The sequence below is a fragment of the Muscardinus avellanarius genome, assembly GCF_963383645.1.
Source record: "Muscardinus avellanarius genome assembly, chromosome: 9".
Lineage (NCBI taxonomy): Eukaryota > Metazoa > Chordata > Mammalia > Rodentia > Gliridae > Muscardinus > Muscardinus avellanarius.
Genome location: NC_137795.1, coordinates 73848626 through 73920714, shown reverse-complemented (window position 1 = coordinate 73920714; position 72089 = coordinate 73848626). Strand labels below are relative to the sequence as shown.

Here is a 72089-nt window from a genome sequence, read left to right as displayed (position 1 = left end):
GTTAAGGCATAACACTATTTTTATGGTCAGGAAGTTTCTCTCTAGAGATGAAATGTTTGGGTTGAGGCACTAATGATGAGAAGAAGCCAGGTATACAAACTGCTAATGGTACAGATTTTCTCCCAGAAGAAATAACAGGTTCAAAATATTTGAAGTGGAAAAACACTTGGCACTTTTAAGGACCTGAGAAAACCCAACGTCTGGAGCATAGGTGGAAAGTAGAAACACTGAACATAGAATTATAGACAGAATTATAAAATATATACATTATGGTCAGCAATGGTAGTGTGAAGTTTATTGTAAATGCAGTATTAATGCATTTAATTATTAGGCATGAAAATGACATTATGCACTTTGTATACTTAAATAATTATTCCTTTTTTCCAAATGTAGAAAAGATTAGTGGGTAGAGGACAAAAGCACAGGCCCGGAGCCTGGTTCAAAGGCCTTAGCTGAGGTTCAGATGGGCATTGATGGGAGTACATTCGAGCACTTATGGTGGAGACAGGGAGAGTGAGTGGTCTGGGTTGATCTGGAGAGAATAGATAGGTCTTGGAAGGGAGTGGATGTGGGTGACCGAAAGACAGAAAGCAATAGAATGGCCCCCAGGTTTCCTGTTTCCAAGAATGGAAAGATTGAGGAGATAGTCATCTAGATGGGGGAAAATAGATAAGCTCCAACATTTAAGGTTTAGACAGAAAAGGAATAAAAAAAATAGAGAGAGAAGAGAAAACACTACAGCCTAGGGAATCTCAGGAAATAAAAAGTGCCCTGAAAAGGAAGAGTATTTCAAGAAAGAAGTGATCAAATATGTTCAAGAGTGCTAAGGAGCTAAAAGAAAGGTAAAGAAGTATTCACTGGATACAGCAAAATGAAGGTTTGTTGGTGATATTGACTAAGCAATTTCAGTAGTTTTGGGAATAAAATTTCTTCTCCTCTTCCTTTTCCTCTTTTTCCCCCTCCTTTTTCGCCTCTTTCATCTGTCCTTTTGCAATGGAATCACATAGCAAGGAAGCTCTTGCCAGACGTGAGTTTCTCATACTTGAACGTCTTATGCACCAGAACTATGGCAAATAGATTTATTTTTCATTACCAACTACTCGGTTTATGGTATGGGATTTTTTTAATAGATACATAAAATGGACTAAAACATCTGGGCACAGTGGTATATGCTTATACTCCCAGTACTTGGGATGCTGAGACAGAAGGATCTCAGGTTGGAAAATAGCCTCAGCAACTGAGTGAGACCCTCAGAACTGAAGTGAGACCTTGTTTCAAAGTAAAAAGTAAAAAAGGGCTTGGATATAGCTCAGAGGTAGAATTCTCCTATGTTCAATTCCTAGTACCCAAAAAGCATAGAGAGTCTAAAACAGAGTTTGAGGAAATACGGTGGAGAGAAGAGGCCAAAAAAAAAAAAAAAAAAAAAGAAAAGAGAAAATAAAACTTAAAGATTAAAAACCTGCTTCTGGATATTGCAAGGCCTGCCAAAAGATTTGGAACTCGATTTGTTGACTATCATAATTAGTAAGAATATTTGAGCTGCAAATAACCGAAATATACTTGGGTGAACTTAATAACAACAAAAAATAAATACTGAGATGAGTGGCTGTTTACTAAAAGGTTTCAGGCATCATATATAATCCAAGAGTATGAATGCTGTGGTAGACTGTAAATGTCTCGAGAGGGTATTACCAGTACATTTTTAGTATGTCTCCTTTTCTTTTCCAGACTATTTATTTCTCTATTCTACACAATAAGACATGGTAACCTCATATTTCATAAGTATATATATATATTTTGGTGGTACTGGGGATGGAACCCAGGGGCCTTCTACATCCAGGCTACACTCCCAGACCTATTTTATATTTTATTTGGAAACAGGGTCTCTTAAGACAGCGAGGCTGGCTTTAAACCTGCACGATCCTCCTGTCTCAGACTCCCAAGCACGGGGATTACAAGCGTGCGCCACCACGCCCGGCAAGTGCATTTTTTTTTTTAGAAAGGAGAATGACTGTCTCAGTTGAGGTGTCTACTCTTATTTCAGTGAACTATTTCTGAATAGTCAGGAATTATTTGGGATAAATCTGGCTTCTGGAGGTCATTCTTATGGATAAGCAGCTGGACTCTTAGACATATTATTAGAAGCTAGGTAGGTGGTCCTTAAATCATGAAGACTAAGGATGATTTTTTCAAAAAGCAAGGAAGTAACACGATCAATTCCACCATTTTAAAAAGATAACTTCTAAGCCAGGCATGGCAGCACATGCTTGTAATCCCGTCATTTGGGAGGCTGAGACAGGAGGACCGCAGTTTACAGACAGCCTCAGCTACTTACTGAGGCCTTTTGCAACTCAGTGAGGTCCTGTTTCAAAATAAAGAATAAAAAATATGGCTGGGTGTATAGCTCAGATCTGGGTTCCATCTCCAGTACCACAAAAAGTTAAAAAATAAAAAGATAACTTCTGTAGCAGTATAAAAAGAGACAGGAACAAAGGTTAACCAGATTCAGAGTGATAAGTCTAATTAAAAAGGCAGTAAGAAAAATTCCAAGCAAAAACTACTAAAAGACTGGATTAGAACAGTAATAGCATCAGTGGGGCGCCATGGACAGAAAACAGAACCATTTCAGAGACTGAATGAACTGTCCTTGGATTTAAGTAATGAGTAAAACTGTAGTAGAAGAAATTATTCCAAGATTTATTTTTCTTGCTTGGGCAATAAGATAATAGGAGTGCTAACAATTGAGACATAGAAAATGACAAAATAAAACATAAAATTTGAGGAGCCAATCTCAATCATAAGGAATAACAGTACAACTCATGTCAGATCCAAAGTTCAAGATTATAAGAATTCATTCAGGAAGATCATACACAGTGAGAAAGGATAGTATTCTCTTTTCTTTCTTTCTTTCTTTCTTTCTTTCTTTCTTTCTTTCTTTCTTTCTTTCTCTTTCTTTCTTTCTTTCTTTCTTTCTTTTTTCCTTTCCTTTCCTTTTCTTTCTTTCTTTCATGTCTTTTCTTTTTTGTACTAGAATTAAATCCAGTGGCATTCTACCTCTGAGCTATACTGCTAGCCCATTTACATTTCTTATTATTTTAAAACAGGGTCTCATTAAGTTGCTGAGGGCCACATAAGTTGCTGAGGCTATCATCAAACTTTCTACCCTCTTGTCTCAGCCTCCCAAGTACTAGGATTACAGACATGTACCACTGCACCTTGCTGCTAAGAGATCCTTTGAAAAATTCCAGCAGGAACTGAAGACTCTAATTATTGGAAACACAGATTATGACTGGGAAACATTTTAAAAGAATGCAAGTTACAAACAAGGGTACAACAGCTCACATCCCACAATAGTGATGTTTTGGGAGGCTTTACACAAACTGACTCTGGAGGAAAAGAAAAAGTTCCTTGTTTTACTTACAGGAACTGAGAGATTACAAATAAAAGATTTAAAGAATATGAAAATAATATTCTGTTGTCCTGAAAATTTGAATGAAAAAGATACAATTAAAGCACAGACATGTACCAGTGTTCTCTTTCTTTCTTTCTTACTTTCTTTCTTTCTTTCATTCATTTTTTTTTGCAGTATTGGAGATGGAACCCAGGGGGCATTCTACCTCTGAGCTACAACCCCAGCCCTATTTTTTATTCCTTATTTTTGAAACAGGGTCTCACTAAAATTGCAAAGGGCCTTACTAAGTAGCTGAGGCTGTCTGCGAACCACGATCCTCCTGTCTCAGTCTCCCAAATGCTGAGATTACAAGCGTGTGCCACCATGCCAGCTAAGTGAGCTATTTCTAGATGAAGACATAGAATAGTCTCATGTAATTTTTCTTCAGTTAACTCAGGATGGAAACAGTGGCATCTTTTTCGAAGGGTAAATAATATGAGATTAATATTTTGAGTTAGAATTTGTAAAAGTATGTATAGAAGGGTCATATGAGATTCATATATATATATATATATAATCTTAAATTTGTAATGCTAAGGTGATAGATCAAGACTGAAAACCCATCAAGTACATATATGCAAAGGTAGGGTATTCAATTTTATTTAAGCTATTCTTTTTTTTTTTTTTTTTTTTGGTGGTACTGGGGGGTTCCTGGAAGCCCTTCTACCTCCAGGCTACACTCCCAGACCTATTTTTACATTTTTATTTGGAAACAGGGTCTTCTAAGCCAGTGAGCGCGGCTGGCTTCGAACCTGCGCGATCCTCCTGTCTCTGCCTCCCAAGTGCGGGGATTACAAGCGTGCGTCACCACGCCCGGCTTTTAAGCTATTCTTGAGAACCATATTAGATGTCAAGAGTAAGTATCTTGTTAAACAATGGAAAGAGTGGAAGAAGCGCTTCAGGTAGCTGTCAACAACAACAGAGGATTTGGCTGATCCTGCCTCTTATTCTTACCTCTTTGGGGAAGCATTTCTATGCATAAAATTAATAACTCAGAAATTAAAAACAAAAAAAATTCCAGCAGAAGAGATGGAACTAGAAGAAAGATAAAGAGAAGACAGAGCGATGTGGAAAGAGTAAGAGAGAGCATCATCTTAGAAGGCAAGAAGGAGTTTTACAGGGAGGAACTGGGGAACCAGTGTCAAAGCTGCTGGGAAAATCAATCGGATGTGAAGGAAAAGAGGACTAAAGTGTTTGACAAGCCACATCGTTGCTAACCTTTCCCAAAGCAGTTCAAGTAAAGTGCTGGGGATGGAAGTGGGCTGAGCAGTGAGTGGGAAGAAAACACCAAAGCAGTGGCCAGGACCTGCTCTTCCTAAAGGTTGAGTATGAACTAGAATACAGAACAGCATATAATGATTTATTCTATTGAAATTTATGTTATCACTGTATTGGGTAGACTAAAATTATACTAAAAGTGACAAAGTTTCAATTGACACATGGACTCCCAACTTCCAAGTTTCTAGATATCGCCTTACCTTTGGGCAAATAAATTCTATGATCTTTTATAGAAGTAGATCCAATGGTATTGTATCTCAACTTCATTTTTAGTGGTTTTCATACCATTGTCTTTAATGATTTCACCCACCATCATTCCTTTTTACTCTATTTCAACTCTCAGACACATGACCTTTTTGCCAATCTCATTAAAGCTTGTACTCATTTTCTCAAGTTTCCTATCAATCGGGGTAATTGCTTCCCACGCAAAACTCAGTCTGCCATTAACTGGCTCATTACCTTGAGTTAAAAGTTCAGAAACTTCTTCAAACTAAAATCACTGCAGTGTCCTGAAAAGAAACTACTTTTGAAGGTGCTGACACATCTGTAAGCAAAGGTATTTTTTTTTAATTGGAGTCACTGATTGCTAGATCCAACCTATTTCTTAAAAATTCCTATTTGTCAGTTTTCCTTCCTCGCTGATATGATACATTTATAACTCTGCATGTCATAATAGTGGCAAACACACAGCATAGAAGAAGACAAAATCAGTGACTATGTTGGTCACAGCTCTGTGTTGGTAGAGTTAATGTGCTCAGAAAAGGAATACTATTAAAGTTGAAGACAATTAGGTTAATAAACATTTCTACTCATTATTTCCATGCTTCCTAGTTTTATCTTTGCATTTTCTAGGTTTTCCTCACTGATCCTAAGCATCTTAAAAAAGTGTTGGCTTGTTTGGATCATTGAGAAGGACCAAGAGATAAAAAGTTAAAAAATGTTTTTTTACATGTAATAAATGATCTGATGTAATAAAAATAAATGATCTGAACTCATTACGCCTAATGAGAAATTTAAATTCTTTTTACCTAGGTAGTTCAGGTAAACATCTTCTCTAACAGATATTTAAAAGTATCTAAGCTCAAAATGTACACCACTTTAAATGGAATAATATCCAAGAAGATCTGAATTGCCCCAGTGTACAACCAACTTCCCTCACTATCACACATTTAGCACAAAATATGTGGTGAACACTGTGGCCTAGACATGGACCTTGGTTTGGGTCCTCAAGGATCATACAGAGAAGGAGATCAGATAAACTATCCATAGAAAAGGAAATGAATCACATGGGTAGTAACAGCTTCCCAGTTTCAAAAGGAAAGGCTTATCACACCAACATGGAATAATTTGAAAACTTTTTATTTAAAAAAGTGCTTCTTGGACTGGATCTTGGAAGAAGGATAGGACATAGATTAGCAAAAACGGCATGAGTAAGACAATAAGGTAAGGGAGAGAAGCAATGATTTAGATGAGACAGAGTATTGCTCAAGATAGCCTAGAAATGTACTCTTTTGTGCTCCAGGGAAGGTTAGCTTCTGTGTGATAGCCATACTATACCACACCAGAAGAATCTCAACTTATCCATGTGAAATGCTGAGGCCATTGGCTCTGAGCTTCCAGCTGGAACAGACAATATCAGCAAGTCAGCAGGGTGAGGGAGGCCATCTTGGAAGTGGGCCCTCTAACAGAAGTTGAGCCAATCAGCCGATACTATTATTGAGGTCTGCCTGAATTTCAGGATTTTGACAAATAAATGTCAAATTATTCATATTACCTTAAATCAATACATTTTGGGTGAACCACAGACATTTTCTTAATGATTCATATTACCTTAAATCAATACATTTTGGGTGAACCACAGACATTTTCTTAATGTGGATTAAAATTGTGAGATAGCTGGGTATGGTGGCACATACCTGTAATCCAGTACTTGGGAGGATTAGACAGGAGGATCTCAGGTTCAAGATTAGCCTCAGCAACTTAGTGAGATTCTTTTTGACCCAGCAAGGCCCTGGTTCAAAAAATAAATAAATAAAAAATAAAGGGCCAGGGGTGTAGCTCAGAAGTAGAATGCCCCTGGGTTCAATCATCAGTACCACAGGGGGAAAAAATTTTGAGACAAGCAAATTTTACCTATGAGGACCACTTGCTGAATTCACTTTCCCAGCTTTTAATCTTCTCTTCTTCTTACTATGTTTATGCTGACTGGCTACTTTATTTTTAAATGTACAGCGTCTTTTCTAATGTTAACTATTTTTTAAAGGAAGGTAATAATATCTTTATGATCTAAGCATTAAAAAGGTGAGAGGTGGGTATGAACCTGCAATACAAAATTTCTTTTAAAAAACATATTTTTTTTCTGAAACTAAATAGCATGTATTTTAATTCAACATAAAACTTTTGAAGCCAGGTGTGGTGGCACATACTTGTAATTCCAGTACTTGGGAGGCTGAGACAGGAGGATTCCAGTTTGCAGACAGCTTCAGCTACTTAGTGAGGCCTTCTGCAACTTAGTGAGACCTTGTTTCAAAATAAAGAATGAAAAAATAGGGCTGGGGGTGTATGTTGGAAGTAGAATGCCCCTGGGTTCCATCCCCAGTACCAAAAAAAAGAAGAAAAAATAGGGTTGAGGGTGTAGCTCAGAAATAGAATGCCCCTAGATTTCATCCCCAGTACCACAAAAAAAAAACTTAAACATATTTTTAGTCTCTACCAATATCAACTATTAAAAAGATTACATAAAGAATTTAATTTGCCTATCATTTTCTTTTGTATGTGTGTGTGTGGTACTGGTAGTAGAACCCTGCAGCTTTTCTACTCCCAGACCTATTTTATACTTTATTTGGAAACAGGGTCTCACTAAGTTTCTTAGAGCCTCACTAAGTAGCTTAGGCTGGCCTTGAATCTGTGTGATCCTCCTGTCTCAGCCTCCCAAGCATGGGGATTACAAGCATGTGCCACTATACTGGGATTAATTTTCCTGTCATTTTCTATATTAAAGTTATGGCCACTGGAAAGTGACTAATACCCAGTAATAAATAAACAATAATCTCACTGGTCTGCATCCATTTATTTGAAACTACAAATTTTATGAAAATATGTTTTGTTTTTGCCACCAAAGCTACAATGCCTATCAGAATGTTTGGCATATAATAATTATTTGTAATATCTTTATTGAGTAGGTAAATTGCATACATTTAAAATCAACGGTTTGTTGGGCATGTAGGTATAGGCCTGTAAATCCCAATATTTGTGAGACAGACACTGGAGGATGGCAGGGTAGAAGCCATCCTCAGAACATGGTGAGACCCTTTTTCAAACTAAAATAAAATAGTGCAGCTCAAAGGTAAAATGACCCTGGATTCAATCCTCAATACGAATGAATGAATGAATGAATGAATGAATGAATGAATGAATGAATGAATTTTTTTAAATTCAGCCGGGTAGGGTGTCAGCACAAGCCTGCAACCCAAGTACTTGGGAGTCTGAGATGGGAGAATGCCAGGTTCAAGGACGGCCTCAGCAATGTAGTGAGACTCTTAGCAATTTTATGAGACCCTGTTTCAAAACAAAAATAAATGAATAAATAATAACTGAGGATGTCACTTGGAGGAAGAATGCCCCTGGGTCAATCCCCAGTACCACAAAAAAAATCAAACAAACAAATAAACAACAAAAAAGCTACAGTTTGAAAAAACTTTATATATGTGTAGAGGCTTGAAAAATCATCACCCAAATCAAGAAAATAAGCATATCCACCATCCTTAAAATTATTCTTATTCCCCTTTGTCATCCCTTCCACCCCTCTCAACTTATTCCCATAAAACCACTAATCTATTTTCTATCACTACAGATTCACTTGGATATTCTAGAATTTTATATGAGTTAAATCACACAGTGTGTATTGTTTTCTGTCAGCCTCTGTCATTCAGCTTAACTGTTTGGAACTTCTTCATGATGTGTGAAACCATTTTCTCTTTATTACTGACCAGTATTTTACCATGTGGCTATGCAAGTTTGCTTATTCCATTCATATATTGATGAACATTTAGGTCATTCCCAGTTTGGGGTGTTACAGATAGGCTGCTGTGAATAATCATGTATAAGTCTTTGTATAGACATGTTTGATTTTGCTTGGATTAATGTTTAGAAGTGGGATGCTGGATCATATGTTAGGTATATATTTGCCTTATTTTTTGTGTATGTGGTACTGGGGGTGGAACCCAGGGGCTTTCTACCTCCAGGCTCTACTCCCAGATTTATTTTATAGTTTATTTGGAAATAGGGTCTCACTATGTTGCTGAGAGCCTCACTAAGTAGCTGAGGCTGACTTCGAACCTGTGCGATTTTCCTGTCTCCGCCTCCCAAGCGCGGAGATTACAAGCATGTGCCACTACGCTCAGCTTATATTTGCCTTTTTAAGAGACTGCCAACCAGTTTTCTATATCAGTTACACCATTTTACATTTTCACATGTGTTTTATGAGGGCTTCCCTTCCTCTCCATTTCAGACAACATTGGTAGGTCACTTATTTAAATTTTAGCTATTCTGGGGTTAATTAACCAATTCAGCAAAGTTGCAGGATACAAAAGCAACCTAAAGAAATCAGTTCCTTCTCTCTATGCCCACAATGAATCCACAATGAAAGAAATAAAGAAAATAATTCCATTCACTATAACCTCAAAACCAATAAAACACCTAGGAATAAACCTAACCAAAGATGTAGAAGACATCTACCGAGAAAACTACAAAACATTAAAGAAAGAAATTGAAGAAGACCTTGGAAGATGGAAATATCTCCCTTGCTCATGGATAGGCAGAATAAATATCATCAAAAGTGTCATTTTGCCAAAAGTGATCTACAGATTCAATGCAATCCCCATTAAAATACCAACAACATTATTCATAGGCCTAGAAAAATCAGTCATGAATTTTATATGGAGAAAGAAAAGACCCAGAATAGCCAAAGCCATTCTCAGAAACAAGAACCATGCAGGAGGCAGCACAATTCTGGACTTCAAATTATACTATTCAGCAATAGTAGTAAAAACAACATGGTATTGGAACAATAGGCAGACTGACCAGTGGAACAGAAGATACAGAAACAAATCTAAACACCTGTAGTCAATTAATCTTTGACAAAGAGACCAAACTCATACTCTAGAGCAAAGATAGCTTTTTCAACAAATGGTGCTGGGAGAACTGGCTATCCATTTGTAGAAAGATGGAACTAAATCTTTACCTCTCACTGTGCACAAGAATCAATTCAAGATGGGTCAAAGACTGAGAAATTACACTAGTGACTGTGAAGATATTAGAGAAGAGGAGGGCATAGGCTCAACACTACAACACATAGGCACAGGCAGTACCTTTCTCAACAACACCTCCAAAGCACAGGAAATTAAAGCAAGAATTAACAAGTGGGATGGCATCAAACTAAAAAGTTTCTTCTCATCAAAGGAAATCATTAAGAACCTAAAGAGAAAGCCTACAGAATGGGAGAAGATCTTTATCCACCACCACTCGGATAGAGGGCTAATATCCAGAATATACAAAGAGCTCAAAAGAATCTACACTAGCAAAACAAACAACTCAATCAAGAAATGGGCAACTGAATTGGATAGACACTTCACAAAAGAAGAGATACAAATGGCCAATAGATACATGAAAAGATGTTCAGTATCACTAGCCATCAGGAAGATGCAAATCAAAACTATGCTGAGATTTCATCTAACCCCAATCAGAGTGGCAAGCATAAAGAAATCAAATAACAACCAATGCTGGTGAGGATGTGGGGAAAGAGAAACTCTTTTACAATGTTGGTGGGAGTTCAAACTAGTTCAGCCATTATGGAGATCAGTGTGGAGATTCCTTAGAAAACTAGGAATAAATCCACCATTTGATCCAGCTATATCACTGCTGGGTATTTGGCCAAATGGGTTGAAATCAGAGAACTACAGTAACATATGCATAACCATGTTCACAGCAGCACAATTCGTAATAACCCAAATATAAAATCAACCTAGGTCTCCATCAACAGATGAATGGATTGCAAAATTATGGGAAATACACACAATGGAATTTTATTTGGCTATAAAGAAGAACAAAATCATGGCATTTGCAAGATGGGAAGATCTGGAGAACATTATGCTAAGTGAAATAAGCCAAGCACAGAAAGAGAAAGGACATATATTATCTCTAATATGCCCAAACTAGGGAGTACTGGGGATACCAGAGGGACTCCTAATGATGGAGGAGAAGTCTCAGCAAAGCTAGAATGGAAGGGTAGGAGAGGAAGAAGGCTGAGGCTGACTAATGGAGGAGCTACATTCGAATATGTGTAAAAATATGAATATAGCATGATTAACCTGGACACTCATTGCTGTGAGGAGGGAGGAGGAACTGGGGAGGGGGGAGGAAGAGGGCACCAAGCACAATCTAAATGTATACCATTTTCAATATGTTCTACATATAAATAAAGTAAAATATTTAATAAAATTCTTAAAAAAAAAGTCTACTAGAATTCTAATTGGGACCTTCTTAAACTATTAGGTAAATTTTGGAAGAATTGACACCTTCATAATATTGAGGCTTCTGGTCTGTAGTTCAATACATTTTTTTTTGAATAAAAGAAAAAATGTTGAGAATTTGGTTGATAATAAAGAAATTTTTAGAACTTCTTAGTTAATTGGAAGTATGTTTATTATCATATTTCAATAGTGAATTTTAATTTGACTTTTCAAAAAATATCTATCCTAATCTTCTAACAAGAACATTTGGGGAGAGGCATTAGTCAACTCTAGGAACCGTGTGGTGATTATACTTTGACATAAAAAATCTTAAAATTTTAAAGCTAATAAGAGATTTTTGGAACCTGTTCTACTGTTAGAGATAATGAGTCAGTGACAAACTATTAAACTCACAAAGGACACTAATATACACTTAATAAGAAAAAGTATAAATTAATTTTCTGCATACAGGAAAATGTCACTGTTTCAAGAGCTACAGAAATAAATAATTTCTTTTTATTTTGAGGTACTAGGGATTGAACTCAGGGGAATTATCCCTCTCAGATACACCTCCAGCTCTATTTTGTATTCTTTATTTTGAAACAGGGTCTCACTAAGTTGTGAAGAGCCTCATGAAGTAGCTGAGTCTGGTCCTGAACCTGCAATCCTCCTGTCTCATCCTCCCAAGTACTGGGATTACAAGCATGTGCCACCACACCTGGCAGATTTCTACCCCTTTTACTCACTTTTACAATTATTTTTGCTTTTCAAAGCAATTTCAGTCCATGTTGTCTCCTTATTCATACAACTTTGTAACTTGGGAATGGTAAGTCATCATGTGGCAGCTGAGGAAACCTAGCAGATAAAATCACCTCCAGTTGATTTTAGGGAAGACTGCTTCCAAGTAACCTGATTTTCTTCTATGATGTTACTCACTAGAAAATTTGTGCAAAATACAGAGCCCATTCTGCTAGTTTACATGAAAAGACATTTATTATATAAAGTTAGGTGGCCCCAAATTTCTAGAAGGACCAGAGAGGCAGACTTGGGGACTACCCAGCTCTGATTAACCTCTAAGTCAGACTCAGCAACTGTTTTAGGGAAGACCACACTGCCTCCATATTTGGCTTATAGGGCAAGTGCCAGACAATGGAAGCTAGAACATCATCACTGCAATCCTAAAAGACCTATACCTCCATTATCTCCCTCAACGGATCAAAATAAATTGCCTAAAGCATCGCTTCATTACTTTGTTTTCCTTCAAATAGACACTTAACTCAAGAAAATGATTATCAGAGTCTAGCTCACTCGTCTGAGGATCCATTCACAATGTGGAAAATTCCTCAAGCATAAAACTTATATCCAAAATCAAATATGTATCCTCAACACAGCAAGGAACAGTCCACAAAGCTTTCTGAAAAACCAGTGTGAATCACAGAATTATTGTGGTTTGAGGGCTAAAGAAGATCTTTCAGACTGTCAGTGTTTTCTAAATCTTAGGCTCTGATTCATCAGAGGGTCATGAAAATAATGCAGTGTGCTCAAGAGTTTTAAAAAGAAAAACAAAATTCCAAATACCGTAATGCATTTCCTTTAAAAAGTAACCATTGCTTGGTAAAACCTTTCCTATATTGGCCTTGTTATGATTGCTGAATATATTGTTAATTAGTATATAAAAATATTGTACATTTTATAAGCTGGATGTGGTGGCGCAGGCTTGTAATACCAGCATTTGGGAGGCTGCGATAGGAGGATCATGGTTCGCAGACAGCCTCAGTTACTACTTAGTGAGGCCCTTTGCAACTCAGTGAGACCCTGTTTCCAAATAAGTAATTAAAATAGGGCTTAGGGTGTAGCTTGGAGGTAGAATGCCCCTGGGTTCCATCCCCACTACCACAAAAAATTAATATTGTACATTTTTATATTTGCATTTGGGTTTGGGCATTAATTAATAGTCATCACTTATATTTAATACTAGCCTTACCACCCTTCTGTATTTTAACTCTGCTAAGATAGCTAATCTATGTGCATTTATGAAGATATTACAAACTGAGAGGAAAATTAAGAACTGCAAAAGAGATATTGAAGTCATTTATAAATACAAATTTTTAAAGAAAATAATCCTATCTTAATAAATAGAAGGGTTTTTAAAGTTGTAATTTGCCTCACTGGAATAAATTTTTTCTAGTTCTCTAACCTGTTTCTATCAAAATATCAAGTTAAAAATAAGTAAATATATTTTTCACAAAGTTTCTATAATATGAAATAAAATATGACAAAAAGTTTTCCAAGTTCCTCCATAATGTGTCCACTTAACAATACTTCTGCATTTAAATTTTTTGAGCTAATAGAACAAAGTATTTGAACCTCATGGGCATTTTATTTTCATGGGCAAGAATTATACAAATAGTATTTGAACCTCATGGGCATTTTATTTTCATGGGCAAGAATTATACAAATGGTAGATAAATATTTTTAAAATAATATAGATTTTATTTTTTCAATTCTCATTTTAACTTAATTTTTAAAAATTTTATTTCTAGTCATGAGCCAAAGATTTTTTCCAACTTGGAATACAGCTCTATTTTCAATAGTAAGAAAGCTGACCAAAATATCTGCATAATTGAGGACTACCCATGTATGGTTTATAAATGAATTTCTATCTATACTGTTGTTATATGACATTAGAGCCTTTTTTAGGATTTTGATGATAAAGAGAGCCAAAGTTAAGTAGATAATACCAAAAATTGCAATTAAAAATAAATAACTAATACTTCATATAATTCAAAGAATCTAAGTTTCCATTATGTCCTCTCTTCTCTTCTACAGGCATACTCAATCAAGGCTGAATGAAATGGATTACACTTTTTCAGGATGCACCCAGATACTACTACTGAACAATGCCACATCCCAAATTATGATATGGATTTTAAAAATTTGCTTCTCTTGTTGATTAATATTTTTTAACTTCTACTTGAAAGAGAATATATTTCGTTATTCTAATATGTTCTTCCATTATATCTAGAAAGTATTTTTTCTCATAAGGACTATAATTAAAAAGAACAAGGTATTCAAGGTATTTTTTCCATCAGTATACTGAAGAGTCTTTTGATATAGGAAGCTTGCTCTGACAGACCACATGTGCATAGGGAAAGGTGCAGAATCTGGTCAGATAAGGCAAAGAATGAGGATGAAAAATTTAGTGACCTGGTGTTTAGTACAGTCATTAGAAATGCCTCTTCCTCCCAGACTGGTTTGTCCTCCTCAGTGAATAGTGTTTTATTCCAGCATCCCTTTTCCCGAACAGCCTTTTAAAATAATGAGAGAATTTTTTTTTTTTTTTTTTTTTTTTTTTTGTACTGGGGGTGGAACCAAGGGGTTTTTCTACTCCGGGCTATACTCCCAGACCTATTTTTTTATATATATATTTTATTTGGAAACAGGGTCTCACTAAGTTGCTGAGAGCCTCACTAAGTAGCTGAGATTGTCTTCAAACCTGTGCGATCTTCCTGTCTCCGCCTCCCAAGCACTGGAATTACAAGCGTACGCCACCACACACATCTGATTTTTTTTTTTTTTTTCGGGTCTGGGGATGGAACCCAGAGGCATTTGACCACCGAGCTACATCCCCTGCTCAATATTTTTGTTCTTTCTTTTGAAACAGGGTGTCACTGAGTTGCGGAGGGCCTCACTAAGTAGCTGAGGCTGTCGGCAAACCGCGATCCGCGATCCTCCAGTCTAAGCCTCCCAAATGCTGGGATTACAAGTGTGTGCCACCACGCCTGGCTGAAAGAATTTTTTTAATGAGATCTATAACAAATAAAAACCTACCACCACATGGAGAGAAAAGTTCTGATATTTTCCTGGGCATAGGATATGCTTATTGAATATGATGGCAAACTTCCTTTTTCAAATAAATTCCTTTTACTAAGGAATTTAAATGTCATGTAAATTTAAAATAAGATCTGACTGTCCAATGTCTATTTCTTGAATTGCTTCCAAAGAAAATAAAAAGAAGGAAAAAGTATTGTGGTTAGATATAGGCTGTCCCCTGAAGATGTCATATTTTAATGTTGAGTTGATATATATGAGTCATGAGAGCTCTAATATCAGTGGGTAAAACCATTGTAATGGATTTAGTGAGTGGCAACTTAGAAGGTGGGTGCCTGGGGTGTGGCCTTAGGGACTATCCTTTTGTCTTTAAACCCCCTTGCTTGTTTGCTCTCCTTGCTTCCCTCCCTAATATGAAAGCAGAGCTGTTGTGCTCCTTTCTCCTCTCTCTCTCTCTCTCTCTCTCTCTCTCTCTCTCTCTCTCTCTCTCTCTCTCTCTCTCTCTCTCTCTGAAAATATGGGGGAAATGGGAGCATAGCTTGACAGCAGGAACAAATTTTATTCTGGCATAAAACCTGGGGGAGGCAACTGGTGCAAAGAAAGGGTCCATAAGAGTCTGAAGCCCCTTCCTTACAGACTAGGGATTTTGTTTTTGTTTGTATTTTTTTTTTTTTTTTTTTTTTTTATGGGAGTTAGGATGAGTAGCCGAGCAAAGCAGTCCTGTATTTCTCTGTTTGGTGGGTTTGACACTAAGTCAGACCAGGGAAATTTATGGGGCTTGGTGGAGGGGGGAGATGTTTAGAGACATTTCTCTTTACTTTCCTGCAATTCCTGGAGTTCTTTTTTCTTGCCCTCCTTTGGTCAGGTCTCACAGCCAGATCACATAGTCCCCGCATTCCAAAGGTTTAATAATATTTATTTTGGGAAATGGGCAGCCACATTCGTTCTGGTTACCTCCTGCATGACAATGAGACAAAGGTAGACTGAGGAATAGCATCTGTGCTGTGAGCACTGTGTGGGTTTTAGAGGCCCTGTGTGCTTGGGAGGAGAATGTATTGACCTCTGGTCTGGCAGAGAAGCATCTTGTTAACAAAGAGGTTAGTGGATTTTTGAATTTGCGACATAATCAGGTTCAATATGCATGACCCAAAGAGCAGGATGAGGAGGAAAATGAGTTAAGGAGTTAGAAAGGGTAGGAGGAACCATATCCAAAGATTCCTTTTGGTTGATGAATATCTACTCCCCTCCATCATGCTCTGAGCTCCACAGACCCCAGCCTCTCGTGGACTGAAACCAGAAATCTCCAAAGTCTGCGAGGAAATAAATAATCTTCTATTGTGTAGTTGGTTGTTTTGTATACCAGTAACATTTTTGCGGTACTGGGGATAAAACCCAGGAGCTTTCTACCTCTGAGCTACTCCCCCAGCCCTATTTTTTATTCTTTATTTTGAAACATGGTCTCACTGAGTTGCAAAGGGCCTCACTAAATTGCTGAGGCGGTCGGCAAACTGTGATCCTCCTGTCTCAGCCTCTCAATCCTGGGATTGCAAGCGTGCGCCACCACGCCGGGCTAGCAGTGACAATTCCCCCCCCCCTTTTTTTTTTTTTTTTTTTGGTGGTACTGGGGTTCCTGGAAGCCCTTCTACCTCCGGGCTACACTCCCAGACCTATTTTTATACTTTTTTATTTGGAAACGGGGTCTCTTAAGCCAGAGCGGCTGGCTTCGAAGCTGCGCGATCCTCCTGTCTCCGCCTCCCAAGCGCGGGGATTACAAGCGTGCAACAGTGACAATTTTGACTGAGACACTTTTCATTTTCGTAAAAAATGACTACTAGTCTTAAATAAGTTCCTTTTATTTGCTCTTATGTTAATATTTTAAGTTATGACACCCAGAATACCTAGTTAACAAATAGCAGGAAGTTTCCACCTATTTTTATAATAGAGGTCTTCAAAAATCTCATTAATGACTTCTGTGAGTTTTAATACTTATATTTGGTATAAGTATTAATGGTACAGTGAGATAGGCATCCACAGGTATCACCAGACGTGGCATAAACTGCTACTGTCATTTGGAAAAGGCAATTTGACAATATCCGTGTAAAATAACATATTTGTATTAGTTAACTGGTGTCTTTGTTGTTGTGGACAAAATAGCTGACAAGAACAAGTTAGCAGAAGAAATGTTTATTTTGGCTCAGCTTCAGAGGTTCAGTCTATAGTTGGCCAACTGGAATGCAAATTTCATGACAGTGGGCTCTGGTGAAAGAAAACTGCTCAAGGGAGCATGAAGGAGAAAACGATGGAGAGAAGATAATGAGAATGAGAGGGTGGGGTGTCTAGGACAGACATAGTCCTCAAGGGCACACTCTGTGGCCCACCTTCCCTAGCCACATGCACCTCTGAACCTTGTTGCATTGACAGCATGTGAGCTTTCTGGAGGGGCACTCTTCAGTCCTTTTATTAGAGAATTTCATTTTTGTAACAGTGTTAGCTCCATGAAATGTTTAAAGAAATAAACTTGTATGCAAAGGTGCTCATCACAGATTTACTTGTAATATAGAAAAAAAATGGAGATAACTTTATGTAAATATACAATAACAGCACTGGCTAATAAAGTGGCAGGTTACTCATACAATCACATAGCCATCAGGAGATAGCCCATTTGAAATTAAGTAAAGAGAATTTAAGTAGCCCATTTGAAACACAAGGAAAGAGAAAGGCCATTTTCTCTCAGTAATAGTGGGTTTAATCTTCTTTACTCTTTTCTCTATTTTCCAAATATTTATCTTTGATTTTTTTAATCTTAAAAATTTTAAATCTTAAAAATTTTAAATCTTAAAAAAAATCTTTGATTTTTTTAAATCTTAAACATTTATCTGCTAGAGTATGGAAGAAAGTTCTGCTGTTAAGTACCATAATGCTCTATTATCATTGTAGCTTCCAAATATTTCACTTCTATTTTCTTCTCATATATACTAAATATGGAAAGAGTCAAAAGAGGTATGTCATTCAGCATCCCATTCTTCCAAATAACCCCCCATAAGAACACCATAGTCTCAATTTATTAGGTACTTAGGTGTGATTTCTTGTCAGAATTTTAATTAGTTCTTTTGAAGTCTACATGCCCCTGTCACTGTTTGATCTGCTTCTTCACTGTAATAATAACTAAGTGGAACAAATCTTCTCCCTCTTCTCCTTTAACCTCCCACCTCTGGTTCATCCAGTGACCTGGACAGCAAGAACAATGCTTTGCTCTTCAGCTTCTCCCTTATTCAGAAGGTAGCATAGGAAACAATTATACAATGTGAGCTTTATTCATATTTACAAAACTATTGGTCACAATGTTTCCATTGAAACACTTTCCATACAATGTCCTGTAACCAACAACTGCAGTGCAGTGGTAGTCCACAATCATTCTCTGCCTATTGAATCTCTGGCACTTCAGCAACATCAGTACCATTTCAGGACAGGCTTCAAAACAGGCTCTTTTGAGAGCAGCTCCCCATCTTTCTGGGAAGGAAGTTAGCAGTAACATTCCACAAGAGCTACCCAAGTGAAACAAAAGAAGCAGAGAAAGAACAGGTGTGGAACCCGTATATGCATATTCTGCATAAACTAACCCTTCATGTTAAAATGCAAGGGAACACCTGAGCGGACTTTAAAAGCGCTGAGTTCAGAGGCAATTGCATCAGAGCAGGCTTCCTGTAACACTTAGGTCACTACAAAGTTCTCAAGGAGAGTTCTTGTGAGCCTGTCTCTCCAACTCAATCCTCCCACACCTCCTACTGCTTTGTTCTGGCCTTCTCCCCATCCCGGTAGCAGCAGCAGTACATGCATCAATCACGGTTGGCCTCTGAATTAAATCAGCGTTCGGTAGCTTAACTGCTCCCTGTAGCAATGCAAATGCCTAACATAGGGTCCCTTGAAATGTAAAATTCCTATGTTGTCATCTTAAAGGATATTTATCTAGCTTAAGAAAACCTACACAGTGTTACAAGGGGCAACAAGGGCTCTGGTAAATGACTCTGGTTATGTGGCACCAGATTGTATACTGGAGCGAATGGAAAAGCTGGAAGACAAGCAAATGCTGGATGGTAGGATGAAGCGCAAACTAAGCAAACTCCGACGCGCAAGCGCCACACGACGGCGCCTGCGTAGAGAACCCGGGGAGGGGCGGGGAGGAGAGGAGCCCTAGCGCTCCGCAAGCCCCGCCTCCTCCAGCTGCTCGCCTTCCAAACAACCGGGAGCGCCGCCGCTGCTCTCCATCCATTGGCCCTCGACCTTTTCCGTTTCCGCCCAGCCCTCCGCAGTCCACCAATCGGCTGGTGCTCCTGGCTAAGGGACCACCTCCGAGGCTGTCGCTCCGGCTCCTTTGCCTCCTCCGGCTGCTGCCTCCGCTGCTGCTGCCTCCTCCTTCCCCACCTCCTCCGTCAGGGGAGCGTCCGCCGGGGCCTGAGGGGCGGCGGCGGCGGCGGCGGCTGCGAAATGGAGCCGGGGGCCTGCGGCCGACGCGCTGCTATTCATGGGCAGGGGGCCAGGCCCCCCAGCGCCCCGCAGCCCCGGGAGCAGGAGCGGAAGCTAGAGCAGGAGAAGCTCTCCGGGGTGGTGAAGAGCGTCCACCGCCGGCTCCGCAAGAAGTACCGAGAAGGTAAACAGCGGGCGGACGAGGGGGGCGGGGAGGTCTCGTGACCCCCAGTCCCTTGTCACCTCTCCCCTCCCCCCGAAAGGCCACCATTGGGACCTAAGGGAGCTGCACGTCAGCCCCTGCCGGGGCCGCTCGCCCAGGCCGGGTTCGAGCCCTCCGTCGGCGGCAGGCTGCTCCGCCCCCTTTTCTTGGAGGGCCCTTCGGGGGAGTTCCGGGCCCGAGGAGGAGCTGAGTCCTCACCCTCTCCGAGCCTCTGTCCCCAGCCGGGGTGCTGAGGTTGTTGTCACCTAAACCACACACTCTGTCAGAGGAGGTAGGGGTCGCTCGTTGCCAGAGACGCGAAGGTAAAAACAGGAACACAGGTGAAGTCCATTTGTGAAAGACGGATGGACAGAAGCCAAGCTGCGCCTCTTGCTTGACCAGCCCGTTGTTGGTTTCCTTGCGTTCGCTCGCCATTCGACCCCCTTCTTAGGACCCCATTCCCACCGGCAGGCCTAAGCTTCCTCGCAGAGGCTCCCAGGGCTACGAAGTCAGCAGGCCTTTTAGCTGATTGCACTTCACCTTGGTTAAAAAAAAAAAAAAAAAAAAAAGAGGATGGGCTACAGCCGTGTCCCCCATCCCATTCCTCAAACACTTGATCTTAGTATTCTGGCAAGAGATCTGGCACAGGTCCTCAAAATATTATTTAGTTTTGAATAGTATATAACCAGCAAGCCACCTAAAGACTCAGATGAAGACTGGCATCCCTGGGAACCTTCTCTATGGAAGATCATTAGCAAAAGAAGAAGCCTTAGTAGCTTTGCTTACCTGAGGAGTGTTTATAATTGGAGGATACCGTCATCCTTGATATTTTAAAATATCAACTTGTATACAGAGCTGTTTTGTAAGATTCAGACAGTGAAAATTGTCAGTGTTTTTGTGACTCAGGAAAAATTCCTCTAAAGTATCAGAATGGGATAACTTTGAACTGGCCCTCTCTTTAACTTAATTGCAAACTGAAAAGTCAGCAGCCTTTTAGTGTTAGTCGTTAATACGTAGTTAATAATTTAGGTTAGAAGCAAAATTATGGCAGCGAAGGAACAAAGACATGTGAGATCATGTTACTTTTCACTTATACACACTTTTCATTTACTCTGGAAAGTTAAAACTACGCGTCTGTGTTCCTTTGAATGTAGTTGATGCGTTTCATTTTAAAAGCTATTCAGTTTTTTTTCCCTTGGCAGCTCAAGGCTAGCTTTTAATAGAAGCTACTTAATTCATCAATTTAAACATCCCAAAGATGGTTTATAGTTGTTTAAAACATACCAATAGAAAGAAACTTATCAAGCATAGTAAAGACAGTGAAAATTTTGGGGGGTAAGAATGTTGTAAAGTGGGCATCTGAAAACGAGTAGAATCACAGTACTTGTGAAGCCAAGATAGGAGAATTGCAGGTTCGAGGTCAGCCTCAGCAACTTATTGAAACCCTGAGTTAAAAAGTAAAAGAGAAGGCTGGGGTGGGGAAGGGGGAGTTGCTTAGAGATACTGGGTTCAATTTCTAATACCAAAGGTGGGGAAAGTGCTTTAAATCCTAACCATGGTTTATTCAATTAAATGAGTAGTTACCATAGCAACAGTTGCATCATTCTTGATAGTCAAAGAATTCACTTACATAATGGCATTCACTGTAGAGTTTATTGTTGAAGAAATGAAAAAAAAAAAGAAAATGGACACACTTTCCTGCAATTTATCTTGCTATTTTATACAAATTTAGCTAAGTGCATAATTTAAAGAAATACAATTACTTGCACATAATTCAGTTTCCATTTTTCTTTTTATAATAATTTTATTGTTATTCATTATTCATTTATTCATAAATGAATAAGTTCCACTTAACACACTGCTAATGTGTCGTCATCATCTCAAGTGCTGTTTATACTTGCTTAGCCCCCACATGTTTAAACATGTCTTTAAGTCCAAATATTCACTGCAGAAACAGTTGTTTATAAAGAGAATTGATAGTTGGAAGTTACCAGAGCTGGAATAGATACATGTCTAGTATGCTTCTAGGCAGGTGAAGTCATAGCAGTTTAAACATTTGAATGGGACTGTTCTTTAAGCATTTTAATGCCCTGAATTCTATCAATGATCTAGACTTCTCTAGGCTTTGTTCTGGTGATGTACAAAGACCTATCAGTGAACTAGAAAAACAAATGATCCTAATAAACATGCTCTTTCTACCTTTATTTTTAACATAGGCCAAACCTTAGTTGTAAAAAAAAAATGTATTCTGTGAAAAAATCTGCGTGTGTATTCCCAAATAAATAATTTTTAGTATATTACTTTGAGGATTTAGTGTTGTCATACTATTGGCCTTCAATCTATAAACATATTTTAAAAGTTCATTTGTATCCGGGCATGGTGGCGCACACTTGTAATCCCAGTACTTGCATATAATTCAGTTTCCATTTCTCTTTTCCACTTTCAGTTTCCATTTTTTTGGCGCAGGTTTGAATCCAGCCTCAGCTACTTAGTGAGGCTCTCAGCAACTTAATGAGACCGTGTTTCCAAATAAAAATATAAAATAGGTCTGAGATGTCGTCCAGAGGTAGAAGGCCCCTGGGTTCTATCCCCAGTACCACACACACACACACACACACACACACACACACACACACACACACACTCACACACACACACACAAAGTTCACTTGTAATAAGTGGTACTTAGGTGTTAGATTGGTCTCTAATGGCTTATTCACCAATAATAAACCTGAATTCCAATAGGACCAGTAACTATGAAAACTGTTACTTTTTTTTGTGTGTGTGTGTGGTACTGGGGATGGAACCCAGAGGTTTTCTACCTCTGAGCTATACTCCAGACCTATTTTATATTTTATTTGGAAACAGGGTCTCACTAAGTTGCTGAGAGCCTCACTAAGTAGCTGAGACTGGCTTCAAACCTGTGTGATCCTCCTGTCTCAGCCTCTGAAGCGTGGGGAATTACAAGCGTGTGTCACTACACCCAGCTATGAAAAGTGTATTATTTTCATAACTGTCTTTTTAATCAGAAAATGCAGTGAAAATTCCAGCTTTGAATCATGGAGTATAAGACTAGCATGATCCTTAGCATTTATTAATGACTGCTAAATATGGCTGATGAGTAGGCTCATGTGGGTACCTTTTAGGAAATTCCTGTGTTTCAACTCAGAGCATACTTACCTGTGTGCCTTTTAGAAACTTCCTGCATTTCACCTCAGATCTATTTTAGAATCCCTATCACTGGGATCTGGAAATTTGTCAGCCAGATGTGGAGTGGTGACCTAAGTCAACTCCTTCATTTTACAAATGAGTGAACTGAATCCCAAAGAGACAAATAATTTGCTTGAAACTTGGATAGTTTATCATTAACACTATACATATTTTATCGAAATAATAGGCTTCTCTCTTTTTCTAAACCTAATATTGATGTCGGGACATAGTAGGATGCAAAGTGAAATAGAAGGTAGGAAGGAGCCCTAGAGTTTGAGTTAGGGAAAAGGATATAAATTGAAGGGAATGAATAATCTTTGGAGTGGTATGATTAAGCTGAGTTGAGGCCATGTGAGGTATGGGGGTTTGAAGGAGAGATGGTAGGAAAAGAAGTAAGTTGGGATGGAATGGAGGAGGAGGCAACACAGTCATTGAATGGCAAGGAAATGAGTAAGAGCTGGATAATGAGTGTGGGGGTTGGAGAAGAGATTTTCTTTCCTTTTCTCCGGAAATAGAATTGAAAATGAAGAAGAAAGAAAGATGAAAATGAGATTATTTTTTTCTGCTATGATAGAAACGGATTTTTCTTCACACCAATTTGTTTGTCTTTCTGGTAGATACTGATAACATGCAGGATTGGATGGAGGGGCAGTGTAGAAGGTTATAAAGACTAGCAAGTAGGCTTAATGTACTCTTATGCCACGTTTTCTCTGTACTCCATTTTACTGGCTGTCCTGTGTCACCAACTTGGAAATCCTGTACCAGTTTGTGTAAGGGTAAAGTGAAAATTGAAGATAAAGGTCAGTGTTTCAGGTAATGTGTATCTGAATAGTTATTGCTAGGGAAATGCCTAGCAGTAGTGCTGAGAAGGGCCGCCTCTGGTGTCAGCCATTTGTAGATAAGAGACAGTCTTTTACGTTGTGTTTATATAAATGGAAATATTCTTGCATATATAGGTGTTTTCTGTCTTTGCTATACAGATTCTTAAAATTTGAATTCTACAGAAACCAAAATATTTTATATATATTATAAGAATTATAGCTTCATGGAGTTTCACTCAGCCATAAAAAAAAAATACAATCACAGCATTTTCATAGAAATGGATGGAACTGGAGGACATTATGCTAAGTGAGATTAGTCAAGTTGCAAAAAGTAAGAAATTGGATGCTTTCACTAATATGTGAGAGCTAATGTGAATGAGGGGAGGGGAGGTGGGAAAAAAGCTCTCTGAGGCACATGATGTATTTAGACAAACGTATTGATATCAATCACTAAGCCAAACAATGGAGGGAGGGTTAGGGAGGGAAGGGGGTGGGGATTGAATGGGGGCTGACTGGGTGATGTGTGCATGTATGTCTACACCAGTCTTTTTTTATTACTCCACTAGGATGTATGAATATAATGCACCAATAAAAAAAAAAGAACTACTTTTGCTTTTCAAACAGGTACTTCATTGTTTAATCAGGTATGCCCAAGTACATCTTAAAATGAGAACTGAGCTAGAGTCTTGTGTATTCTTTTCAGTTGTCATTATATGATTTTTTCCCATAATTTCATATGAACCCATTCCTATAATAGTTTTTAGTATACCTGGCATTTCTTTTTACATGAACTTAAAAGTATTCATGTAAAACTTCCAAGAAAATGTAAAAGGCTGCAGCTATCAGGAATAAAAGTTACAGTCTGTATTCCACTTAATTTTGATATTTTTAACCTCATGATTCTTCAGAAAATTTCCTCAGTCTCTGAATTTACTTATTTTATATGTTGAAACATTAAATTAGTATATCTCATAAATCCATAATTATAGAATAAATCAACTTTCAAGGTATACAATGACATGGTAATGACTAAGAATTGTAACAGATGTTCCATCTAACATACCCTTGATCCTGAGCTGTGGACAGACACTGTTGACTAAAAGTCACCAGCCCCAACACAGTTCCACTTTAAATGCCTGCTACTTTCTTTTTTGTTTTTTCTTTCTCCAGCACTGCTGGAGCCCACTGAAGATGTTCTCTTAGTGTCTGTGTGCAGACTAGACTAGAACAGGTTGTTGACCAGTGTCACTTAGGATTCTTTTCCCAAGTAAACTGCTTGTACCCAGGTCTTTGTCTGAAGTTGTCCTTTCTATAGAATCTAAACTAATTCTTAAATCTGTGTTAAACATAGCTTTTCTAAAATATTTTTAATCATAGGATTTGTATTTGACTGGCAAATAAAATACGTACATTATGTAGGGCAGGGTAACTTCAAAGTTTAAACAAAAGGCCTTCTAGAGTTGAAGACACTGATTTTCGACAAATGTTAAAGCACCTTGAAAATTATTCTGCGTCTTATTGAACCTTTTATTATTGAATCTGATAGGTTAAAGTCAGGAGTTGCCTTTTATGAACCACCATACTTTATGAAAGTATCATTAATCAACATATTGTTTTGAGCCGGGCATAGTGGTACACGCTTGTAATCCCAGTACTTGGGAGGCTGAGATAGGAGGATCGCACAGGTTCAATGCCAGCCTCAATTTAGGCTCACAGCAATTTAGTGAGACCCTGTTTCCAAATAAAATAGAAAATAGGCCTGGGAGTGTAGCCCGGAGGTAGAGAGCCTCTGGGTTCCATCCCCAGCATGACCAAAAAAAAAAAAAAAGTTTTGAAGATTTCCTGTAGTTATATTTAGAGATTTGATAAGTAGCTACATCTGAAATATGTTACTAAAACTGAGAAATTTATTTGAGAATTTAAAAAAAATGTTTGCTTGTTTGTAGTGCCACTATTTGACAAATTGAGAGTACTGTCACTACACAAATATCAGTGATTAATGAAAATATTACTGTATAAATATATAATACCCCCAAAATTAAGCTTCTCATCAATTTCAGTTTTGAAATCATACTTAGGCTGAGACTAAGACCAACACTACAGTCATTTTAACTGAATAATGTGTGTGTGTGTGTGTGTGTGTGTGTGTGTGTACTCTTTTTTATTGATTAGGTAAAACTGGAGAGCTAACAGTTGATTTTTAACTAAATACTTATTAGAATGTAAGGCTTAAATAGCCAGTAAATAGATTAACTAGAAGTTTTTCAAATTAGAGTAGATGTGTTGGTTGTTACAGTTGAAGTACTATAATTCATTTTTTGTTTTAAAAATTAAAAGAAATCATAAATGCTAAAATGCAGTAATTATGTTTGGACAATGCTTTGGTATAGTGACTGTTCCCTTACTCTAATTTGGCTTACATTTTCAGTTTATTTTCTTACAAAATCATTGCCTACATTTGGACTTGGAGTAAGACATATCTGTCTAAAGACCTTGAATAATGTCACCATGACAACTTTTATTTATTCTTTACCTTTCAAGTTGTGTTAATGTCCTTTATTTGACCAAGCCATACTCTAACCTTTCTTTATTAATCTTCATAGTAATATTCAAATTTCATATCAAATGTGATAAATGATTTAATTTTTTTAGAAAGCTAGTAACTGGATATATAATATAGTTAGCTTATAGTTTTTCCTCAGTCTCTGAATTTACTTATTTTATATGTTGAAACATTAAATTAGTATATCTCATAAATCCATAATTATGAAGGTCGTATTGAATGGTGTTGTAGGTGAGTGTTTTTATGAACTAACATTTTTGGGTTTTGCTGTGTGTGTGTGTGTTTTACTGAAAATTGAACCCAGGGGTGCTCTACCACTGAGCGATATCCCTGAACCTTTTATTTTTTGTTTTGAATCATGGTCTTTCTAAATTGCCCAAGATGTCCTCAAACTTGCAATCCTCCTTGCTCAGCCTCCCAAGTACTGGAATTAGAGGTGTATTCTTAATGTCCCTTATTGTTTTTATTCATCACATTTGTAAGAAATCAAAACTTTGGAGTGGCTTCAAAGACACTTTCTTTCAAGCAACATTTTTGCCCTGGCATTATAATTTTTAAAGTATAGTTTACCTAGAAGAAGTCCAAATATGTAAAAATAAAAATATTTACTGTTTTGCTTATGACAAGATGACTTATGTTGTCATCTCATCCACTAAGCCCTTTAGAATACAGGAAGGTGGCCAAGCTACACTCCCAGCCCTATTTTTTTTATTCTTTATTTTGAAACAGGGTTTCATTAAGTTTTGGGGGTCACAGTAGCTGAGGCTGGCTGCAAACTGTGATCCTTCTGTCTCAGCCTACCAAGTAAAGGGATTGCAAGCGTGCACCACTACGCCCGGCTATGCATTTATTTTTATCTGTTACATTTAACTTTACAAATCTTTTTAAAATGGTAAAATTTGATTATGAAATCACCATACTTGCAATGATGCAAAATGCATTCATTTACCCAGGGAACCTTTAAAATATGCTTAAAAGCTCATCAATTTTTCTTTGTGATTTTTCTTATACTTGTGATTAAACTATTTTATAATTTGATAAAATTATACCATTTTTAACTAAAAGTTAGCTTAATTCATTTTTTTTCTTTTTAGTGGGAGATTTTGATAAGATCTGGCGAGAACACTGTGAAGATGAAGAAACACTTTGTGAATATGCTGTAGCAATGAAAAATTTGGCAGATAATCATTGGGCAAAAACTTGTGAAGGTGAAGGGCGTATTGAATGGTGTTGTAGGTGAGTGTTTTTATGAACTAACATTTTTGGGTTTTAATGCATTTTTTAAGCTCAGAAGTCTAAGTATTGCTGTGTATAATTGTACAAAGATTGAAAACTAGAAATGCTTAAAAATAGATGATTTCTATTAAACAACCTCCTCCTGTAACATGCTTCACTTTCCCTAAGATTTTTTGTTCATCTTTTTTCCAATCAAAATGTTTTTCTTTGATATAACTTAATTTTCTGTTAAATTTTTGAAAATGTGACTTTAAATACATTTAGTACATTTAAACATTCAACATAAAATTTTAATAATATATTTAATAATACATTTAAATACTTTAAAATAGAAAAGATAGTTGACTCATAGATAGCAAGTTGTAGAAGCTTCTCTAGATAAATATATTTGGATTCAAGGAAAAGTGAACTTTTTAATTTAATACTTAAAAAGTCTTAAAAATTGTAAAATCCTGAATTTTTTATGTGTGAGTCAAAGTTTTCTAGCATTCAAATTTCACTTTGGATATTTATTTATTTATTTATTTATTTATTTATTTATTCTGGTGGTATTGGGGTTCCTGGAAACCCTTCTACCTCCGGACTATCCTCCCAGACCTATTTTATATTTTTAATTGGAAACAGGGTCTCTTAAGCCAGCGAGGCTGGTGTCGAACCTGCGTGATATTCCTGTCTCCACCTCCTCAGCACAGGGATTACAACCTTGCACCACCATACCCGGCTGGGTAGTTATTTTTTATAATATATATTCTAATGTTAAAAACATCAGAAAATGAGCAACTGCTGATATTCTCTCAATTTAGCAAAATGATAAGAAATGATTGACTGAATTTTAAAATGTATTTCCATCTGGGCATGGTGGTATATGCTTGAAATCCCAGTATTTGGGAAGCCAGAAAGGAGAATTGTAGATTCAAAGCCAGTTGAGCAATTTAGCAAGACCTTGTATCCGAATAAAAACTAAAATAGGAATGGGAATGTAGCCTGGAGGTAGAATTTCTCTGGGTTCAATCCCCAGAACCACCAAAAAAAAAAAAAAAGAAAGAAAGAGAGAGAGAGAAAACAAAGCATCTTTCTGCATGAATGATTTGTTTATGATAGTCTCTAGTTTATATTTCAATTTTTTTAATTTCAGTTTTTCTTTTGTGTTGGGCGTGATGGCGCATGCTTGTAATCCCAGCATTTGGGAGGCCTAGACCAGAAGATTATGGTTTGCGGACAGCCTCAGCTACTTAGTGAGGCACTCCGTAACATAGTGAGAACCTGTTTCTAAAATAAAGAATAAAAAACAGGGCAGAGGGTATAGCTTTGAGGTTGAATTGCCTCTGGGCTTCATCCCCAGACCTGCAAAAAAAAAAATTTTTTTTATTTTGTTTTGTGTGTGTGTTTAGTACTGGGAGTTGAACCCAGAGGCATTCTACCTCTGAGCTGCAGACCCAGACTAATTTTATTTCTTATTTGAAAACAGGTTTCATTAGGTTGCTGAGAGCCTCAATAAGGCTAAGGCTGTTCTCGAATCTGTGATACTCCTGTCTCAGCCTCCCAAGTACTAGGATTAAAAGCATGTGCCACCATGCTCGGCTTTTACTTAAAGTTTATTTATTTATTTTGTAGTACTGGACATTGAACCCAGGGTTACTCTATCTCTGAACTCTACCTCAAGCCCCATTTTATTTTATTTTTATTTTTTGTTTTGAAAGAGGGTCTTGCTGAGTTTCCTACACAGACTTTGCATCTGCAATTCTCTCTCAACCTTTTACGTACTCATATTAGTGGCATGTGCCATTGTGCTTGATTACTTATAATTTCTTTTAATCTCATTTTAAAATTACATAAAAATATTTCATTAAGTAATTCAAAGACTAGTGTGTGCTAAATCTTATGTTAGTTTTTTATTGGTACGACAAATACTTGAGATTGTCAGGTTATAAAGAGAAAATGTTTATTTTTAGACATATTTTTGGAGGTTCCAGTTCATAATCAATGGGATCCTTTGCTTTTTGGCCTATGGGGAGGTATTACGGTAGGGATCTTGTGGCAGAACAAATATTCAACTCATTTTTGTTCCAAGGAACAAAAATAGAGGAAGAGACTGAAATCCCATAATATTTTTTGAGGGGACGCCCTTAAAGACCTTCTCCTAGGTCCCACCTCTTAAAGGCTTCACAGTCTCCCAACAGCACCAGTCGGGGAAGCAAAGCTTTAACACATGAGCCTTTGAGTGACACTTGAAAGCCAAACTTTAGTAAATATTTAGCAGTTGTCTGCTCTGTACCAGGTCACATTATAGGTGCTGGGAATACAGAGTCAGCCAAATACAAATTCTGTCCTAAAAAAAACAAAACAAAAAAATTACATGAAGGACGTCAGCAAGCAGATCCACCCTAACAAGTCCAAAGGTATTGGGGCATAGCACACTGGCATGTTTCAAGGACAGCAAAGAGGCCAGTGTGGCTAATGGAGAATGGGAGGGAAGAGGGGTAGAAAAATAAGATAAGGAACAGCTATATTTTGTAGGATTTTCTAGACCATTGGAAGAGCACTGACTTTTATTCTGAGACAGGAAATCATTTGCATTTTGACAAAAAGAGTGACAAAATTTTAATAACATTGAATCAAAGTTTTCCAGCACGTGTATTTGACTTTGGATATTTATTTGTTACAATATAAGGTGTTTTTTTGAGGTACTGTGGATGGAACCCGGGGTCATTCTACCTCTGAGCTACACCCCCAGCCCTATTTTTTGTTCTTTATTTTGAAACATAAAGAATAAAATGCTGAGGGCCTCACTAAATGGCTGAGGTTGGCCACAAACCCAGATCCTCCTGTCTCAGCCTCCCAAATGCTGGGATTACAAGCATGTACCACCACACCTGGCTGCAATATAAGTTTTAATGTTAAAAACACTTAAATCAGAAACTACTGCTATTCTCTCAATGTGGTAAAATTGCAAGAAATGATTTCTATATTGACTAAAGAATTAAAAATTAATTGCTGTTTTAAAACTACACTATCATAGACAGCCTCAACTGCTTAGGCCCTTTACAACTCATTGAGACCCTGTTTCAAAATAAAGTATAAAAAATAGGGCTGGATTGTAGCTTGGAGGTAGAATGCCCCTGGGTTCCATCCCCAGTACTGCAAAAAACAGCAATAAAAACCTACACCATAGGGATGGTATAGGTGTCTTTATAAGTCTAGTTAGAAAAGACAGCTCCAATAATCAAGGCAAGAGTGATAAACAGTTTTCTTAGAGAATGACTTGTGAGGTACAAGGTAGACATATATAAATATATATATATATATATATATATATATACACATACATACATACACACACACACATATATATAATATACACACATATATGTCACATATCACATATATTAGTGTTGATTATGATAAGATATAATACAAGAGTTGAAAGTGTAAGGTCTGAGTGAGCCCAGTCAGGAGATTATAAAAAATGCATTGTGGAGTCAGAATTATTTAATTGGGGAACTAAAGGAACCAAAAAATAAGAAATGGGATGCTTAGAATTAAATGGTTTTATTTTCTTGGTTCTAGAGAGAAAAGGATAGAATATCTGACTTCTACACATTACTCTTTTCTTCCACAAGCTATAAAACAAAATGAGGTATATTACTGAACCAAATAAAATATTTCTCTTATACAGAGTTTTGTCTATTTATTTATTTATTTGGCATTGGGGATTTAACCCAGGGGCATTCTACCTTTGAGCTATTTCTCCAACTCTTTATTATTTTGAAACAAGGTCTTGCTAAATTATTGAGGCTGGCCTAAACCCTCTATCCTCTTGTCTCAGCCTCCCAAGTACTGGGATTACAAGCATGCACTATTGAGTCCTGCTAGAAAGTAATGATTAATCTAGTCAAGAAATCTGCGCTATGTCAGTTTAAGACCATCATCCTCTCTTTCTCTTTCCCTCCATCTTCCATGCTGGGAGTGAACCCAGGGGTGATGTCTCTGAGCTACATCCCACCTTTCCTTTTTTTTTCTTTACATTTATTTTCAGGCAGGATCTCATTAGGTTGCCCAGGCTAGGCGTGAACTTTTGGTCCTCTTTCCTCAGCCTCCTGTACAGCTTGTCAACCTTGAATTTCTTAAATGGACTTTGGTATATGATATGGGATCATTTGTTTGTTTTTTTCTTCAGTCCTCTTTCTTTTTCCTTGGATTTGTGTTTTATCAAGAGTTAACTGTATCTGCATGTTCATGAGAGGTCATTTTTAAGTCAAACTGCTGAAAAAGAACAATGGCGAGATATGGTAAAAACAAACATAGATACACGCACATACACTAGGGGAAGAAAGCCCAAGACATGTTGTATAATGTCTTTAGTTTAAACTTAAAGCTACTGTGGGCAAAAAGGTTTTGAAGCAATATTGAATTTTGAAATTTGAGTTATATAATTTTAACTTGGGTTTGTATGTAGTTTATTTTTCTGTTGATAATTCTAAGAGAGTAGTACCACTTTGAGAGCTAAAGTGAGTTTTAAAAAGGGTTGATAAGACGGGCATGGTGGTGCACGCTTGTGATCCCAGCATTTGGGAGGCTGAGACAGGAGGATAACGGTTCCTGGACAGCCTCAGCTACTTAAATGAGGCTCTTTGCAACTCAATGAGTCCCTGTTTCAAATTAAAGAATAAAAAATAGGGCTAGGGGGTGTAGCTCGGAGGTAGAATGTTCCTGGGTTCCATCCCCAGTACTGAAAAATAAAATAAAATAAAATAAAATGGGTTGACAAAAGTGTTTCCAGTTAGTTACACACAAAACTATTGAAATGTAGTATGTAAAATAAGCTTTACTGACATTATCTTGCTAAAATTTTGTTGATTTTTTAGCTGAAAGAATTCAATGTAGGGTTTCTTTATATAAGAATAATAAAATTTTGTATATAATTTGAAGTAACTAAAAATGAGGAGAAAAATCAGGCCTGGTGGCACACACCTGTAACCCCAGCTACTAAGGAGGTTGAAGCAGGAAGCCATCCTGGGCAACTTCATGAGACCCTGTCTTAAAAATATTTTAATAAGACCTGGGGATGTAGTTCAGTGGTAGAGCACTTGCCTAGCACGCTAAAGTCCTTGGGTTTAATCCTTTTTGTTCAGTACTAAAGAAGGAAAGGAGGAAGGAAGGACAGAAGGACGGACAATATAAAGGTATACCTATGACTTCTGTAAAGAACCTTGCTATCTCTCAGTCTCTATAAAAACATAACTGTTCTTTGCTTAACCATTTGAAAGTAAATCTCAGAAAATGTGACATTTCATTCAGGGCTCTAGCTCAGTTATAGAATACACATAGCTTATTGAGGTCCTGAGTTCAATTTCTAATACTGCAAAAAAAAAAGTTGGTAAATATTTTCCTTAATGTTTAAATTAAACACATATATTAGCCCTAAAGCCAGCAACTTATTTAATGGAGACATTTTATATAAATATAAATGTATATAAAAGTGAATGAATATATATAAATATATGTAAAATGAATAAAGCAGAGCTATTCAACAGTTAAGAAAAGTAGATTTAATCAAATGAATTGGAGAGGAAGAAATAAAATTTTTGTGTATTCACAGACAATATGATGGAATGAAGACCTTGAAAGATATCCAAACCTAGACTTTTAGCATTAGATCATACCCCTTTTGTCCAGTCACATTTCAACATGGTTGCACATGCTTCAGTCCTAACTCTGCAAGGATGTCTCTATTTAAAAAAAAAAAAAAAAAAAAAGGACAGGATTCAGAGGGCTTTTAGATAGCTGCAGAGCATGGAGAGGTTCCTGGAGGGTGGTATGTCTATAGACATATATGAGTTATATGACATGGAAGCTCTGTGCTCACTCTTTCCCGCAAACTCACCCTATGAAAAATCAATTGCTTGCTCACTGGTGGGGAGAAATCCCCACACCTTTTGAGGTCACATTAGACCTCTGTTGATTGTTACGGTATGAGAACAGAGGAAAACGTTTGGTTATTCCAGCATAGTATACCATTTTTACCTGACCTAGATTTTTATGCCCTTTCTTAAAGCAAATTAAAAAAATGATCTCTTTAATATGTTGGCAACCTGACTTTGTTATAATAAATGAAAAAGGACCTCAGAAACAACTGTTGGATTGTCTACTGCTAGTAAAGCTGACTCCCAGTGAACTCTGACTGTTATTTCTGAATGTTGTCACTGAATAATGGTTATCTAAGCTTTGTTGGAGGAACTTGTGTTTTTGTTAAAATTAAATAAGATACATACAGACACATCTATACTCCTGCAAAACTTTTTTTTTATTTAGTAAACTTATATGGTCATTCCATGTTGTATAGTAATTTTAACAATTTAAAAGTGCTACAGAATACTCCATCTTGCCTTTGACATTTAAAAATAGAATTATTTGATTTAAAAGTTTCATATTTTGTTAATAAAACTAGCATTTTTCTATCTTATGTCCATGTCTGTAGTTTTAAAATGTAACTTTATTTTGACTTGTAGTGTGTGCAGAGAATATTTCCAAAATGGTGGGAAGAGAAAAGCACTTGAGAAAGATGAAAAAAGAGCTATACTCACTACTCAGACCACTCCAGCCTTAAACACGCATGAGTCTTCTAAACTTGAAGGTCATTTAACCAACCTCAGCTTTACAAACCCTGAACTTATAACTGAGTAAGTACACTTTCTCTCCTTCAGTTAACATTGGCCTAGGTAGCTGTGTTCACGCAAAATACCATGTGGTTTATACTAAGTAGTAGATACTTTAGTTGCTTTTCTGGTAATATGTCAGGCTGAGAAATACAGATTTTTAATATTATTAGGTAGTACACTAGCATAAAAATTTAAGTAATTTCTGGATAATTAATGGTCCTCTAGTATATGTTGACCACTAAAAATGAGAAAAATAGCTTATTAAATATTACAATCAATATTGCAAAATACAGTTAAACTATTAAACTATCCACTAAGAAATTACAAGGGAAAAAGTGAAAAATGATTAATAGTACCAACTATTTATTGATTGATTGATTGATTGATTGATTGTACTGGGGATGGAACCCAGGGGCGTTCTACCTCCAAGCTGTATCCCCAGCCCTATTTTTTATTCTTTAATTTGAAATAGGGTCTTACTAAGTTGTGGAGGGCCTCACTAAGTAGCTGAGGCTGGCCTCAAATGTGCAATCCTCCTGTCCCAAGGACTGGGATTACAAGCGAGTACCACCATACCCAGCTCATTATTTTATTTTTTAGCTGAAAATCTGCCTGCTAATAATGTTTTATAATGTATATAGGCACAAATTTTATATATTTATGGGTATTCTAATTCAAATAATTTTGAATATCAAAAATTATTAATACATCTTAGTGTCAGAATGGATTTTTTGTTTCAAATGATATTTTCCTGAAAATGCTGGAATTAATTCTTGAAACATTTTTGATAGCTATTGCAAACTAACCATCAAAATAAAAGTATACTTTTAAAATATTAACCAGTATATAAGCAAGTATTTATACTTCTATCAAAATGAGTAAATATGGAAACTATCAACTGTAGAATTTCTGTGTGGTTCTTTTCTATAGTTTCTGTTGTTTTATTAAGATTTCTTTTTTTTTTTTTTTTTGCAGTCATTGTCATCATATTTTCCTTTGATGTTTTTTTTTAAACATGGTTTCAAGGTCCAGGGCGTGGTGGTGCACATTTGTAATCCCTGCACATACCTGTAATCCCTGCACTTGGGAGACTGAGACAGGAGGATCACACAGGTTCGAAGCCAGCCTCAGCTACTTAGTGAGTCTCTCAGCAACATAGACCCTGTTTCCAAATAAAATATAAAATAGGGCTGAGAGTATAGCCTGGAGGTAGAAAGCCCCTGGGTTCCACCCCCAGTACCACAAAAAAAAAAAAAAAAAGGTTTCTTTTCTGTATTAACTAATTAATTTTTGAGATGGGATCATGCTGCATTGCTTAGGCTTGCCTTTAATTTCTGGGCTCAGGTAATCCTGATTCAGCCTCCTAAGTAGCTGGGACTATGGGTGTGCCCCGCTGAACATTATTCTGTGTGTGTGTGGGGGGGGGGGTTCTGGGGGTGGAACCCAGGGCCTTTCTACCCTCAGGCTATACTCCCAGACCTATTTTATATTTTATTTGGAAACAGGGTCTCACTAAGTTGCTGAAAGCCTCACTAAGTAGCTGAGGCTGGCTTCGAACCTGTGCGATCCTCCTGTCTCAGCCTCCCAAGAGCTGGTATTACAAGCGTGTGCCACCATGCCTGGCTGAACATTATTCTAATCATTGCTTTGAAGTTTTTTATGATAAATCCAACATTTGGTCTCACAGTTAAATTTTATTTATTGCTCTCTTTTTATGAGTATGGACCACACTTATCTGTTTCTCTTTTCATGTCACATAATTTTTTTTGAACACTGTACATTGTTGATAATGTAGTATAAAACCCAATTTGGATTTGCCCCCCCACAAGGAAGGGATATGGGTCTTTTAGTAATTTACTTGGGCTTAATCTGTGGAATCTGTTCCCTTCATAATTTGTATATGCTGATGTCTATGCTGAGTCTTTTTTTTTACCCCCTTGGTTAGGCCAATTTTTAGGGTTTGCAACTAGATTTGTATAGCTTAATGGTCCAACAGCAATAAGTCAGAGATTGTGCTGAAATACCTCTACCCAATAAGATTTCCCTTTCCCTGTCCATGTGTATATTGAGGAATACATTCTTACTATAAATGAAAGGGAGGTTTGGAAAATTTGCATATAGAAAAAATTATACAGTTTTATAAAATTCTGAATTTTAAGAATAAATATAAAATTATAAATTTTAAGCGATTATAAAAATTTGCAGATAGAAATTATAGAAGAAAGATTATTTAATCCTGATTAATTTAGGTACTTTTTACTAAGCATTGTTTATTCTATACAGTCGAGGCCATGACAAAGAATTTTGTAAATTTCTCTACCTTTGCCAATAAAACACTCATTCTAAGTTGGGTAAGTGGCACAAGCTTGTAATCTTAGGGACTTGGTAAACTAAGGCAGGAGGATTGGAAGATCAAGGCCAACCTGGTCAGCTTAGTAAGATTCTGTCTCAAATATAAAAAGGACTGGGGATGTAGCTCAATTGTACCCCAGTAGCGTACAATAATAACAAAAAATTCATTCTTCATATTTCTTCATAAATATATACCATTGTATATATCTAAATATAAATTGATCCTGAATAGAAAATAATACCCAATTTTCAGAAAAAGAAATGCTACTCCCTCATGTAATTTATTAATTACAGATATTATCATACAGGAAAGTTTTACATATATATATAATCTGTTAGTATTAAAATCTATTTAACTTATATCTTTAGATAGCAGGATTATCTTTTTCCCAGTCTGATCTCAAAACATTCAAATAATTTTGATTTCTGGGTTCAGATTGTGACAGTTCACATAGTAAAGATATCTTTTATTTTTGCATTTATATTTCATGAAAATCAGTACCACAGTGTTTGTTGCTCCTAGCATCATTCTTAAGTTATCCATATGTCAGAATTGAGGTATGGCATTTTTAAAATCTGTATATAAATATGGTTGCTGGAAATTTTATTCAAATTCAGTTATTCATTCCCCTAAAATTAGCATTCTTATATCCATGCCCCTCTCCAGCTGATACATATGTATTTGTAATTGACACAAAATAAGTACTTATTTGCAGCAGTATGTCTATTTTTTTCAAAGCATTCATCAAGTAGACTACATTCTGGGATATAAAACATACCTTAAGAAATTTATACAGATAGCTCTTCTTACAAAGTGTGCCTTTAGTTAATAGAATTAAACTAGAAATCACTAACAGAAAAAGATCTTGGAAATACCAAAAATTTATATATTAATCAATATAACCTAAAAATAACATATGAGTCAGACAGTAACTCTCAAAAATTTTTAAATATTTTGAACTAAGTGAAAATGAAAATACATTTTAACCAAATCTGTGGTATGTAATGAAAGCCATATTGACAGGAGAATGTATAGCACTAAACATATATTATCAGAAAAGAAGAAAGATGTAAAAATCAGTAATAATGCTATGAAACTTTAACAATATAAAAGAAAAGCAAGTTAAATTCAAGAAGCAGAAGAAAAGAAAATGAAGTTTAGAACAGAAATCAATGAAAAATATAGAGAAAATCAACACACCCAAAGGCTAGTTCCTTAAGGATAAAATAAATTAATAAACTTCTATCCAGTTAGCCAAGGGGGAAAAGAAAGAAGATACACATTACTAATAACAAATGAAGGCCGTATCACTAGTGATCCCATGGAAAATGTTTTTATAAGCGTCATGGAATAATATAAAAGTTGAGCAGCACTAAAAGGACTTTTAGACACATTCCCTTAATAAAAGAACATTCTTAGTTATACTTTATTATTTATTTGTTTGTTTTTTCATGGTATTAGAGATGGAACCCAGGAGCATTCTACCTCCGAGCTACCCTCAGCTCTGTTTTTATTCTTTATTTTGAAACAGGGTCTTACTGAGTTGCAAAGAGCCTCACTAAGTAGCTGAGATTGTCCCTGAACCGTGATCCTCCTGTCTCATCCTCCCAAGTACTGGGATTACAAGCGTGCGCCACCACGCCTGGCTTATATTTCATGTTTTAAACAGAATTGGTGACAATGTATTTTTTAAAAGTATGTTGTACCTATTCTTTCATATTCATAAAATTGAGTACACAGTTGAATTTTTGCCTTCTCCATTGTCATCCCAGTAAGTATGATATTGAGAGGTGGAATATTTATTCACTACTTAAGGCAGGCTTCATAAATTTTATCTTTGTCTCAGTGGTATTAAAACTGACAACAAAGCCCTTATCTCTGATATTAATTTTCCAATTATTTGTATAAAATGGACAGTGCACAATAAAGCATAGTTTACAATGGCATGTATAGGGAAAAACATGAACCATTGTTTTAAAAACCTTCATCTGGTATTTAGATTTCCCCACATTCCTTAAAATAATTTTATTTTTATTTATTTATTATTATTATTAATTTTTTTTTTTTGGTGGTACTGGGGTTCCTGGAAGCCCTTCTACCTCCGGGATACACTCCCACAGGCTACACTCCCAGACCTATTTTTTAACTTTTTATTTGGAAACAGGGTCTCTTAAGCCATTTGAACCTACGTGATCCTCCTGTCTCCGCCTCCCAAGTGCGGGGATTACAAGCGTGCGCCACCACGCCCGGCTTTATTTTTTTTTTTAAAGTATGGTGGCAACATTGTTTGAAAGCATGTTGTGAGGAGGGGAAAAAAATAAATAAACAATAGGTAAATAAAATCTGTGTAACTTAAATGTTGCTAATTGTAAAGTAAAAAAGAGAAATATAAAACTCTTCTGAAATCTGATACGCAGACCTGGACAGGATCTATTTAGATCTGTCTTATAGTGGAGAACAATACTCTACTTGGATTTTAAGTATAAATCTTCCACTTGGAAGCTTAACAGGGGGCAGCCACTATTTAAAGATGCAATGGTAGCTGGAGCTCTACAGTCTTATCAGTAGTCCTGTTCTTGGTCTTTGGCCCTCTCCCTTCCTGAATTATTTTTACCAGGCAACTTAAGCTTATTCCCTTCCTTCTCTGACCCTTTCCCTCTGTACTCCTCTTGGCCCAGAGAAACTACCTAGTTGTACATCTGCCAAAGTCAAAACAGGAATCTTTAGATAATAGTGTTGTACAGAATTCTGAGATTTTTTTTTCCCTTCAGAAAATTTTATAATACATTCCATACTCAGTTTATTCTTACATTCCTACTATAATTATAATAGCCAAGATCCTGGAATTTAGTTACTCTATGAAGGAGTATGGGGATATTTAATCTTAAGTCATATTCTTTATCATTTCTTTGTAATAGTCTATGTAGTTCTATACATTTATTATATTGTATATTCTTTCCATCCTCTCTCAATTCAGTTCTCTGTATAGAAAAACATGTGAAAATAAAGCATTTTATTTATGTAAAAATTATCTGAATTATATTTCTGCTTTGTAGATTTGAGGACAGTATCTTATCAATATACCATTGAAAACTATAGAATGACTGGCATATAGTACTCAGTGTATATTTGAAAAAATGTAAGAAATGTGGACATGATCTCTTTCAGAAAGTTTAAGGGTAATTGTTTTGCTTCTGTAGAATACCATGTTTATTATTAAGAGTGTGGTCCTGTGGTCTTAAGAATTTAACCAAAAATGAAATGTGAACCATAGGTGGGAGCCATCTTTGAATCATAAAAGTTGTTAAGCTGGACGTGGTGGGACATGCATGTAATCCCAGCATTCGGGAGGATGAGACTGGAGGATCGCAGTTCACGGACAGCCTCAGTTCAATTTCTTATTATAGAAATTAAAATCACAGATAAACAGAATTTCTGACACTAGCATCTCACATTGGTAGATGATTTTACATATTTCCCAATATGTTGAGGAAATGTATTTGTGAATGCCCTTTACAAAATAGTACTTGTTAAAATTTAAAGAAAAGATTTATGAATGTTTTATTAAATATATAAGCTTAGGGAAGTAAACCATGAGCATATAGTAAAACCTTGTTAATTTGAAATTCATGATTATTAACAGCTCATCAAAAATTTATTTTTTCTGTAACTGGAAAAATGATTTTAAGCAAATAAATTAAGAAGTATTATAATTGGGATTGTGTGTGTGTGGTGGTACTGGGGATGGAACCCAGGGGCATTTAACCTTCAAGCTACACCCTCAGTCCTATTTTTTTAGTCTTTTTAAATTTTTTATTTATTTTTTGAGAGTCTCACTGAGTTGCAAAGGGCCTCACTAACTAGCTGAGGCTGTCTGCAAACCTCCATTCTGGTCTCTGCCTCCCAAATGCTGGGATTACAATTGTGCACCATCATCCCTGGCTGTACCTAGGATATTTAAACGTTTAAGAATGGTAACTAGGCCGGGTGTGGTGGCTCACGCTCGTAATCCCAGCTTTCAGGAGGCTGAGACCAGAAGATCGTGGTTCGCTGACAGCCTCAGGGTACTTAGGCCCTCTGCAACTCAGTGAGAACCTGTTTCAAAATAAAAAATAGGGCAGGGGGTGTAGCTCCGAGGTCAAATGCCCCTGGGTTCCATCCCCCAAACCCGCAAAAAAAAAAAAAAAAAAAAAAAAGAATAAAAATTTGGGCAGGAGATGTAGCTTGGAGGTCAAATGCCTCTGGGTTCCCTCCCCAGACCCGCACACACACACACAAAAAGAATGGTAACTTTTCTTGATATTTTACTTATAACATCATTGTAGACAGTTTAAGGTACATTCTGAATGGTTTTGCCATCTCAACAATTATCTTCCATTTTCTTCATCGAGTTCATGTTTGATATCTTTATTTCTGTCATATTATCTGTAAGATCAAATTTAGAGTGACATTATTGGTCAAAGGGTATGACTCTCCAGTGCTTTTGTTAATATTGCATTCTGCTTTAGAAAGAGTTGCTAAAAATATTATACAGATAGTACACCATACAAGATAGCCACCCTCAAGAAAAAAGCCATTCACCCGGCAAACATACATACTTATTTAAATGAACAGCTCACCTCCTGACAGAGCCCTGTCTTTTCATCAAAAGAGAATACTTTAATTCATAAAACAGTCCCCACATACTCATTACAGTGTTGCCTCCTCTTTTCCAGTCATACCAGATGTTCCAGGGTCATCTCCCTGGTCCATTTGCTGTTCTTAGAAGGCCCATGTTTGCACCCACTGTTCCCTGACAAGCATGTCTTATGGGGTATATGGGGGAACTACACTTTTACACAGCCAGGATGCTTTTCATTGGCTTTGAAAAGCCCTTCTGGGCACAGCCACTGAGTACAATTAAGTATATGTAACAATATACTAACTTGACATTTTGTTTATTCGAAGAAGAATCTTCTAAATCACAAATATACCATGTAGAACTGCACAACTCTGAAATTTCAGAATTTTACCTTTAGTATAATAATTGTATCTATAAATTTCACTTTGAGCTCAGTAAGTAGACAATACTCTCTTGTAATTTTTGCACTTTGCAACTTTAGGTTTATATATTATGTTTCCTTAGTTATTCTTAACATGGGTTAATATTAAGTGACCTTTAGGGTTTTTTATTTAGAATTTCTGTCTCTTTCACATCATTTTTCCATTGCTATGTAAAGGGCTTCACATTTTTTCTTTAAATTTCTTCATATGTTTTTCTTATTCTAATGTTATAAAATATATTTTCTTCAGATTATTATTTTTTCTGTGTTTTACATTTTTATTCAAATCATTGCTTTGTTTTTAGTTTTATTTTAAACCTTCAAAGCTTAAAAGTTACTGAAGATTTGACATTTTATTTTCAGTTATTTTTTTTCCTGGATCTGACATACTTAGGGTTCAGACCATATGATTCATTATCAGTTTATCTGAGGTTTATGCTAAGAGGATTTAGGGAATAGATCTAACAAAATTAAACTGTTGCTGAAGCTATTGTACATTCTGTTCCTTTGTTCATAGTTCACTTACTATATAAATTTGCATATTATTTCATTTCTGATTTATCATCACTTTTTTTTGTTCAGAAAGCTTCTTGATAAATACTAATTACAGTTCATTTAAACAATGATGATAAAATTGGACAACAAATATGTATAATTGCATACTTTTTCTGAAAAGGAAAATTTATTGAGATATTCACTCTTTTTTTCTTTAAAACTCATAACTTCTTTTTTTCTTTTTTCAGTACTGGGGATTGAACCCAGGGGCATTCTACCTTCGAGCTATACCCCCAGCCCAATTTTTTATTCTTTATTTTGAAACAGGGTCTCACTAAGTTGCAGAAAGCCTCACTAAGTAGCTGAGGCTGTCCATGAACTGGGATCCTCCTGTCTCAGCCTCCCAAGTGCTGGGATCACAAGCGTGCTCCTCCATGCCCAGCCATAACTCATTTTCCTTTTGTAAAGTTTTTGAAAATATTAATTTTGAATCCAGCTTTTTCAAATATTTTAAAACTATCATTTAACAAAAAAAGTTAGGTATACCGATGTCAGATACTATACTAGGTTGATATTCGCTCCTTTATATTCTTTGTGTGTGTGTGGTACTAGAGATGGAACCCTTCAAGCTACACCCCAGCCTGATTTTTTGTTCTTTATTTTGAAAATTTCTCAGCCGGGTGTGGTGGTGCACGCTTATAATCCCAGCATTCAGGAGGCTGAGACTGGAGGATCGCGGTTCTGGGACAGCCTCAGCTATTTAGTGAGCCCCTCTGCAACTCAGTGAGACCCAGTTTCAAAATAAAGAATAAAAAATCGGGCAGGGGGTGTAGCTCGGAGGTTGAATGCCCCTGGGTTCCATCTCCAGACCCGAAAAAAAAAAAAAAAAAAAGAGGAAGAGGAAGAGGAAGAGGAAGAAGAAGAAGAAGAAGAAGAAGAAGAAGAAGAAGAAGAAGAAGATGATGATTTCCCAGGGAAGTTCTAGTGGTCACGTGTATTTGAAAAGGAATTGGCCAACTGAATAAATTTAAGAAAACACTGAACTAAAAGAAAAATGAGTTTCCTGATTATATAGTTATTATATGGTTATATTCTGTTACTCTTCAGAAGAAAATGCATTCCTCACAGTCATTTACTTACTAAAGAGCATTTTGCAAGATTATTTCATGACATATACTTCAGAAAAAAACTATTCTTTCATATATAAGCCATAGCTAGCGCATATCTTATCCTTGTTGACGCTTTTCAAGTCTGGTGTGATAGGCAGAATTTTCTTTTGTCTATTGAGCACATTAGCCCATAAGTAAACTTTGATTGTTATACTTCATCTACTTCCAATAACTTTTGTTGTTGTTGTTCTTTGCTACTAAACTGTGAAGGGGCAGCTGTTATCTGGCTACTATATACATTGCAATCAAAACCGGTAGTCTTTCGCCAATCAGAATTTCAGGATTTTTGATACATATACAAGTGAAATGGGTTATAGTAATAAGAGCAAGGGTGAGTTAATAAGTGAGGAATATACAATTCTCACCCAGAGCAAGAAGTATTCTAATTTAACTATTTTTTCTGTTATTTTTTGAAGAAACAGTTGTGACAAAAAGACAGCTTGTATCAGTGATTTCTAATGTGATTTTGAATACCTGGTAGTAAATTTTACCTACTTCTTTTCTATCTGCCTTTAAAATTGATCGTGAAAGCTTTCTTGTATACATTAGTGAATCCAAGGAGTGACAGTGCTGTGTACCTACTTACTCTGAAAAGTGTATTTTCTTTTTATTTCTCCTCTCAAAAAAAAAGGATAGAAATGTATTTTTCTCTTTAAAGCATCAGATCTTCAAAACAAATAAGGCCTAGATCATTGATTTCAAAGTTGTTTTTTTTGTGTGTGGGGGGGTGGGGGTTACTGGGGATGGAATCCAGGGGCCTTCTACCTCTGGGCTATACTCCCAGACCTATTTTATATTTTATTTGGAAACAGAGTCTCACTATGTTATAGCTGAGAGCCTCACTAAGTAGCTGAGGGTGGTTTCAAACTTGTGCGATCCTTCTGTCCCAGTCTCCCATACTTGGGATTACAAGCATGTACAACCAGACCTAGCTGATTTCAAAGTATTTTAACCACAGAACATTGTCTTCAGCGGCAACATGGTATAGCAGCTAACCATATGAAGTAAAAACATTGCTATTCTGATGAAAGCATACAGAAATTGTAGCCTCCCAGTAACTCCCATGTCTGCTTTGGCTGACCCTTGCACAGAGCCAGAGAATACCTTTGATTCTATAGGGAATACTTTGGAAAGAAGAAAATACTGTGTTATATATTACATAATTGGAAAAATATTGCCAGGTTTTCTATGTAATAAGTAAAATTTTTTAGAGTTTACAACTCCCTCTTACTATGTCTTTAAGTAGTTTGAAATGCTGTTGTCGACACTGGCAGCATTCCAAACAGAAAATTATGTTGGAAATAAAATCCCTGTATTTCCTTATTAAACTACTTGAGGCCATAAACATGATCTTGTAATATAACTGTTTTGGAAAAAAAGAACCAAAGACAATATTGAGTTAAAAAAATAGAAGTTTAAATAGAAAATATAGTCTGGATAGCTTATACATCTTCACATATACCAAAGTTTTTCTTGTAAGACTTTTTTCCACATTATAAAAGGAACATTGTCAAATGAAGTTAGAGACTACAAATTCCTAAATTAAAAAAATTTTTTAAATAATGCAATTTTAAGATTCTTTGCACACATTTGTTTAAAGAAACTAAAAGTAAAAATTATCTCAAAATATCTCAAAAAGGCAGTAAAATATAGAGGCAGCATAACCGAATAAACTTTTTAGCTAAGCTTTGTTTTTTAATCACTTTCTTTTATTACTGGGAATAATAAATGAAGAAAAGTAGAGCAAATAAGCTGAAAGTAGAAACCAGTCTAAAGCTGAGCGTGGTGGTGCTCGCTTGTAATCCCAGCATTCGAGAGGCTGAGACAGGAGGATTGTGGTTCACACCCAGCCACAGCTACTTAGGGAGGCCCTTTGCAACTCAGTGAGACCCTGTTTCAAAATAAAGAATAAAAAATTGGGCTGGGGTGTCGTTCAGATGTAGAATGCCCCTAGGTTCCATCCACAGTACCACAAAGAAAAAAAAAGAAAGAAAACCACTCTAACAGTATTTCAGTAACAGACTCAACCCATTATAGATTCTTATTAGAAATAATTTTTCAGATATTTGCTTTATCAACAATATAGGATCAGACATGTTCAGTAATTTCAGCCAATCCATTTTGTTTTATTAATAAGGTATAATTATAGATAATTATTGCTCATTCTTTTTGGAGTCATATTTTGCATATCAAAAAATGACTTTCAAAAGCATAGGGTTCGCCTATTGTCTAGTGTATGTTCAAATGCCCCATTCAGAGATCAGATATTCCAATAGTGCTGCTGTAGATCATAAAATTTATTGAAACTGTTTAAGAAAGGGTCTTATAATGCCTACAACACATTGTTTTTGAACATTCTTAAGAATGGTCAGTTGTCTACTGTGATTAGATTTGATGTTAATTTTTGGACCAAGGTTTTAGTAGAAAATAATATGGCTGTGGCAAACCCAAGTTTGCCATGGAAAGAGGAGTTAAAGCATGAAAAATGTAATCTGAGAAGAGCAGTCTGAGACTTTGGGCTGTCTTAGAAGGGAATTTAAAGAACACATCTGGCAGACAGCTTCATGCAGAGGCCCCTGCATATCCTAAGTGACAGAGGTCTCTTTATTCTGCTTCCATGTTGAGGCAGAGAGAGACACACTTGGGTTCATTATCATTGGGTCCTTTAATGACATAATTACTTATTTTTATCTTATATAGGGCACATTGAAAAAGGTTCTTCTGAGAGCTTTGCTGATGTGGTGGGGGGGTGGCAAAATAGATTTTCACTAAATTTGGCTCTTAATAAAATTTACTAGGCAGTATTTTGTAAATAATTTTCAGCTAGAAGTTGATATAGAAATGTTTGACTTCGGCAAGAGGGTAATATTTTATTCTGTCAAGAATAATACCATACTGTTTATTACTACGGGTTTGTAGTATAGTTTAAAGTTAGGTATTGTGATGCTTCCTTCATAGTTCTTGTTGCTGAGAACTACTTAGGCTATTTTGGGATTTTTGTTGTTCCAAATAAATTTAAGGACTGATTTTTCAATGTCTGTGAGGAGTGATCATGGTAATTTAATGGGTATTGTGTTGAATCTGTAGATCACTTTTGGAAGAATGGCCATTTTGATGATTTTTGGAAACGGGGTCTCACTGAGTTGCTGAGAGCCTCATTAAGTAGCTGAGGCTGGCTTCAAACCTACACAGTCCTCCTGTCTCAACCTTTCAAGTACTGGGATTACAAGTGTGCACCAGTATGCCCAGCTCAATTTCTTTTTTCAGTTTTTTTTTTCAGTACTGGGGGGCATTCTATCTTCTATCTTACTCCCCCAGCCCTATTTTTTATTCTTTATTTTCAAACAGGGTCTCACCAAGTTGCAGAGGGCCTCATTAAGTAGCTGAAACTGGCTGCAAACCTGTGATCCAAGTACAAGTACTTGGATTACAAGCATGCACTACCATTCCGGGCTTTATTCAATGTTTTTTAATTTTCTTTGTAGAGGTTTTTTTTTACCTCCTTGGTTAGGTTTAGTCCTAAGTTTTTTATTTTTATTTTTTTGTGGGATATTATCCTAAGTGGAAGTGTTTTCTGGATTTCTTTTTCACTGGATTTATGGTTGGCATACAGGAAAGCTTCTGATTTTTTAAGATTGATTTGGTATCCAGACACTTTCCTGAATTTGTTGATCAGTTCTATAAGCATTTTGGTTGAGTTTATTGGTTCTTCTAAGTATAGTATCATGTCATCTGCAAATAGGGATAGTTTTAAGTCTCCTTTTTCTATTTGTACTCTTTTTTTAATTTTAATTTTTATTTTTTATTGGTGCAATGTATTCATACATCATAATGGTACAAAGAAAATACTTTTGTAGACATACATGCACACATTGCCCAGTTAGCCCCTACCCGATCCCCACCCCGTTCCCTCCCCATCCCTCCTTCCCATGCTTGGCTTAGTGGTTGACATCTAGTTTTATAGCAATTTATCCAATATTAACGATGATAATCTCACAAAACAGTTTCATTTGTCTGATACCAAGCTTTTGATGAGTAAGATAACAGTTCAATATTTCTTTTTGCTTTCTTTCTTACCAGAGAATATTTCTTTTCTTTTTTTTTTTTTTAGGTGAAGCTATCATACATTTATTTATTTTTCAGAAAAAAATCTATCCTGATATGGAATATGGACTCTAGATACCCAAAACAATCTCGAAGAAGAACAAAGCTAGAAGGTGTATATTTTCTGATTTCAAACCATATAAAGCTACAATAATTGAAACAGTGTAGTACTGTTCTAAAGGCAGATATATAAACTATTAGAGTTAAATAAAAGCTTAGAGATAAATTCTTCCATATATTGTCAAGTTATTTTTGACAAGGTTTCCACGAACATTTAGTAGAGGAAATACTAATCTTTTAACTAAATATTGTTGAAAAATAATAATTACATGAAAAAGAATAAAAGTGGACCCTTACCTAACACATATACAAATATTAACTCAAAATAGATAAAAGACCTAAATATAAATCTTAATACTATAAACTTTTAGAAGAAAATCTGGGTCATAAAACCTCACAACATTGAAATTGGCAGTTATTTCTTGGATATGATTTCAATGGCACAGGCAACAGAAGAGTATACAAACTCCCTAAAAAATAAAAAAAATATTGTATATCCAAAGACAATGTAAACAGAGTTAAAAGTTACTGATAGAATGGGATAAAATATTTCCAAATGCTATATCTGAAGGTATATTAATATTCCAGCTAGAAATCCTAAAAATAGCAACAATAAAAGCAAACAATACAATTTAGAGATAGGTAAAAGACTAACATAAATAATGAATCTCCACAGATAACCAATCTTAGTTGTCTGTTGGATGGAAAATCTTATTTCTCTGGTTCTGGTGTGTATTACCTATTTCTTCTTTGTAGTTAATCTCTTTGAGTATTTTCTCTAGCGCTGGTTTTGAAGACATAAATTCCTTCAGTTTCTGTTTGTCGTGGAAGCTTCTTATTTCCCCATCTAATTTGATAGAAAGTTTTGCTGGGTAGGAAATTTTTGGCTGAAAGTTGTTTTCTTTCAGAGTTTGGAATATGTTACTCCAAGCCCTTCTGGCTCTCATGACTTGGTTTGGGAAGTCTGGAGTGATTCTAATTGGTTTGCCTCTGAATGTCACTTGGCCCTTTGTTTTTGTTGCCTTTAAGACTCTCTGCTTGGCTTCCACATTGGTCATTTTGACAATTATGTGGCGTGGGGATCTTCTTCTCTGATCCTCTCTAACGGTGGTTCTATAAGTTTCCTGGACCTGTGTATCAACCTCTTGCTCTATGTTTGGAAAATTTTCTGCTATTATTTCCTTGAAAAGATTGTTAATCCCTTTGGTTTCACCTTCTTTTCTCTCCTCTATTCCAATTATTCTTAGGTTAGCTCTCTTAAAATGGGCCCATATTTCTTCAATGTCAGATTCCTGCTGTCGGATTTTTTTTTCTAAATTAGAAACTATGTGTTCATTTTTTGAATGATTATCTTCTAGGAGCGAGAGTCTATTCTCCATGTGGTCTAATTGGTTGTTTGTACTTTGAATTGAGGGCTTTACTTCATTAATTGCATCCTTTATCTCTCTTTGGCTCTCTCTGAATTCTTTTCGAAACACCTCTATTATTTCTACAGTTATTTTCCTGATTTGATCTTCTATAAATCTCTGCATTTCTGTTTTATCAGGTTCTGATGTTGTGCGGTTGTGGGCATTCATTGCTCCATTGTTATTCCTCTTTCCCATGATTTCGGAAGTTTGTGCCTTCTCTGGGTTCTTCCCTAGGTCACTACGACTTCACTTAAGGTGCTGTGGATCTCGAGTCTGTGGTATCTCAGTCCCCACTACTCCTTTACTGGGTTGTATCTCAGAGTCTCAGACCCTGGGAGTCAATCGAGGCTGCTTTAGACCATGGGGGGCGTGCAAGGTTGGGCGTTCTCCTATGGTGTAATATCTCTGCCACCACCACTCCCCCACTGGGTCAAGTCCCTGGGAGTACAGTACTGGGGTTTCTCCTCTAGGGGCCGCAATTTGACTCACTGTTGAGTGCGCAGATGGAGCTGTCGTGAATTCGGTGAATTCGCTGCTGCTGCTGCCGGTAGCAATATGGCGCCACTGCCATGCCCTCGGCCGTGAGGCTGGCGTATTTCTTCTCTTTTTCTGAACTTTACTCTGAGTCCCTGCAGTGTGCGCTGAGCCCAGCCCCTGGGAGCTTTAGCTGTTCCCTGCGCCGCCGAGAAATCTGCGGAGCCCGCCCGGCTGTTCCACAGCGGCTCACCTCGGCTCGCTGTCCGCCGCTCCTCTCTGGAGTTTGGTGGGCTGTTGCATGCGTTGGTCTGGTGCCGTACGGTGAGCTTGCCGCTGCCGCCAGCAATAAGGCGCTGCTGCCGCGTTCTCAGGCGTGAGGCCATCGTATCTCCTCTCTGGTTTCTGGGCTCGGTTATGAGTTCCCTTCCTCTCTGGAGCCTGGTGCTGCAAGGAAAAATGGCGCCCGCCGCTTCACTCCGTGGCTCCGACTGCAGCACTGCGGTCTGGCTTCTGGTGTCTCGTTTTTCCAGCCCTCTTTTTCTCTGTCCCTTAAAATTACATTTTTCTTTTCTCTGCTGATGGTGTTCTCTGACTATGAAAGGCGCCGATTCTGTGGTAATAGAGATTGGTTGTTAGCGGGGCTCATAAGCCCCGTTTTGCTCTGTCACCATCTTCCCGGAAGTCCTATTTGTACTCTTGATTTCTTTCTCTTGCCTTATCATTCTGGCTAGAGTCTCAAGTACTATAATGAAAAGAACTGGTGATAATAGACATGCTTTTCTTGTTCCTGTTTTTAAGGAGATTTCTTGAAGTTTTCCCCCATTTAAGATGATGTTGGCTGTGGGCCTTTGTATATTGCCTTTATGATGTTGAGGTATGTTCCGTCAATTCTGATTCTCTATAGTACTTTTAGCATAAATGGGTGTTAGAATTTGTCCAATGCTTTTTCAGCATCTATTGAAATGATCATGTGATTTTTGGTTTTGGTTATGTTTATATGATAAATTACATGGATTATTTTCTATATGTTGAACCAGCCTTGCATCCCTGGGATGAACCCTACGTGGTCATGGTATGTGATTTTCTTGATGTGATTTTGAATGTGTGTTGCTAGTATTTTGTTCAGCAGTTTTGCGTCTAAGTTCATCAATGATATAGGCCTATAGCTTTCTTTTTTTGCACTGTCTCTACCATATGATCCAGCAATACCACTTCCGGATATCTACTCAAAAGAATGGAAACCAAACTATCAAACTAATACATGCATATCTATGTTCATATCACACAATTCACAATTGCCAAATTATGGAACTAGCCAAGATGTCCATCAACAGATGAATGGATTACAAAACCATGGGATATATACACAGTGGAATTTTACTCAGCCATAAAGAACAACAAAATTTATATCATTTGCAGGGAAATGAATGGAACTAGAGAACATTATGCTAAGTGAGATTAGTCAGTCAGAAAAAGTAAAAAATTGAATGCTGTCCCTAATGTGCAGAGGCTAGGGAGAAAAAGAGGCATAGGAGGAACTCTAGATGAAGGAGAAACCATAATGTGACCTAACTGAGGGGGATGGGAGGGGGAAAGAGAGAAACTCCCTAATTGACATGATGTATATTAACAAACATATCAATCACTAAGCCAAACATGAGGAGGGAATGGAAGGGATTGGAGAAGGGATAAATGACTAATATGTGCATATAAACTACTACCATCTTGTACCCTATTAAGATGTATGACTACAATGCACCAGTTAGAAAAAGAACTACAATACAGTGACTTCAATGACTGGACAGCATTTCAAAAAGAACTTTGTAATGAATCTCGAAGATTATATGGAAAGTTCATATCTACATGGAATCATATACTTTTGCATTTAACTGTGCTTGCTGATTGGAATGACAGTCACCCATCTCGCAATACTCCTTATTCTCTATTCTCTTCTCTCCATTTTCTCCTGGGAAAACTCTTACTTATCCTACAGCCCCCAGCTCTAGGGTCCCCTTATCTTCTACCAGTATCCTACTCTCATAACATTTAGTTAATGCAAGCATTGCATTGTTTGCATTTGCCCTCTTCACTAAACTGAATTCCTTCGGTATCAGGATTTTCTACTAAAGCTTAGGATTTCAAGCTTCTAAACAAGGCTAATAAAAATAATGCATATTCAATAAGTCTTTGTCATATGTAGAGGTTATCTGCACATTTAAGGATGTTTTTTAATTCTGCTAAAGGTACTTTTAATTTTTGTAAAAGGCTTGCAATCATTTTTAAATAAATTTCAAATGAAAATAATGATTTTTAAACTAAGACTAAACAGTCTTAATTGCTTTTTACTTATAACTATTTAATAGACACTTCTATTTGTATTACCTTTCAAAAAATACTTTTGTGTTTTCAAATCTTGGTAGCCCTTACTGTAATATTTTCCACATCAGAATTTATGATCTGATAAAGTTTTTTTTTTTTTTGCTTTTTTTTGTGGGTTTTGAGAGGGAGCGATGTTTTATGGTTTGTTTTTGTATTTTTGTATTCTAGGGATGAAAGGTAACTTTAAATGTGGATTGGATATTAAGATGCTGGAACTTCTATATTCTTCATCTAGAATTAGAACAGGCAGTTCACTGGGTGTGGTGGTGACACGTACCTTGTAATCTAGCATTTGGGAAGCTGAGACAGGAGGTTCGTTGGTTCAAGGACAGCCTCGGCAACTTACTGAGGCTCTCCAGCAATTTGGACCCTATTTTCAAAATAAAATATAAAATACAGCTAGGGATGTAGCTCAGAGATAGAACCCCTCTGGGTTCAATCCCTAGAGCCACAAATAACAAGAAAGAGTAGTTCAGTCAGTACAATTCAGAAAAAAGATTCTGTTATGCCATTTGAGTATATCTTATTGATTTACTCTTACTTTACTAAGGCTTTGTCTTAGAATGCTAAACATTAACTATATTTCTAAATTAGCTACCATTTATCTTGGAAATAAATGGGATATTTTCCACCTAAGTAAATGTATACTGTGAAAATTTGTATAAGTAGTAGTGTTTGTTGTTAAATTTTGAGGTAATAATGCTTCAAATATAGAACTCTTTGTGCTAGAATTGAGTCTTATCAATGATCATTGGTTCCATACATAAAAATTATGTTGATATGAAAGTAGTTCTTATAAGATTGATGTATTTTGGACTATTTGATTATAATTCTCATAAAAAAGTATAAATGGCCGGGCATGGTGGTGCACGCTTGTAATCCCAGCATTCGGGAGGCTGAGACCACAGCCTCAGCTACTTAAGTGAGGCCCTTCGCAACTTATTGAGACTCTGTTTCAAAATAAAGAATAAAAAATAGGGCAGGGGATATAGCTCAGAGGTCAAATACCTCTGGGTTCCTTCTCCAGACCTGCAAAAAAAAAAAAAAAGTATAAAGAATAAATACTCAGACAGACTTGATAGTTCCACATAGCATTAATATAAAAGAATTGTTTTTCTGTTGCAGAAAATTTTTAAGTGGTGGTTAAAATTGGGGAATTTAATAACTCAGTTTGATTTAATTCATATCTTTATCAGGTGTTTTAACTATTTTGTTTGCAGAAATTTTCTAGAATACAAATATTCTGAAAATAATACATGGCTTTAATTTTCAAAATATGGAAAATATTATGAGAAAAATAAAAATAATATAGAACCACAGGTGATACTGACATAAGCAGTACTTACTTAAGGGTTCCCCGTATAAATGTTAGAAATGAGCCACAAATTTAACTCAGAATCACCATGGGTTCCCTAGAAAGAAAGTGCTTCCTTCCTTCAAAGATTTTTTTTTCCATTGACAGATTTACTGCTTGAACTGAACCTGTCTAAATTTAGTTCATTTGACATTTAACCTATTAGAAAGGCCAAAAATGCTGGACATGGTGGTACACGTTTGTAATCCCAGCATTTGGGAGGCTGAGACAGGAGGATTGTGGTTCATGGACAGCCTCAGCTACTACTTAATGATGAGGTCCTTTGCAACTAAGCAAGACCTTGTTTCCAAATAAAGATTAAAAATATAGGCCTGGGAGTGTAGCTCGGAGGTAGAATGACACTGGGTTCCATCTCCAGTACTGCCCCCCCCAAAAAAAAGCTAAAAATGTCAACAAGAAAAATAAATTTGTTTTAACTCTTTTAATTAAATTTTAGTATTTCCTTTTATGAATGTAGGCAGCAAAATCTAGTATCTGTGTCTTTGTTGCATATAGAAGTTAGAGATACTAATGTATTGTTACTGTGCATATCTCAGAATCTTATTTTCATCACTACTTTGAAATTATAGTGGTATTAGATTCTTTCCTGGGTCCTTATTTGATGCATTATAAAAGAAATGTACTTTTCAAAAATAACATTTTAATAATTATATTTGAGGAGAACTAGTTTTATTTCTAATTCAGTTTGTTTTATTTATTCATTTAAGAGAATTTTCAAAAGAGTTACATACACTTTACCAGACTGCTAAAACGTTCATAGTCCAAAAATAAGAACCCTTGGCAGAGTAAGAAAGTATACATAGTTCTATGATATAAAGTCTTCCCTTCAGAACTCAAATTCGTCCAGTACTGTTTGCTGGAATTAAGCATACTTTATTTTGTTAAAGTTTATAACTCTGTCTTAAAAAAAACTTAATATTTGTTTTTGAAAACATTATTTAAGCAACAATGAATATGTATTTCCAGTTGGTCCTTCTTATGCTTTTACAAAACTAGCACTTCTCTGTAGTTTAAAATTTTTTAGCAATTTAATGAACTGATTCTGAAGTTAGCTTCTGCTGAGAACACACACACACACACACACACACACACACACACACACACCATGCCCACACTGATGTGAAAGTAAAGTCTGTCAGTTAGATTGGCTTTCTAAACTGGGCATGGTGGCACACACTTGTAATCCCCGCATTTGGGAGGCTGAGACAGGAGGATTGTGGTTCGTGGATAGCCTCAGCTACTACTTAGTGAGGCCCTTTCCAACTCAGTGAGACCCTGTTTCAAAATAAAGAAATAGGGCTGTGGGTGTAGTTCAGAGGTAGAATGCCCCTGGGTTCCATCTTCCCATCTTCAGTATAAATAAATAAATAAATAAATAAATAAATAAATAAATAAATAAATATTGGCTTTCTAAGTCTTATGAAGAAACTTTTGAAGTCATTTAAAAATATTTTACCCTTGGCACACCTAATATATTCACATAATACAGTACATCCATATCAATGAACAATAACAGAACACTACTTATATCCTTTTATAATTGTTGGCTATATTGTCACAAACTGATTTTATGCTAACCACTTATACTAAATTAATGTTTACATTTTCTACTTTAAAGTTAAGCTGTAATATGGACTAGCTGGATATTATAACCATTCTCTCAAACTGGAAATAACTTTTTTAAAATGCTAGATCAGATAACTGATAGACAAAAATTCAAATTATGGCAGGAAGCCAGAGATAGCAAAGCAGAAAGCTGCTTTCTCCTAAGAGCATTTATACAAACTGGCAAACTTGAGCTTTGTTTTTTGTATACTCCCCAAAAGGAGTTGAATCTCTAAAGAACCACCTTCTCGGTTTCATGTGAGCCAGAAACAAATATATCCCATTCACCCAGCGCACACAGAACTTGACAAGTTGAAACCACAGGACGTCCCAAGCGCAAATTCATAAGTCAAAATTTATATCACCTGCATGGTCCAAACACTTCAAGCCTTGAATTTATTCAGTTGAAAGTGGTTGCACTGATGTACTTCAAGTTGCCTGATAGAAGCAAAAATTATTCTGTTCAAATGATTTTTAAGTAATTTCTCAGAAATACACAGCTCTTAGTAAAAACAATAAAAATAAATAAAAATATGAAGCATGTGTGGAATCAAGGTACCATGAACCTAAAATCTATAGAAACAGCAGATAATAAGAACAGACTTATAAAGTGTGTTAGAACTATTAAGTCACAGTTATTTAAAAAAAAGAAATAGCAAAGCTGTTTTAAAGAATTGCTTGAATGTTTCTGCAGAAAATGGACACTTTTATAATTAACTATTGAAAAGTCAAAATTAAAATAAGAGAAAAGTTCAATGTATGGAATGAACTCAAAAAGCCTGGGAGACAATTATCCAGAATTCTACATACATTCAAGAAAATATTCAAAAAATTAAAATACTTAAAGACAGAAGGTAGAATGAGATCTGATTTATATATACCTTGGTGGAGGAGAATGAGAGAGCAAAACCTTACCAAAAGAAATTCTACAGATGTAAAGGATTCCTGAAGGAAAGTCTTAAGGTCTGAAAGACCAACAAAAAAAATTGGCAAGTATTTGATAAATCTAAATAAACATAACGTACAACAGTAATTAATAGTGTCCTGAGAGGTTTACACAAAAAGACTAATAATTTAGGCATATGTAACAGAATTTTTAGCGTTGTAAGGTTTTGTATAGATCCCAGACTAGATAGATAGATAGATATAGATATACTATATATCCCAAATGTATAGTTGATAAATTTCCCAAGGATATTTAGTAGACAAGTTCATACTTCTTTCTTGGTAGCTACTGAATATGAAATTTTTAATTTAGCAAAATATAAAGACAAATAAAAATTATGCTCAGCTTTGACTGTTCAGTACATTTCATCTCAGAAGCTTTTGAAAAATTCAGTGCCTAGACCCTATCTTCAGAATCTCTGGGTGATATGAAAGCAGAGTGATTATAATTTTTAAAGTATTCATGGACTTGGTTTTTTAAAATGTATGGTGTTATAGTTCATTCCTACATTATTCATTTTGATGCTAAAATATCCCAAATTAGGCCAGTGGAATTTTCTGTAAGTTAAGCTCCTTTGACTCTTTTGAGTCAATTACCTTACTTTCCTGTACAATGAGATCATCTAAACTGGCTTTGTACTTTGTGGGCTTCAGCTATGGAATAAATGATTGCATTAAGTGATGCAGATTACTTTTAGTGAAGGTATGGTATTTAGAAATCAAATTGTAGGTATTAGATAGGTTCATTGCTACTGAAATGCCATTCTAAAACCTTTCATGTAAAGATCTCTAATTCCAGCTCATTACTATAGAGTCTTTTTCCTTCTTTGTATCTTACATCAACTTTATTTTTTGACCTTCAGTGAATACAAAGCAATTTAAAAACAATTACATCTGTGCCATAACAACAACTGTATTAAATAAAATTCAGGATTTCTTTGCATTTTTTTTGTACTTCAACCATAGGGATTATTAGAATATCAACCATAGGGATTATTAGAACATCAACCATAGGGATTATTAGAATAGTATATCTGGAAGTTATTGGAATTATTGGTTTCCCTTCTGTATTATTTGTATATAGTTGATAAATTTCCCTTTATTGTGTTGTTTTTTTTTCTTGTGAGTTATTTTTTGAATATGTATAGCACTAACAACTTTCAGAAGTCAAAACTGTAATGAAAGGTATACCCAGATGTCCATGCCATCCTTAAAGCATCTACCCAATTTTCAAATCCTGTAAGGTTTTATTAGTTTCTCATTTATCCTTCCTGGGTTTTTTGTTCGTCTGTTTGTTTAGTTTGATTTTGCAAATATAAACATATCAAAGTCACATCGGTTGAATTTGAGAGATCACTTTTGTTTGCTTTTTAACTATTAGATTTTTAAAACACACTTCTCAGTGATTGAGAGAACTACATTCAGAACAGTAAGGCTCCAGGATATTTGAACATGATTAACAAACCTGCACACTCATGAACATAGATGCAAAATTCTAAAGCATATGTATGTACATACACCAGCATAACTCATTAGCAGATTCTGCATTTGCAAACCCACCACCTTGTGAAGATTTAAACCTCAGAATTAATCCTTGGGACATTTTTAGTCATTTGCAGATGTGAACAATAGGGCAAAAAATTTAATCACCCTACACACACCTTTCCAGCTGAGGACAAACCAGGTGAGCTCTGCCTTACTTTAGCTCTTATCATGAACTCATGTCCATTTCAGTTTCCCTGCTGTTGGTTTTTTAAATTTTTCTTTTTATTGGCACTCTCACTTTTAAAGTGGTCCCCAGGCATTATTAAAATTTAGTATTTAGTATTCCCTAAGCAGAAGAAGGCTGCGTTGTTCCTTACAGAGAAAATACACATAGTTAGATAAGCTTCCTTTAAAAAAAAAAAAACACATAAATCCAGGTATTTGTTAGTCTTTTGATTATATCTGAACAATAGCCTAACCCTTTACTTCCCCCTACATGGTTCAGTATTCACTGATTCGGTGTTTATAATTACTTAATAGCACATAGCTATCATAAATAGCAAGAATTGACTACTCTCACATTTATAAAGAAATCTTTCAAATTATGAAAAACAATGTATCAAAACCAAATTAGGTCCTTCCCAAGAATACAAGGTTGGTTTAATGCTGTAAAATTAAGTACTTGGCTGAGCATGGTGGGGCATGCTTTTAATCCTAGTACTTGAGAGGATGAGACAAAAGGATTGCCAGTTCAAAGTCAGCCTCAGCAGTTTAGTGAGGCTCTCAGAAACCTGTTTCCAAATAAAATATAAAAGAGGCCTAGGGGTGTACCCCAGAAGTAGAAGGCTCCTGGGTTGTATCCCTAGTACCAATAAATAAAGTATTCTATGACATAGAATAAATAAGTCATATCTCAGTAGAGCCATAGAGTGGAATTGATGAAACACAACATTGATTTGTGTTGAAGCAAACCAAAAACCTTAGTTAATATACCTAAATAATAAACAATTGAGAGAAAGAACTTAGTAAAATTGCTGGATATAAAAATCAGCATATTCAACCAAAAGACTTAAAGAACTGATCAACAAATTCAGCAAAGTGTCTGGATACAAAATCAGTCTTAAAAAATCAGAGGCTTTTCTGTACACCAACCATAAATCCACTGAAAAAGAAATTCAGAAAACACTTCCACTCAGGATTTCCCACAAAAAATAATAATAAAATACTTAGGAATAAACTTAACCAAGGAAGTAAAAGACCTCTACAAAGAAAATTATAAAACATTGAGAAAAGAAATCGAAGAATATCTTAGAAGATGGAAAGATCTTCCATGTTCATGGATAGGGAGAATAAATATCATCAAAATGGCCATACTTCCAAAAGTGATCTACAGATTCAACGCAGTACCCATAAAATTACCAAGATCATCCCTCAGAGACATAGAAAAATCAGTCCTTAAATTCGTTTGGAACAACAAAAAAAACAGAATAGCCAAAGTAGTTCTCAGCAACAAAAATCATGCAGGAGGAATCACAATATCAGACTTTAAACTATACTACAAAGCCATTGTAATAAAAACAGCATGGTACTGGCACAAAACAGATACATAGACCAGTGGAGCAGAATAGAAGACTCAGAAACAAATCCACACACTTAAAGCTAATTGATTATTGACAAAGGGCCCAAAAACATACACTGGAAGAAAGATAGTCTGTTCAACAACTGACATTGGCAAAACTGGTTAACCATATGCAGAAAAAATGGAAATCCCACTTTATCACCCTGCACAAGAGTCAATTCAAGATGGATCAAAGACTTGGAAATTAGACCAGAGACCTTGAGGCTCCTTGAAGAGGGCATAGGTCCTACACTGCAACACATAGGCACAGATAAAAACTTTCTCAACAAGACCCCCAAGGCACAAAAAACTAAAAGGCGAATCAGTCTGTGGTATTGCATGAAACTATATGCCAATATAGGGCTAACTTATTCCCTATCTACTGGAGCTTTTGCTCTGGTGTAGCAGTTTGTAACCCCTATCACAAACGATCACTGGCTTCTTTATTCATGTGTTATATTTTAAGAACCATCAAATTTAATTCAACTTTACAAATGATTGTTAAAGATATCATACAAATTATATATAATAATCTCTCTCCAGATTGACTGCAATACAGAAAATTACCTTGAGTCCTAAAGACAAAACTCTTTTCACTGAGAGAGTTTCTAGTTATTTCTTAAAAAAACTGTATTACATCTGTATGTTCTAGTCTGAATTAATGAGTTATTGTATCTAGAGAAGCAATGCTCACTTTGGTGAAATAACTATTTTCTTATATACTCATAGGCCCTCTTCACATTAGTTCTTAAATAAAATTACATTTTATTGGCCAAAGTCTTTAATTGGTTTTGTTGGGTTTTTTTTTTTTTTTTTTTTTTGGTGGTACTGGGAGTAGAACCCAGAGGCTTTCTACCTCCGGGCTATACTCCCAAACCTATTTTATTCTTTATTTGGAAACAGGGTCTCACTAAGTTTCAGAGGGCCTCACTAAGTAGCTGAGGCTGGTTTCAAACCTGTGCAATCCTCCTTTATCAGCCTCCCAAGCATGGGGATTACAAGCGTGCACCACCACGCCTGGCATAATTGGTTCATATTTTTAATGTAATATATAGTATGCTGTGTTAAAGTCTTTAAATTGATTTATAATCAAATGGTGGCTGCTATCATTTCTGTAAAATATTGGGACATTAAACTTTTGATTTAATGTAACCTTTGAGCCAGGGATGTAGGCACAAACTTGTAATCCCAGCATTTGGGAGGCTGAGACAGGAGGATAGCGGTTTGCAAGCAGCCTCAGCTACTTAGTGAGGCCCTTTGTAACTCAGTGACACCCTGTTTCAAGGTTTAAAAAAAAAAAGGAACCTGGATGGAACTCCAGGGACATTCTGCCTTCAAGCTATACTTCCAGCCCTATTTCTTATTCTTTATTTTGAAACAGGATCTCACTGAGTTGCAAAGGTGCTCACAAAGTAGCTGAAGCTGTCCACAAACCAGGATTCTCATGTCTCAGCCTCCCAGATGCTGGGAATAAAAGCGCACCACTGCACCCAGCTTGTAACTTTTGTTTATTGCATTTCTTTTCTGAAAAAAGTCATTTTTTTTAATTTACAGGGCCTTTTCTAGGAAACTACTATTTATAATTTAACATCTCTCTAAGGTAATATGGTACCCAAGATAGAAGGAAAGAAGCTGGACAGGTTATCTTTGTTTTTTAGCCATTAAAGAACTAAAATTCTAATTTTTACCCTATTATTCACATTCTCATTTATTTTTCCAATGTGTGTTCATATTTAATATCAATTAAAATGGCATATGTCTGAAGTTAATATGTTCATAATATTTTTATTGTTGCTTGACTGAGCATTAGAACTACAGGCGTGGGAACAACAAAATTCACTGTTTTCTTTTACCTTTATTTGCTTCTATATAGAGCCATATGGAGTTTGCATTTTGACAAAATTTGCTACATCTTTATTTTTTCTTACTATTTTTGGTCTTTTTATGCTTTTTATTTGGACCTTATAAATCATCGAGATAAATTAAAATCTAAAGACACTATTATATTGGGAACTGAGAATCCATTTGTGACTGGATTCTTTCCTTCAAAGGTAATTCTCAAAATTCTACCTCCAAGCTACACCTCCCAGTCTGATATTTTATTTTTTATTTTAGAAATAGAGTCTCACTGAGTTGCAGAGAGCATCACTAAGTAACTGAGGCTGGTCTTGAACTTGGATCCTCCTGTCTCAGCCTCCCAAGTAGTGGAATTATAAGTGTGTGCCACTATGCCCAGCTTATTTCTTATTTCAAAATATAATTTATGCTAGTACGTAACAGACTTAATATTTCACAAATAAATGAACAATTTTTAGCTGGGCATGGTGGTGCATGCTTGTAATCCCAGTACTTGTGAGGCAGACTAGAGGATCACAGGTTCAGGGCAAGCCTCAGCTACTTAATGAGGCCCCCTGCCACTTAGTGAGACCTTGTTTGAAAATAAAGATTAAAATATAGGGCTGGGGGTGTAGCTCAGAGGTAGAATGCCTCTGGTTTCAACTTCAGTACCACAAAAAAAAATTAATTAGCTAATTAATTTTAATGTTTTCCCATTTTAAATTCATATATGGTAATTACTAATAAACATAATCCATATAAATGAAAGTCCTTCGGGCCCTAATCCTAAAACAAAAAAATTAAATAGCCAATAATCTACATGCTCTGTTTTACTCTCAAATATTTTAAATTTTTTATACTTTTATTTTCAGTTGCCTTTTTATAATGTGGAATACCATTTTTTAGGTTGCTACAAGCCTCAGGAAAGATCAGATTACTTGATGTTGGCAGCTGCTTTAATCCATTTTTGAAGTTTGAAGAATTTCTAACTGTTGGCATAGACATTGTACCTGCTGTAGAGGTAAGTATAGTTTTCTTTTCACACTTGAATATTTTAAATGTATACTGACAAAGGAAAAACAGTCTTTACTAAAGTAGAAAATATGTGTTTTCTGTGTACCAGTTGATAGAGGGTTTTTTTCTATTCAAAAGTAAATATATATTCTATGAAAATGTTTGAGTAGTTAACCAATATTTGTGTGATAGTTGCCATATTTTCTTTTTTTTTGTTCCTTATCATTCTAAGTAACATAATCTGCAACTGTGCTATAATAAAGGTCATTGTGATCAAGAAACTTAAGTAGATTACAAAGATTTCCATATATACATTTATTGTTTTAGCTTTGCATTTTGTTTCATTTGACTTTTTTTTTTTTTTTGGTGGTGCTGGGGTTCCTGGAAACCCTTCTACCTCTGAGCTACACTCCCAGACCTATTGCCTCCCGAGCGCGGGGATCACAAGCGTGCGCCACCACGCCCGGCTCATTTGACTCATTTTTTTAAATGCATATCTCTTTTCTGAAATATAGCATAATTTAGAGCTGTTATGGAATTGTGGAAATAGGCAAGGGCCTGGAGTCAGCCATAAATTTACCAAATTTTTGCTTAAGTAGATAAAACTACTTAACTTTAGATAGACTGTTTCCTCTATTTCTATTAAAGAGTTGTGAGAATAAGCATCCAACTAACACTTGGCCTGCTATAATACTGGTCCTCAATAAACAATATACGTCATCTTTCCCTTTGAGAACATTCCAGTGAGTCATTTATTGTGACACTCTTTCTTCAGTTCAGTAAATCAGGGTCACTTACTTATCAGCTTAAACTTTGTTTTATTCAGTGATGCCAAATATTTGTATTAAGAACATTTGTAAAAGGTAAATGACTCCAAGGCATGCATTTTTCTGATTTATATTAGAAAATAAGTAGGTTTTCTTCTGAATAACATAAATTAATAATTTTTGGCATTTTATTTTTAATACAGCTCCAGCCACACACACGTTACAAATTGTTTTGTTTTGTTTTGTTTTGTTGGTCCTATGAATCAAACCCTATAAATCATTTGGCACATGCTACATGAGCATTCCAGAACAGAGCTCTACCCTCAGCCCACAAATTTAATTGTTAATGTTATAAAGAGAATATGGATTGAAGTATAAATTTTATGGGTTTGGGACTCCCCCCGTCCCCAATTGCTGTATTCCCAGCATCTGGAAGAAAGTATGGTACATATGTTCTGTGTATGTGTGTATTACTGAGGATGGAACCCCAGGGGTCTTCTACCTCTAGGATATACTCCCAGACCTATTTATATATTATTTGGAAGCAGGGTCTCACTAAGTTGTTGAGAGACTCACTAAGTAGCTGAGGCTGACCGTGAACCAGTACTCCTCCTGTCTCAGCCTCCCAAGTACTAGGATTACAAGCATGTGCCACCATACCCAGCTCATTAAAGAATAGAATTTAACTTTCAACCTCTCCACCACCATTTTTTGGTCTCTAAGTTTGTTTTCTTATCTGTATAATGGAGTTAGTAATGTACAACATTTTATAGAATATTAACAAAGAAATGCTAAAACTATTGCTGTTATCTCTGCTTCCTAAAGACAAATATTTGTTCTACAGTAAAATAGTCATTCTTAGTTGTAAACATCAGGAGCTGTACTTGTACTAAAGTACATGTGGCTTTGTGCATGAATTCACTTCCTTTACTTGAAGATACATATTAGAGATGCTTCTTAGGTATTATCTATAAAAATATTTGTTTTTTTGTAGCTAGGGCTTTCAAACTTTCGACTATATATATGGTCACTAGGGTAGGCAAACAAACTGCTATATCTAAATTCAGTAGTAGAATCTAGACTTTAATAGTTTCTGTAACTAATTTAAAAACAAAGTGAAGAAGCTTATTATTTCAACCAAGATGGAACAATAGAGAATACCCAATGCAACCAGAAAGATGGAAAATTATATGAAACAACATATATAATGCGGGCTATCAAATAATGAAGGACAGTGATATTCTTAAAAGATAAAAAGCAAGTGAGATGAGACCTACAGTTGCAACAGCGTATTGCCTTAAGTTTCCACATGTGGCATAGAAAGAAGAGAACCCATCCAAGCCTAGATGATTCCCTGAGTTGCAGAGCTTTGAGTGTCCTAGGAGACTAAAGCAACTAGAATTTGTAGGATAGAGAGCTAAAAATGAGAAAGATGCACATAGGAAAACTCCAGAAGCCTCCAAAAGGCCCCTCTTGAATTCTCAGCTGAAAACTGATCAGCATATGTATAAGCAAAATACATGAGACTAGTTGAGGTTACAATGCCAAATACTCATGTGAACTTTACCCACCAACCACACTAGAAAATTTAGTATTCACAAGGTATTCTAAATACACAGAAAAATCTTGCCTCAGTAGTGAAAAATAATTAGTCTTAAAATGAACAGTGCTCCAGCCCAGGCTAACAAAATTTTAAAGTGAGACCCAGAAGGATCAAATTAAATTTTCTGTCTTGGGTATCTTAATTGCATCCTAGAATAAAGATTAAGAATACTTATAACAGTCCAGAGCAATCTAGAACCCACTCAATCTAGAACTCACTGCGGTCAAATTCACAATTTCTGGATTAAAAAAATAAAATAAAATATGAGTCATGTTAAAAATAATATAATAGGAATCACAGTGTGGAGATTAATCATCCAACAGGGACCAATAAATAATTATGAGAGATGTTAAAATAGGAAACAAAAATACTAAAAGTTTTTTATCTATTTTACAGAAATTCCTTGAGCTAGACAGTTCTATTTTTATGTTTTCTACTTACTTCAATAATTAATTTTATAATTTAAAATAAATAGAATTGGGGATTATAATTATATTCCATATAAGTAGAGATATGGAAGATATTTTAAAATATTCAAATCTAACTTTACAGTATGTAATATAAAACAAATATTAAATGAGACTGATGCATATCAGACATTGAAAAAAGTTAATTTGAACATGTGGCAATAGAATATATCCAAAATGAAATTTAGAAAACAAAATTTTTAAGTAAGTATCAATTAAAATTCTCTCATTAAACTCTTTGTAGAATAATTGACCGTTGTTAGGGGTTGAATTGTGTCCTCCTAGAAAAAAATATGTTGTAGTCCTAATCTCCAACATGTGACTTTGTTTTATTCATTTTTTATTTGGAAACAGGGTCTCTTAAAGCCAGTGCACCTGGCTTCAAACCTGCACGATCCTCCTGTCTCCGCCTCCCAACCACTCTGATTACAAGCGTATGCCACCACGCCCGACTTAATACTACTTTTTAAATGGTTAAAGTTGATAATTACAAGAACAATTTTCACAGTCTTAAAAAGTTTTAGTATCATTCTACTTGTATACATTTGATAATGCCTCTAATTATACTCTTTGATCTCTGTAATTCATCTTTATTCATGATATTTCTTCAAAATTTGTTTTAAAATAGCCTGTTTCGATTAACTGTAGATGGTGCCAGTGTAAATAGGACTAAATTTGGACATAAGTCATTCCTTTAAACTCTTATTCAAATTGAATTCTAAATAACTGTATGATATATATGTAAGTATCATATACATATGTCTAAAATTATTTCTAATTTCAAGTTATCAAGAAGAAAAAATTATGTAAAAGCATTATATAGAAATCATTATATATAAAATCATGATTAGGAATTCTCTAGGCTAAATTACCCAAATAATTTTGTGCAAGCTTAATAATTTTGTAGTTCTGGGATTGAACCCAGGTTCTTGTATATGCTAGTCAAGTGCTCTACCACTGAGCTACATTCCTAGCCCTTGAAATCTTTAATGTGCCTTTTATTTTTCTTTTCTTTGCAGAGTGTATATAAGTGTGACTTCCTGAACTTACAACTTCAGCAACCACTTCAGCTTGCACAGGATGCTATTGATGCTTTCTTGAAGCAGTTGAAAAACCCTATTGATTCTCTTCCTGGAGAACTTTTCCATGTGGTTGTTTTCTCTCTCCTCCTTTCTTATTTTCCATCACCTTACCAGCGATGGATTTGCTGCAAGAAAGCCCATGAACTGTTAGTGTTAAATGGTTTGTTACTTATCATCACACCTGATTCCTCCCACCAGAACCGCCATGCTATGATGATGAAAAGCTGGAAGATTGCTATAGAGTCCCTGGGCTTTAAACGCTTCAAGTATTCAAAATTTTCACACATGCATCTGATGGCATTTAGGAAAATCTCCCTAAAAACCACTAGTGACTTGGTTAGTAGGAACTACCCAGGGATGTTATATATTCCTCAAGATTTCAACAGTATAGAAGATGAGGAATATTCTAACCCTTCCTGCTATGTTCGATCAGATATAGAAGATGAACAACTAGCGTATGGTTTCACAGAGCTCCCTGATGCTCCATATGACTCAGATTCTGGAGAAAGTCAAGCCAGCTCTATTCCTTTCTATGAGCTAGAAGATCCCATATTACTTTTAAGTTAATGTAAAAGCAAAAGGCCCTTTCAGTCCAGACTTCTAAACTGATTGCTTACACTAATCAGAAATACTAACACGAACTCAGTACTTAAAACCTGGTTTGCATAGAAGAGAAATGCAAAGGTTTACAGAGTTTGCTATTTTTTTCTACTTCTGAATTTTAAAATTTATTCTTATATAGAAAGCTTAAAGTTTCATGCAGAGTGACTCCCGTCATAGCAGAAACCACTGTTACTTTAGCATTTCGCACTAAGATATAGAAAGGTACCTTTTTTTTCTTTAGTGCTATTGTGAAAAATGAAGTATAATTTGCTATATATTTTCCTTTTCAACTGTTCAATATTGACTTTAAACTATTGCAGTGGGAAACTTTAAGATATGTAGAAAGCTGTAGATTGCACTTTGATGATTCACAGGTTGAATATGATATAGAGATAGGTTGGTTTAGTTGTTTTGTGATGCACTTACCTTTTTTCCTGTTACAGAAAGCCATTTTGCATTTAGTTTCATCTGAAAGTCCATTATTTCCTGAACTTTTTGGAATTGATAATAACTTTTTCCCTTTTTTCTTCTCTTTCTTCTCTTCAGCTCATTTGGCAGCACCAGACATTGGGGAGAGATTTCCCCTCAGTATGTAGTCTAACTTAATTAGCACAATACAAGAAGCACCACTGCCAAAGTACTATTTTCATAACTTTGGTGTTGATTTGGGCCTTGGTGTTAAGTGTATTTATCTGTGAGAGTTCACTTTCACTCTTTTAAAATTTAGGTTTCATTTACAAAATTTTCTGTTTAATCAAAGAACAATATTACTCATTATTAACTGAAAACACCTTCATGAAAGGTTTTGCACTTGTAAGAGAGTTTATGTTTTATTGAGACCAATTTTAATAGCATCCCCGCCTTTCCATTAAGGAGGTGCTGCACTACAAGTTTGGAGTTATATAGAAAATTTGAAATTAATCATCTGCTGATGATATCATAAAATGGTTTTGGCCTTTTCTTATTCTAGTTTCTTTCTAAACCATAGCAGAAAAGTTTCTTTGAATATATAAAACATTAGTTGGCTGTGGGAATTTTCCCTTTCCACATTGATAAATGCCTTTCTGTGTTTCTGAATCAGAAGCAAATGATTAAGGAAATAAGTGTCCAAACAAGACAAGTTTTAACAGCTAAGAATATTTAGTCCACCATTGTCTTGTCAGCCAGCAATTGTCATGTAAACTATCATTTTTAAGAGTGCCACTGTGTGGATTTTTTTTCAAGTGGTTATTACATTAAAATTACCTCATACTGAGGTTTTTGCACTGAAATATCACAATTTCAGAATTCATGGTTGGTTAGTGTGTGTGTGTGTGTGTGTGTGTGTGTGTGTGTGCGCGCGCGCGTGCGCGCGCACACGGTATTTTTAGAGAAAACCTGCATTTTCAATAGTTGATCCTCAATTTCATAAACTGCACTTCTTTACTCTGGTAAAACTGATGTTTTGTGCTTATTGTGAATTGCTATAGTTAACTTTGAATGTCAAATTTTATTTAAAGATACAAAATTTATCCTTTAAAATATACATTGTTGAGTATGTTCATCCAATATTTCAAATGAAATTTCACATGCTAAATTAAGAAAAATGACAAGATTATGATTGACCTTTAAAAAGTCAGTTAACTAAACAGCAAATACTGGTTGCTCAAATATGACTTAAGTAACCTGATATTTTTCATTTACTTTCAATAGTGTACAACTCCTTAATAATTAGGGTTGACTTTTTTCCACTTAAGCACTACAGGATCAAATCTTGTAGCTCCCTCACCAAAAAAAAGGAAAAAAAAGATAAAAGAAAAAAATAAAAGCATGATGTTCAGTATAATAGAGGATTGTGTGTTGGTAGTACCCCTTTTACCATATTGTTTATTTTCTCTCATTTGGCTAAATTCAATCCTAAAAGCAAAGAAAACAATACACCAAATGAAAGTGCTTTGAAAGTAAATGAAAACAGTGCTTTTGAAAGGCTGGTCCAAGTATATGACCTTTGAGACAGCCTTTGTTACAGCTAAAATGTTGGTGCTAAAAATTCTTCTGATTGTTTACAGATGTTGATTCTGCTTTTGCTCCAAAGTGTGCATGATGTATTTTAAGTAGTACTTTAAAGAAAAATCTCTTTATAAGACCTACTACCACTTAGTATGAATTTGTTTGAATTTATATCATTTGTTATTGTAAGTTTAGCTTATTCAAATTAGGTTGGCACAGGACTTAAAACGATACATATTCCACCAAGGCCAATTCATTGTGTAAGTGTTGAAATATAAACAGTCATTGTGGCTTGGTGCCAGATCACTTGTGTAATGACAAAAGAAGTTAGTAGAGAATTCTAATACTGTATGGTTACTCTTAAGAATTATTTCATATGGATATAAAGAAGTTAAAGGGCCTCCTGTCAGATTCACAGCAATTTCTTCGAGATAATTTGGTGTTTTGAAAGCAAATGATAATCATGTGGTTGAATTCTTCAGGATCATGTGGTTTTACCATAGTTGCCAAGTGGTGGGAGGTAACATACCTGAAAATGTATGTTTGTGTTTGTTGTATTTTCTCACATTTTGTGAACAAAGCACATTTATTAAAAATTTTAAATTTTCTAAAATTCCTTGTGTATTACTTATAAATTGAAAGTTGTGTGGTCTTAGACTAAAACTAGAAGTCAGCCAGGCATGGTGGCACTCGCTTGTAATCCCAGTACTTGGGAGGCTGAGACAGAAAGATTGTAGGTTCAAGACCAGCACATGCAAACAAAAGCAATATGAAGGCACTCTAAAAGAGCCATAGTAAGAGAAACATGATTATTGGCACAAAACAATAAAATAGGATAGCAATCCCACAGATAAACTGTGCATCTATATTCAAGTGATTGTTGGACAAAAGTGCCAAGAATACAGGTTTCAGATAGGACAGTTTTTTAATAAATGGTGCTGGGAAAACTGGTATCTGCATACACAAGAATGAAACTTCACCTGTATCTCACACTCTGTATAAAAATCAATTGAAAATGAATCAAACACCTACTGTAGGGCCAGAAATGTTGATACTACTAGAAAAAAAAGAACACTTACATCAATACAGGTAACAATAATTTAGACAAGACACCAAAAGCTTATGAAACAAAAGCAAAAAAAAAAATGTGTCTAATTAAAAAGCTTCTGCACAACAAAGGAAGAAGAGATACAGATGACCTATATGATGGGAGAAAATATTTGAAAAACTATCTGACAGAGGGTTAACCAGAATTTATAAAGAGCTCAAAAAAGATAACAAAAGTCCCCCAAATAATCTAGTTAAAAATATGGCATATAGTTTGAATAGGCATTTCTCAAAAGAACTACAAATAGTAAAGCAATGTATGAAAAATGGCTCAACATCATTAACTATTAGAGAATGTACATCAAAAGTATGAGATACCATCTCACACCCATTAGAATGGCTATTGTAAATATATGCCAGTGAGAATACAGAGAAAATATAGATAAAAAGAAACTAATGTACACTGTTGGTAGGAATATAAATTAGAATATACAGTTATGTGGAGAACAATACAGAGGTTCCTCAGCAAACTAAAAAATACCAAGTCAGCCATCTAATTTCTGGGTACATATCTAAATGAAGTCAGCATACCAAAGAAGTATCTGCATGTCCATGTTTATTGTGGCCCAACTCACGATAGCTAAGATATGGAATCAGCTTAGGTGCCCATCAGCAGATGCATGGATAAAAAATCAGGTTCATGTATACAAGGAAAATTATAAAGAATAAAATCCTGTCATTTGCAGCAAAGTAGTTGGAACTGGAGGATATTATGCTAAGAGAAATAAGCCAAAGAAAGACAAGTACCTCATGTTCTCTCTCATATATGGAAGCTAAAAAGAAAAAAAAAAAAATCAACCTGAAAGTAAATTATCAAGTATTGGGAGGGGTGCATAGGCAGGGGAAGCGGTGAAAAAGGCTGGTTACCATACTACATCTTATATGTGTGTCTGGATATATCACACTGGTTAACATCAATATGTTCAATTAATACATGTTATTAAAAGAGAAAGGCCAGGTGAAGTGGTGCCTGTAATACCAATACTTGGGAGGCTGAGACAGGAGGATCACAGGTTTGAGGCTAGACTCAGCAACTTTTTGAGACCCTGTTTTAAAATAAGAAGGGCTGGGATGCAACTTTGAGGTAGAACACCCCTGGGTTCAATTCCCAGAAGCCCTCCCTCCTCCACACACAAACACACAAAAGAAAACAGAACACTCCTTTCATCCACCCCATTGCCAGTCACCTAATCAGTGTATCTAAGTAACTACTTTTGAAGTTGATTTCAGAAACACTGGAAGCTGTATACAGTACTACGAGGATACACAGTTGAATAAGACAGCCATGCAAATGTTTGCATTATAGTGTGCAAGGGATTTTTTTAGGTACTGGGTTAGATACCAAGATAAAACGGTCAGATGTTGCCTTCAAGAAGCTTCCAGTCTAGTAGAAAAACAAAATACACACAGAAATTAAGGCGCAAGGTAGAAAAGGGGATGTCATCAAAGGCATCCAAGAAAGAATTCAATACCTTCTCCATTAAAAGGACATGACCAGTTTTAAAGCTGATTTATCAAGCTTTTATGAATAGCTTTTTCTATAGTCTGTTTTAAAGCACTGAATACAAAGGCTGTTTGGGGTTTTATTTTTGTTTTCAAACGAAGAACAATAATAAATTGCACTCTGTACTAATTTCATATTGCTGCGATAACAAACTTGTTAAAGTAACAGAAACTGATTAATGTACAGTGCTGTAGGTAAGAAGTACAACACAGGTGTCATGGGGCTCAAATCCAGTCGTTACTCTTTTTTGGAGCCTCCAGGGAAGGATCCATTCCTCCTGCCGTTTCCATCTAGAAGCTGCCTGCATCCCTTGGCTCATCTCTCGGTTCTCTTCCTGCATCATCGAAAACATAATGTCAACCCTGCTCAAATCTTTCTGTCATTGGCCCCCTCCCTCCTTCTTGCCCCTCTCTTTTCTCTCTTTCTGGAAAATATTTTCTCCTTTTAAGGGCTCATGATTATCTAAAGTTCTTTAAGGTATCACCTGTGCCAAGTTCCATTTGCTATGTGAAAGCCTATTCACAGGTCCCATGAATTAGGACATCCTTGGGAAGCTATTATTCAGCCTGCCCACGGGACTTCACTTTTCACTATAAATGCAAAACTACTAAACAAAACACTAGAAAGAGAATAAAGTACTACTACTGAAAGAACATAATAACCAACAAAATGATGCATTTGTCTAAGAATTCCTATTTAATGCATAGATGAGAATACTGATTCTCAAAATTCAGTATGATTGAGAATGACCATAACGCAGCTTCTAAGGGCCCACATCCCAAAAATCTGACTCAATAGGTTTGGGCTGATGTACAGAAAACCTTTTTTTTTTCTTTGTTTGTTTTTTTGGTTTTTTTTTTTTTTTTTTTTTTTTGCGGTACTGGGGTTCCTGGAAACCCTTCTACCTCTGAGTTACACTCCCAGACCTATTTTCGTATTTTTTAATTTGGAAACAGGGTCTCTTAAGCTAGCAAGTCTGGCTTCAAACCAGCGCGATCCTCCTGTCTCTGCCTCCCAAGTGCAGGGATTACAAGTGTGCGCTACCATGCCTGCCCCTCCCCCCTTTTTAATCAAACTCTGTGTGATTTGGGGTAGGAAGTCTATGGCCCAAGATTTTGAGAAATATTGACTTGTAACAATACAGTATATCAAATAATAATGCTCTTTCCTCTAGGCATGAGAGTAGCATTAGCAAAACGCTGAAAGAGAACATCCATTAGGTTGAATTGTGTGAACTAGGAGAGTCTGTACATTTTAAAAGTAAGTAAAACAAAGAAAAAAGTGAAGGGACTTCAGTCACCTAACAGATTAATCTATGCAAATTCAACGAAGGAGAAATGTCTTCTCCTGGGGCACTCAGTGAAAACTTTACGAAGG

At 35.9% G+C, this 72089-nt stretch overlaps 1 protein-coding gene across 1 annotated transcript; it reads left to right on the top strand.

Moving 5' to 3' along the window:
* Positions 1–19426: 19426 nt before the first annotated feature.
* On the top strand, positions 19427–66076 carry SAMTOR (S-adenosylmethionine sensor upstream of mTORC1; the record flags this gene model as incomplete). Its single annotated transcript, XM_080701438.1, has 5 exons — positions 19427–19717; positions 27424–27565; positions 34075–34245; positions 61483–61597; positions 65447–66076. Exons 1-5 carry the CDS (start codon positions 19555–19557, stop codon positions 66074–66076), a joined length of 1221 nt encoding a protein of 406 aa, XP_080557564.1. The 5' UTR covers positions 19427–19554.
* Positions 66077–72089: the final 6013 nt, after the last annotated feature.